This window comes from Cannabis sativa, chromosome 8 (assembly GCF_029168945.1).
Source record: "Cannabis sativa cultivar Pink pepper isolate KNU-18-1 chromosome 8, ASM2916894v1, whole genome shotgun sequence".
NCBI lineage: Eukaryota > Viridiplantae > Streptophyta > Magnoliopsida > Rosales > Cannabaceae > Cannabis > Cannabis sativa.
The window spans coordinates 21,442,588-21,514,676 of record NC_083608.1 but is presented as its reverse complement, the minus strand read 5'-3'; the positions used below and the strand labels follow the sequence as shown (position 1 = coordinate 21,514,676).

Below are 72,089 nucleotides of genomic sequence, written 5' to 3'. Positions count from 1 at the left end.
AATAAAACTCATTTCAATATAATCAGATTTACTTATTAATATAGATCAGAAATAACATTTAATGTTGCATGGTTCACATGATTTATTTCATGATTATATGTATATAATGTATGAATTCATCTGAAACCCTTTTCACATACTTGATCCTGTTTATTGTACTGTCAACACATTGGAAAGTAAACATGACTATGTGAATAAAGTTTCCTAGATTTATCGGACACAGGGTTTTACTGATATGATAATCTACAACAGAGTTTACTTCCATTTGGAGAAATGCTATGTTCTTTCCAGAGCATTGGTTAAAGTAAAGCACAGGTTGGATGCATGGAGTATGCATCGGAAGGGACCGATATTGAACTTTGACTTAGATTTATTAAACTTACCGTAATATCTATTCAAGTCAATATCGCCTAGTTGATCCTAGATCAAATGATCTTAATCCTGTTATGATTAGGCTCAATCTCAAGAGGTTGTTCGTGTTCTTTGATTTGTTAGTTAAGCCTACTTTTAGGTCAGGGCGATACGTACATTTTGGGAACACGGTAGTGCAATTGAGTGGGAGCGCTAACATAAACATGAAATCTATAGCTTCTATCTGGCGAATAGTAAGTAAAGGATGATCTCCTTCGAGTTTGACCAAACGAAAATAAATGGTGGAGATCTCATTTCACATAAGCTGAAATATCATTTATACGGGGTTAAGTGTTTTAAGGATTAAATACATTGTAGGGTGTAACGGTAATCTAATCCCTTTACAGTGTAGATCATTCATATAGAGGATCATTGATCAAATTAGGATTATAACAATGGATAACTAATGATGTGTCTATATGGTGGAACATATAGAGCATTCTTTATACTGAGAGTGCAATTCTAAGTTCTATGCGTGGATTCAACGAAGAATTAATAAGTTAATGAATTTGAGTAATAAATTCTTGATCTACATATTGGAAGCTCGGTTATATAGACCCATGGTCCCTGCACTAGTTGAGATAATATTGTTTGTAAGACTCATGTATTTGGTTTTGATTAATCAATTATAATTCTCAATTTAGACTATGTCTATTTGTGAATTTTTCACTAAGTAAGGGCGAAATTGTAAAGAAAGAGTTTTAGGGGCATATTTGTTAATTATGATACTTTGTATGGTTCAATTAATAAATATGATAAATGACAATATTATTTAATAATTATTTATAGTTATTAAATAGTTAGAATTGGCATTTAAATGGTTGAATTTGAAAATTGGCGTTTTTGAGAAAATCATATGCAAAAGTGATAAAACTTTAAAATTGTAAAAAGTCAGGCCCATATCCACATTGTATAGGGTCGACCACTTTTGTAGGGTTTTTTATCTGATATTTTCATTATTTTAATGCCAAATAATTCAAACCTAACCCTAGTGGAATGCTATAAATAGATAGTGAAGGCTTCAGAAAAATTACACTTTTCTTTTGACTTTTCATTCAGAAAAAACTGAGCCTTTCTCTCTCCCTATCTTTGGTCGACCCTTTCTCTTTCTTCTTCCTCTTCAATTTCGAAAATTACTTAGTGTTAGAGTAGTGCCCACACACAGCAAGTGATACCTCAATCATAGTGAGGAAGATCGTGAAGAAAGACTTTCAGCAAGAAGGAGTTTCAGCACTAAAGAATCAGAGAAAGAGATCCAGGTTCAGATATTGATAATGCTCTGCTACAGAAAGGAATCAAGGGCTAGATATCTGAACGGAAGGAGTCATTTAATTCCGCTGCACCCTATGTAAGGTTTACTAAACTTTATATGTGTTTATTTCATCGTTTTAGAAAGTTCATATTTAGGATGTTAATCAACATACTTGTGAATAAATCTAAGATCATGGTAAAATAATTTCCAACAAAATCATCTATAGAGGATCTTTGATTATTGAGATTAGAACGATGGTTAAATGTTGATAGCGTATCTATATCGTGGAACATAAAGAGAGTTTTATATGACTGATAGTGCAATTCCAAGTTCTATGAGTGGATGCAATAAGAAATTAATAAGTTAGGGAATTTACTTGGTAAATTCTAGTTCGGCTTATTGGAAGCTCGCTTGTATAGGCCCATGGTCCCCATACTAGTTGAGACTATGCTGCTTGTAAGACTCAGATAATTGATTTTAATTAATCAATTATAATTCTAAAATTAGACTATGTCTAGTTTATGAATTTTCACTAAGCAAGGGCTTAATTGTGAAGAAAAAAGATTCTAGGTTTTATTTATTAATTGAAAGACTTTATTAAGTCTAATTAATAAATATATTAAATGTGAATTTTATTTGATAATTAATTTTAATTATTAAATAATTAATTTTGGCATTTAAATGGTTAGAATTGGAAAAATGACATTTTTGAGAAAATAATAAGAAAAATTGTCAAAATTGGGAAAATACGCAAGTGGGCCCCACTAACCATGGCCGGCCACTTGCAAGGGTTTTTTCACTTAATATTTTTATTATTTTAATGCTTAATAAATCCTAACCTAAACCTAGTGGTTACCTATAAATAGATAGTGATGGCTCACACTAAAAGATGATGAAATTTCTTGCCTTCAGGAAAAATTGAGTCATCTATTCCTTCTATAGAATTCGAACCAGCCCCTCTCTTTTCTTCATCATATTTTCATACCTTGAGTGATAGAGTGAGTGCCCACACACATCAAGTGGTATCTCAATCATAGTGTGTAAGGCTGTGAAGAATCCAAAATCCAGAGAAGGACATTCGAGCTCAGATCCTGGTGATACTCAGCGACAGACAGGATACAAGGGTTAGAGATCTGAGCGGAATGAGCCATTAATATTCTGCTGCACCCAATGTAAGGTTTCCCAAACTTTATATGTGTTTATTTACATTGTTTTAGAAATTCATATTAGGATGTTAATGAAACATACTTGCTAGTAAATCTAGATCCTGGTAAAACATATTCCAACACAAACAACCAAAACGAAATTACCTAAAAATAACCAAACAATACAAATAAAGAGATGTCAATCAAGAAAGCAAAACTATAAGTTTAGAAAAAGAAAACCATTAAGAAAATAAGAAGGTATTACTTACTGTGTAGGTTGGGGTTTCTGGGCAAAGAAGAGCCTAACGATTGAGATTCTGAAAGTCGTGAATTTGAGTTTCGAAGGTCTCTAGGACAGTAGTTGAGATCGATTGAGATACACAAAAAAAATATAAAGGACAACGAGGGCATGCAAAGTTGAGAAAGAGCAATTGGAAAAAAAATTTACATAAAAAGTTTGAAGGTTTGAAATGCAAAGATGGCAAAATGAGCTTTCACTTCCACTTTTATACCTAATTATTGATAATCGTCGGATCAAAAGAAATCTGATCTAACGGATGGGAACATTGCAAATGGGAATAATTAAGACATTAAATGCTAATGATGTCCCTCGAAGCTCTAAACCGCCAAAAATTCAAGGCATGCAATTTTTCAAAAACGGGTTAATACGAAAATATCCTTGTAATCACTTAAAAAGTATTTTTTAAGGAGCAATTATTATACTTAAAATTTGGCTATGTACCAGAAGCTAACACGTGTCCTACCGAAGGAATATGAATTAACTCTGATAATATAATAATGATATATTATTAAATACAATTTAAATAACTCGTTATAATTAAATATAAGTTTGATAGATAATGTTCAAACTCGCTAGCTGCTCAGTCTTACATGAGACAAGAATAATAACTATTAAACTGGTATACGGTCTACTAGTATAATTAAAATACATGTGACTTAAACCCAAGTCACTATTGTAGTAGGACTTTTTTTTTCAAAATTTAATTTTTATTTTAAAAATAAAAAGTTAAAATAATTTTATAGAACATTTTTTTTATATATTTTTACTTTTTTAATTAAAAAATAAAAAGCTTAAAGAAGGCACTCTACTTTCTTTTCCTTCATTTTCTTTTTGTTTTCGGTGTCACTACCTCGCCTCCTCATAATATACGTGCTAATAATATATAATAGAAAATTTTACATCAACTATTATTTTTAGTAAAATATTTACTGCTTTTTTATATTTGAAGAATTTTTTTATATTTTTACAGTATTTATAAAAATAATAAGAAAACTATATAAAAATAATTAGAAAACAACATTTAAATAATATTAAAACAGCATAAAAAATAATATACAAATAACAAAAATTAATAATAAAATAATAAGAGTACAATATAAAAATATATCAAAAGACTATTTTATGTAAATAAATATTAAAAACTGTAAAAAATATTCAAAATTCCGTACAATCGTATTTTTATAATTTTTTGTTGTTTTTGTGTAGTTTTGAAATAATCCCTACATATTATGCTTAGTTTTGTCAAAAACAAAGCCCTCAATGAACGGGCTGGCCCATTTTCTTTTTTTTTTCTCTGCTTTCTTTTGTATTTTAATTAATAGAACATTGGCCCAAAAATCAATTAGTAAACTAAAATGGGTACACTTATCAAAAATAAAAACTAAAATGGGTACTTTGCAAAGATAAATGAGCTTTGGTGTGTCCATAAATTTGAGACAACTAGCACATAACAAGTCCTAATTTTATATTTAAGCTCCCATGAAAATACACAGCAGTGAGAGTAATTGATTATAAAAAACAAATAAATAAAATCAATTTACAAAATAATAAAACTAACCAAAATCAATCTAAAAATATTAAGATTAATATTTATGCAAAACTAAGTAAAACTACAAAAAAAAAAAAAATAACTAATGCTTTTTTAGGAAAAAAGTAATTAAATTAAACTCAAAATACTTGAGAATAGCCCAAACTAATGAAAAAAAAAAAAAAAAAACCTAAATAACTTTACTTTCATAAAATTATCAGTGTTAAAGAAACATTTTGCTTGAATTTTTTTTTTATTATTTACTTTAGTCAAACTATGACATGGTTCTTTAACCACTAGGTCCATTTTAGATCATGGCCCACATTGTAAACCTATAAATAGGAGGCTAAATGACCAATTATTTCACATGCAATTCATTATACAAGAACTCTTCTATTATATGTGCTCTCTTTGAGGCTTTTGAAACTCACTAGAACCTTGTTCTTGTGATCTAGTCTTAGTCCAATCATAAATAACATCTTGAGTAGATTGTTACAATACAATGGAGTCGAACCTCTCGAATTCTAGTGGTTATCATTTATTTTAATTTCTTTATTTTAGTTCTGTCGTAGTTATTGACTTAGTTTCATTGAATAAATTTACAGTTAACAATTGCCTAATGGCTACTGCACTTAATTTGAGATATTTCCTCTTAATTGGGTATTCGTTGTGTGCAATTTAGTTTGACCACCACCATTAGCACAAGTGCAAAATACCACCACTAAGTAACGCTTTATAAATGATTAGTAATTTTTCATAATAATTAGTAAATCAAATTGTATACACTTAACTTTTTTTTTTTTTTTTGAATAAATTAGAGAATTGTATTGCTTGAACTTCCAACATTTACAGTCTACAACACCTAATTAAGGCCTGAAAAGAAAACTATTAATAACAATCTATAATTGTTTTACCAAATCAAAAAAAAAAAATAATAATATCTATAATTGTTTTATAATAAAAAATCCTTCACATTTATAAACCTCTATACCAATAAGTGTCTTGTTGGCTCACTTTTGATGGCCAATGTTGAGCAATTCTATTATTTAACACTCTCCTTTACATATCTTCAATCTTGCTAGTTTCTGTAGCCAAAGCACATCATTATTTCGAACAACTCATACTCGCGGTACACCAAGGTTGCAATGGTAGCTAAAAAACACTGCTTTCGAAACATTCTTATCTTTGCTCGTTCAATCCATCTCAATAATCGCATAAGTAAATGTGTTTGCATTTTCCAGTATAGACATTGTTTTACGTGTTGAAGGCCCAAAAGACTAAAAGGCAACAAGAAAACAAGTGTTTCCAACGACTCTTCACGAACTTCACAAAATAAACAATTAGAGGAATCAAGAATCTGTATTTTCATCAAGCGCTCTCTAGTCTTCAATCTATTTTGAACCGCCAACCATAGTATGAAACTATGTTTTGTGTGTTCAATACAACCCACACCTCCTTACACCAGTGTGCCTTATTTACAGATTCACCACAAAGCAAGTTGTACCCTTTTTTTAATTTGATACTTATCGTGGAGGAAAGACTGAAGAGAAACCAACCTTTTAAAAGATTCTTTGACTTCAACTACTTTCCTCCAATACCAACTACTTTGGTTTGACACATAGGACCACTAATTAGCTTCCTTAATGTAAACAATGTGAATTCATTTTACTCACAAATTACCTTTTTAGAAGCAATGATCCAAATGTATTTACTAATTGTAGCGACATTCCAAACAAAATTATTTTTGAAACCAAGACCACCTGTGGATTTAGATCAACAAAGCTTCTCCCAAGCTATACTTCCTGGCCAAAGTGAAGTTGCATTACCTATTCATAGAAAGGCTCGACATATAGTTGTAATCTCATTGAGAATTTTTTTTGGAATAATCATTTATCTGAAGTTGCATTACCTATCCATAGAAAGGCTCGACATATAGTTGTAATCTCATTGAGAATTTTTTTTGGAATAATCATTTATCTGATTCCAATAAGAGTGAAAGTAGAGTAGAACAGAATTGATCAATGCGACTCTCCTGATAAAAGATAAGTTCCTTAAACTCTAACTCCAAATCCGAGCTATTATTTTTTCAGTGAGAAATTGACACTCCTTTGTTAAGATTCTTTTGGAGAAAATGGGAATGCCAAAATACCAAAATAGTAGTGAGATTTTATGAAATTTGAAAGTATAAAAAACTCATTAAACCTCATGATCTTGCATACCACAACAATATAAGATAGATTTTGCTTCATTTGGATGAAGCCAGGAAGTTTTCAAAACAGTTTAAGTCTTGCAACATATAATAGATAGAATTAAACTATCCATGAAAAATAGTAAAACATCATCAAAAAACTTAAGTGGTTTAACTTCAACCCCTCACATCTTTCATGGAACTTAAAGTTTTTTTGTCCAATTTTTTCGCATGATTCTTGTGAGATACTCCATACCCAGTACAAATAATATCGGAGACATAGAGCCACCTTGCCTCAAGCCTCTATTAGATTCAAAAATCCATGCATTTTTCTATTAAACATCAAAGAGAACTTAGGAGTTCGAAAACATTACATAATGAGATTAATGAACTTACTTGGAAAGTTGAAGGCTCCAAGCATCTCTTCATTAAAATCTCACCCAATGTCATATGCTTTCCTTAGGTCCAACTTAATCATGCAATTTTTCTTGCTCAATTTCCTCTCATAATGCTTCACTAAATCTTAAAAAATCATAATGTTATGAGTTATGAATCTTCCCTTAACAAACCCTCCTTATTTTTGTGCTACCAGATCGAGCAAGATCTCCCCCAATCAAGAACAAATCAATGTAGTAGCTACCTTATATAACACATTATAACATGCTATAAGGCGGTAGTCACTTACTGTATGAGGACATTTACATACATTTCAGGACTAGAGTCAAATCACAACTTCACTCACTTCTTTACCCACAATGTCTCAACTGTCTCAAAAAACTATACCCATCAAGGCCATGAGCTTATTCCCAAGTATGGAAAAGAAGGCTTTTTTAACATCATCTTCAGTGTAAGGAGTCAATAATCTATCAGCTTGTTTTAGAGAAATTCTCTTCCTTTAGGCCACAATTTTTGTTGACTAACTTGAATTCTATCTTCCATCTTATTTCTTAGGAGATGTTGATAATACTCAAGAAAAGTTATTGCTACACGGTCTGCTTATGTTAGAATGTGGGAATAAGATGAATGAGGTTCCATCTCAAAACCAATTGGCAATGGGAGGAGTAGCCCATTCATCTTATGTATTACAATTTATTTCCACACATTAGCAATGTGAGACTAATTCTAATACACCCTCCTCACGTTTGGGCCTGAAAAGTGTGGGTATAACGAACGATCTTTAAGAAATCACAGGGCCGAACATGACATTTCAAAGAATCCCACAAGGCCAAATATCAGGAAATTTGTGGGTGTACACGGGAAATTTGTGGATTTTGAAATAAGTCAAAGACCCAACACTGAAAACTGGCACAATGGCCGAAAGGTCCCAAATAGAGGTTAAAGGGGAGACAGCAGAAGTATTTGTTTGGACCGGCGGCACTTTGGCTCACAACGGATCACAAATGGCTTTTTGGACCGGTGGAAATTTGGGCTCACAACGGATCACAAGTGGTTCTGATACCATGTTAGAATGTGGGAATAAGATGAATGAGGTTCCATCTCAAAACCAATTGGCAATGGGAGGAGTAGCCCATTCATCTTATATATCACAATTTATTTCTACACATTAGCAATGTGAGACTAATTCTAATAAATCAATCCACTCGCTAGAACTAGAGCTTCAGTATACTTCAACCGAGCTTGAGCTTCTTGATTAATTAAGAGGATCTTTATGCATTTAATATTTAAATATATTAATAATTGTATGATATTTCCTAGCATAATTGATGTCCTTTACATTTTTTCTTTAGTCCTGTAAACTCGAAATTTTCTTGCTATATTTGTTATTTTTTACTGGCTAAATGCCCTAATTACTAATATTAAGAATGGCCTATAAGCAGTCATAATAGTTTTTGTACTTTACCATATTTGAAATATATTACCATTTTTTTTTTCTAATTTTACTTCAAATTTTTATATTATACACTATATACGAACACTAACTTTTTTAAAATACATCACCTAAATCTTATGTTTTTTAAATTTTAATATATTTTATTTATTTTAAACGTGTGTATCAATATATACACATTGTAAAATAAAAAATTAAATTTAAAATAATTAGCAAAATATATATAGAATAATATAGTATTATATAATTTAAATATAAATTCTAAAAAAACTTTAAAATTAAGAAAGAGTTTAAAGCATATGATATGTGGTGTGTTTAATTCTTTAAATATTAAAACAAAAAATCTGTTTTAGATCTTGTAATGTGAGTATTTAACATGAACTTATGCCTTGCTGCTTGTCATGCCTATTCCTTTTTCTTGAGAAATGAGTTATGAAAACATTTCCCTTTCAATAAAAAAAAAAATGGATTATATATTTATATAAATTTGTTTGGTCCCACGTAATTACACATATTTTGGTTTTCTTAATTTATTTTGGTTGAGGCCTGGAAAGTGTAAGAAAAAGGGATAATAATGGAGTGAGGTGAAATGATTGGGAGAGGGTAAGGCTATGATTGAGCACACGAGAGAGAAAGAGAGAGTATATCTCAAGCCATAAATATTCCTTTTTTATTTATTTATCAATCAACTTGTCCTCTGGTCAATTATCCTCATCATTATCATAACATCTCAACTTTCTACCATTTTTTCCCAACTTTAATTTGTTTTGCCTCATTGTCTTCCTTATCATGCCCTGATTATTCATCTATATTGTTTATTATTACCATCTTCATTTCGTACATCATATATATATATTCTTATTATTATTACTTAATAAACAATTATCGGATCAAGAAAGCTTTAGTCATTAAGACAGAAATAAAACCCTTTCACATACTTTAATTTCATTATTACAACTTCAATTAGACTTTTCTATGTATAAAAATAAATTAATGGAACTCATGATCTCATATTCATATGAGAGGAATTATAGGAATCATTATTGATACAAATTAATTAGATTAATATAAAAGGGTGAAACCACACTAATAAAATTAGACTAATATAAATTATTGATATATAATATTTATTATAATGTTATATATATTCTCAACTTTTCAATCACGTAAATCACGTTACCATAATAATTCATTAATTGCCGCTCACTACTTCAAACTTCGAAGTGCATAAATATAATATATAAAGTATACTTATAAAAATAGTTGAATTGGAAGTGATTATATATAATTAATTAGCATACAAAATGTGATGAATTAATTAATGGTATATGCTAAGTTTCATATTCGTCACGCTTGAGAAACACAATCAAAATTCAAAAGTAGTCTTCGGCTGTTGAGTGTTGATGAAAGTGTGTGCGTTTCATCATTATTATTTTTATTAATATATAAAAATATAAATGCAATATTTAAGGGGGTCGTGTCCAGTATTTGGGCAACAACAGAAAGCATCCCAGGATGAAAAAAGGGACATTGGATGCATGATGGTGATGATAATGTTGATTATTATATGATTATGATTATTAATATTATGATATATATATATATATACATAATAATGAAAGAAAAGCATGAGAAATGTCTCATAATGATGTCTCTCTTTATCTTTTTTATTCTTCTCTTGGACATTTCAAAGATTAAAAAGATACTTCCATTTCCAGGATTGCATGCTTTGATGTCGTGTTTCTCTTTTCTTCTTTCTCTTTCTTCAAAAACAAATTACAAAGGATCAAAGGCAGGGAAAGTTATCATCTTCGGTAAAAATCATGCATGTAAATTATAATATAACGTAAACTTTTTAGCTGAGGTGAAGTATAGTACCCTATATATGTAAACGTAAATATATAACAGAATGACTTCATATGATCAAGACACTGTCCAGAACTTGATCCTATTACATTATATTTATTTCTTCAAACATTTTTATTTTAGGTTTACAACCATTGAATCTTCAAACACGAATGGAGATCATTTGAACTTTTATTGATTAAATCTTTACCTTATATCTTTACTTGCTTTATTATTTCAGCTCTTGAACTACATATATTTGATATGAACTACGAATTTATGCGCTATATATTCCATTTCGAATCACTTAATTGATCAAAAAAATGTTAAATATTAAGACCAGAAAGGGTGATAAATTATATAGTGACTAAATGTGTTGTGTCTATGCTCTCTAATAATGAATTGCCAATTAATAAATTTATTTTATAAATAAAAAAATACACATATTCGAAGTGGTTGAAGAATCCAGTGTGATTGTGAATGAAAATAAATATTCAACAACAATGTAGAGCATAGCTGATAATACATGATATATACGATATAATTTATATATTAAAAAAAATGTAGAGCATTATTGGTAAAGGGTAATAAAGTTGGAGAAATTAATGATCAGTTAATTTGGATAAAAAAACGAAATAATGTGTACATGTATATCAAGGGCTTAAGGAAAAGAGAATACCGTACAAAAAAAATCAATAAAAGAAAATTACAAAAGAGACTACCCTATTACATTTAACAGTACCATATATAGGGCCTAAGGTATTCTCCTATATGTACGTCATGCATCATCATGATTGTCCAGTACTCTCTATCAAATACTAGTAGTACTGAATTTACTAGCTAACTAGCTTTCACCACACACTGACCAAAATACTTACTGAGCTACCGCTATACCCTAATCCATATATATACCTCTTATTGGAGTATGTCGTCCTTGTGGGTGTATGTAATATGTATTATTATACATCGTTTTTCTAACTACTGGGACCAAATCTTTTCAGGTCCACGGAAAAGATCTATTTACTACTACTCTATATATAGATGCCAACTATCTTGTCTCCGATTAACTCCTACCTATGTATAGTTCACCTAATAATAATGTCTCCATCACTTAACAGTTTTCGCCCATTGCTGATTCATCATCATTTAATGCGCTGTTTATAATTTCTTCCCTAATTTATTATAAAACAAAGAGCATTACTACTAAGTTATTGTAATAGTCTATATTTAATTAGAACAATAATAATATTAATACGTAACATTAATACTAATACTTTTTAGCATTTTTCTAAAAGAATTATTTAAAGGTATCTTACAATTCTTAAAACACTCATGCTTTACTCTATTTTTTTAAAATACATTACTCAAATACTATTTCATTTTATTATCTAATTTACCGTTTATATTATATCATAGATTAGTTTTTTTTTTTTTTATAATTTCTCTAAATCTTTTAAATATTTAAATATTTTTACTAATTAAATAATAATAAAAGAGTGACAAAGAATAAAACAGAATAACAAATAATGAATAGAAAAATAAAAATAAATAAATATTTATGAAAAAAATAATAAAATATTATTTAGCTCTCTCTCTTCTTAACTAATTAAATGTAGAGATAGATTTACTTAAATCAAGAGTTTAGACCACTCTGAACAGTTTTTTATTCTATACATTACTATTTTTTTTTTTTTATTCTACATTAAATCATACATCAATTTTTTTTTTATATTTTTCTCTACGTCATTAAATTAACATTATTTTTATTATCTACACTATTAAAATAATAATTTTTTAGTATATATACAATATACATAAATAAAATATTATTTATGGCAGTCAATTTTATGTCTAATATTTTAAAAAACACAGATTGTATTCTGTTATACCGAATGGTAGGTCCCACGTTCTATTAAAATTTTTATTATTTGTTGTGAATTTTTTTATTTATTTGACAGCCGGTTGTTGTAGGTTTCTTCACCAGTTGTCAATTTGATTTTTTAATTAAAAAATAAAAAGGTACGAAAAGGTACACAATTAAATTAATGTTTGTGATAGTTAAGGTACGAAAAGGTACAACCAAGTTACTGTCTGTGGTAGTTTACAAAACTACTGCAGACAGTGGGTCCATGTTCTCGGAGTGAGGTTATTTTCGTCTTTTCATTCCTTCATATCATCTATGTATTTGTGCGACGGTAGTTAAGTATATTATTGTTTCTGCATGATGTTTAGTAAAATTAGTTTACAAAATATCACCTACCGAGTATGTTTGTTTATGTTTCGTAGTACATTAGTAAGAAAAATTTCTTATAACTCATAAAATTATGTGTTGTTATATATTGAGTTTTACATTGGTGTATTTATTTTATTTTAATTATTTTTTAGATTAAAAATTACTATAGAAATATTTTTTTTCACCTTGTAAGATTAGTTTTTTTAACTAAAATAATTTAGTTGTTCATCAATAATAATTTTAAGATTTGTTCAAGATGAGATAATTACCTTAAACACCTCAAACATAACATGAAGTAAATAAAATTAGGATTTTTGAAGCAATAATTAGTGTCATGAAAGTTAAAACATCAATGACAAAAATAGCTAGTAATATGAATCAATATAGTATGACTCTTGTGTGGAGGCAGGCAGGTTCGAGAAATACGCGTTGGAGTGGTCAGTGAATGAGTCAGATCTTACTTGATTGTGTGCAGATTGTTGCCCCTGAGATCCATTATTCTGTTGACGATTTGGGCATCGACGATAATCATGGTCTGATGAGCGACAAATACGACAATGTCTTTAGTTTCTTGGGATCTGCTCCTTGTTTGGTCCTTCCCTTGGATTTCTCGTACCCTTGGTTCTCACAACTTCGGGGTCTTTAATAATACTGGGGTTGTTACGATATCTTCCAGGTTGTGGCGTCTCTCCTTCCAAATTGGAACTCAACTCAAATTCTTCCATGAACATTAGTGTTAGCCGTCCAATCTCTTCCTTTGCACGGTTACACGAATTCTCTGATTTCGATGCATAGAAAGTCAAGTTATAAGTTAGTGAACTGAGGGATCCAAACCTAGCCATCTCATAAATGTGCTATTGTTGTAGTGCCAGCTGGTTAAAATGTAGGTGGAGATTTGTCTTCGCGGTTTCGCTCCATCGTTTCATGAGAAGAGTATTAGGTATTCTTCTCATGTTTAATCTTTTTATTGTAGCTCATAAATGTCTACAAGGGTACCCCTGACTTTCATATAGCATGTAGCTACAGTGTAGTGCTTGTTGGCCTTCATAGGAATGAACTTGGTAATGGACTTTCGGATGCTGAAACTTTCCAATGGTGAATATCTATTACTCTCCTTCGTCCTCCTCACCTAGGAAAAAATAATTATTCTCTAAATCAAGCTGCTCAGCAACCTTGTGGTACATATTTCTTATATAGAATTTAGCACATTGGTTATAGTACGTGGTCAAGCATGTAGGATTAGGTGGGTGAGGTCGAGTGCATTTGCTTTTGAAGTCATTTGCAGTCTCATTGTGTCTGAGCTTTGAGACTGTCATATCCATGGTTGTTACAAATTCACGCAAGCAATAATTATTCTCTAAAAAATTTTTTAGAGCGGAGTTGATCGATTCGTAACGTTATGTAGTTCTCATTCCTGCAACGAATGAACCCCTTAAATAAGTTTCTGCCCACTGTTTTCTTGTATAATGTTGTTTGGCACCATTCATTATCTGTTAGTTCTAGCCTTTCGATAATAATCAACCATTTTACTTCAAATTCTTCTTCCGTGTAGTAGTTGTACATCAAATATTTAAAAAATTTTAAGAAGATCGGATCTTTAACCATTTTGGAAGCATTTGTATTGAGATGACAAGAGCATAGACGGTGTGTAACATCTGGCAAGTGTTCCATGATGGCCTGTTTCATGGCCACATCTTGGTCAGTAACTACAACATGTGGCTTCTTATGTCCATGGTATTCAAGAAATTTTTGAAGTAGCCAAAAATAGGATGGAAGCTTCTCGTGGAGGAGGAGAGCAAACCCAAAGATGCATGTGTTGAAATGGTGGTTGACGCCAATGAGAGCAGTGAGAGGCTTATCGTACTCTTTTGTCATGTAGGTTGTATCAAACCCTAGTACATCCCCAAAAACCACATAGTCCACACGTGAGTTTCCATTTGCCCAAAATAAGTTAGCCAATCGATTCTCCTCGTCAACCTGATAGACAATGAAGAAATTTGGATCCTTCTCTGCGAGACAATCAAGAAATTCAATCCCCCTTCTGAGTCTGTCTCTATCTTTTCTTCTCGCTTGGCACCAACAACCCTATTGTACACATCTCGAAGTTGACATGGCTTTCTTTCGTAACCACCACTTTGCAAAGCAACATGAGACATTATTTTGGCAGTTTTAATTCCTACCGAGTTCATGGACCTAACGGGCAAGCAATCCATCAGACACAACTCGGTAAGATCTCAAAAATTGTACCTCACTTGGTGAAGCCAACTAGTGATTTGTGTGTTGTGCTGAACTTTGCATGATCTTGAGAGTAAAATACGCAATGTTGCCTAACTTCCGGTTCTAGTGAGATCACGAGGTTGTTTTTTTCTTTCACTGTCTGGTGATCATCATGTGATTTTTTTCAAACCCACCTGCGCATTACAATGACCCCATGAGCACGTGGTATATCGTCTTTTCTTGTGCCGAAACCTATCCGTTTTGCGTACATTTGGTAGAAGGCTTCCCATTTTTTTAGTTTGTCGCGACTCTTGCCTAGCACGTCAGATATTTCAATCTCATTCACTGATTTTGTGATGTTTAGCTCTCCCATTCGTAAGTTTGTTACTCATTCATGTTCTGTGATGGAGATGCCTCATCCATATTGTATATGTTATAACAATTAACAATTAAAAAAAAAAAAACAAATAAGGGAAAGATAGTGATCATGATATTAACACTACTACAAAAATGGTTTTTCTCGATATTTTTAAATAGTCATTTAAAGTATTCTCGTCAGTTTCTATAATCGTCGTCTATACGACTGTCGCAAAATGGGCAAAATAGGCGACGGTTAAAAACTGTCGCTAATGTGGATTTCTCGATAGTTTAAAATCGTCGCCTATAACAGGGTATAGGCGACAGTTTTAAACCATGCCCTATACAATTGTTCAATTGAAATTTATATGATTATTTAACCGATGCACGTGAAGCGCGACCTATTTTCTAGTTACAACATATATTTTATGCATTCTAACTAATTACAACATATATTTTTAAATGAAAGTAATATTTATAAGCATTATACAATATTTGGTATAATGGTAAAATTATTTCATGCACATATAGCAAAGGTCATAAGTTCTAGTTCCAATAAAAATATGTTTACTTTTTACATTTGACTACTTTTTAAATATATACCAATAAGAGATTTGTATTTAGTATTTTAATTATTGAACTCAATATTTTTATTGCTATTTTTTTTTTTAATTTTATAATATATTTAATATATTATATTATGTAAAAAAAAAATGGATGCCCCATCACTTACAAAAAAAAAAATATCGCTTCCACTCGTTAGAGATACCAAACACAGTTAGTTAAAATCGTTATTGGTTTTCTGTTAAGGGGTTAGTCAGTTAGTTAGGATTGGGTTGGTTGTACTCTTTCTGTTATATTTGTTTGTAACTGACTACATGTATAAATATCAGCTTCTCAGTCTGTTTCTCAACAGAGCTTCATTTTACATTCTCTCTTTCATCTTTATATCTTTCCATTTCTGTCTTTCATAACATGGTATATATCAGATGCTTAGGCTCCCATGGCGTCCAAAGGAACCGAGTCTAGTGCACGAAGTGATACACCAGAAGCTCCACCAGCTGAAGCTGCAGTCCCACAAATTCTTCCAAACAACAATCTTCTTCCCCTGAACCTTCGATTAGATCGATCCAATTACACATTCTGGCGTTCACTTGTTCGTGCCTATAATCTCGATGGATTCATCCTCGGCACAACTCCATCACATCCTCAACTTCTTGCAGGTAACTCTCCCAACCCTGCTTATAATAACTGGCTTTGTCTTGATCAATTCTTGATGCATTGGCTCATGAATTCGATTACTGAACCCATGCTTAGTTTTGTGATCAACTGTCACACCTTGTCGGAGATCTGGATTGTCTATGCTCAATTGTTTGCCACTACATCCCGAGTGAGGCTCCCACAAGTTCGTGGTCTCGTTCAATCCACTAAGAAAGGATCATCCACCATTGATGAGTATGTTCTTAAAATGAAGGGGTATGCGGATAATCTTGCTGCTGCTGAACCACTCTCGGACGAGGATCTTAGACTTTATATTCTTGGAGGTCTTGGTTCAGAATATGAGTCGATTGTGGTGAATTTTACCTCCAGATCTGAACCACTGACTCTTCAAGAAATACAATTCATGCTTCATAGTCATGAATTCTGTCTCCAACAGTTCACTTCGTCGGCTCTAAACAATGTGCAAGCCAATCTAGCAAACCTTTCTGTCAATGGATCCAACCGTGGTCGTGGATACCGTGGTTCATATCGTGGAGGCAAAGGCCAATCCACAAATCGAGGTGGCCGAGGAAACAGGCCCATCTGCCAGCTTTGTGGTCGTGCTGGACACACGGCACAGAAGTGTTATCACTGCTTCGACATTACATTTACTGGACCACAAACTCCTGGTGCATCAAGCTCCAACACAACTACAGAAGATCCTCAAGCTCACATTTCTGAGTCTGCCATCTCTGAAGAATCCCCTGGCACCTGGTATCTTGATACTGGTGCAACAAATCATCTTACAGCTGATGCCCAACAACTTCACAATACGGTTGATTACAAAGGAAAGGCAAAAGTGATTGTAGGTAATGGCCAAACTATCCCTATTTCTCATGTTCATTCTAACAGTTTTCCTACTAATATTCCCAAAAAATCTTTAGTGCTTAAAGATATTCTTCATGTCCCTAGCATAACCAAAAAATTTCTAAGTATTTCCCAATTCACGAAAGAATAATAATGTTGTTCTCCAATTTGACTCTTTGTGTTGTCTTATTAAGGACAAGACAACGAACCAAGTTCTTCTCAAGGGTTCCCTCAGTAATGGGCTCTATTAACTTCAAATTCCCTCCCAGTCAGCTCCAAGTCATCCAAGAACTAAGCATTCTAGTACTAATGTTTAATGTAATCTTCCTGTTTTTAATTGTAGTACCTCTAGTAACACTGTTTTTGATAAATCCAAACTAAATTCTGCATGGCATTGCAGGCTTGGTCATCCAGCCAAGCCCATTTTATCTCAAGTGTTATCTCAAGTTTGTCCTAAATCTAAGAGTAAAGATGTTTGTTTCTGTGATGCTTGCCAAATAGGCAAAATGCACCAATTCACTTTCAAAAACACTATGAATAAAACTATTTCCCCCTTTGAAATAATTCACACAGATGTTTGGGGTCCTTCTTTTTATACTTCTCGAGATGGCTATAAATACTATCTTAGTTTTGTTGATGATTACACAAGATTTTTTTAGCTTTACCCAATGCAAACAAAATCTGAAGTTACAGAACTGTTTACTCATTTTAAAAACTTTGTTGAAAGAATGTTTGACACTAAGATCAAGAACGTGCAAACTGATTTAGGCAAAGAATAATTACCCTTATATAACCTGTTTAATGAACTTGGCATCAAGCTAAGCAATCTTGTGCCCACACACATCAACAACAAGGTCGTGTTGAGAGAAAACACCTCCATGTTGTTTATATGGGTCTCACATTGTTGGCTCAAGCTCAAATGCCTTTGAGCTTCTGGTGAGAAGCTTATACTTCTGCTGTATACACCATAAATAGGCTCCCCACTCCCATATTAAATAATGTCTCACCATTTGAAAAATTGTACAATCGAAAACCTGACTACACTTTCCTTAAGGTTTTCGGTCAGGTTTTCGACTGTGCTTGTTTTCCTCTGTTAACTCCTTACAACACACACAAGGTTGCATTTAGATCAAGCAAATGTTTATTTTTAGGGTATAATAATACACAGAAAGGATACCGATGCTTGCATCCAAGTGGCCAAGTTTATGTTGCTAAGAGCGTCAATTTTAATGAAAATGAATTTCCCCATAATGAGTTATTTTCTGTGTCAACTTCTCCTAAAGCTACCTCTATCATTGTTAAAACAGAATGCTTCAAAGTTCCCAACTTTCAAAACAATCAGTTTGTCACTCATCCTACCACTCATCCTGATAACTCTACATCTTTACAAGCATCAAATAACACAATTTCAGGATCACAGTCACCAAACCAATTGGTCACTCCCTCACACAGATCTCCTACTACATAATCTAGCTTAAGTCACAACCTGTCCACAGACTCTTCTCTTCCCTATCCTCTTATTGTAGACAGAACTGAGTCATCTCAGACCATTGCCACCCAGTCACCACCTCCCCTAAACAACAACACTCATTCCATGATTACCAAGTCTAAAGCTGGGGTTTTTAAACCAAAAAGCTACTTCACACAAATTAATAATCTGTTAGAACCAACAACTGTCAAGCAGGCTCTTGCCTAGAGTCACTGGAATAATGCTATGAATCAAGAATTCTATGCACTCAAGAGAAAGAAAACCTGGGTGCTTTTACCCCTACACCAGAAATGAAAATTATTACTAACAAATGGTTGTTTAGAATCAAATACAATGCAGATGGTTCGGTGGACAGGTTAAAAGCAAGATTTGTGGCCCGTGGATTTCAACAAACATCAGGTCTGGACTTTGTCGAGACATTTAGCCCAGTGATAAAGCCCTGTACTATCAGAATCATCTTCTCTACTTATGGCTGGGATATTCAACAAATAGACATAAACAATGCCTTCCTAAATGGAGAACTAAAAGAAGATGTCTTTATGCATCAACCCTAAGGTTTTGTTGACCCCAAATTTCCCACTCATGTATGCAAGTTAAACAAAGCCATATATGGACTAAAGCAAGCTCCTAGGGCTTGGTTTGACACCCTCAATGCCACTTTAATTCAATGGGGATACCACAACTCTACATTTGACACAAGTCTATTTTTCACAAAGAAAGAAGGCAAGCTGATCTTGATACTGGTTTATGTGGACGATATCTTGGTCACAGGTGACTGTCCAACTCAAATACAAAATGTCATCAGTGTCTTACATCACAAATTCTCTCTCAAAATCCTTCGATCGGTACATAACTTTCTTGGATTTGAGGTTTAATTCCAGTGTAATCTACCTAACTCAGAGGAAATATATCCATGATCTACTTGTCAAGACAAACATGCTTGATGTCAAGCCCATGCCAACTCCAATGTGTGCCACTACCAAGTTATCCTTTGTTGGAAATTATTTTACCAGGATCTTAGATCTACTGACAAGTATGTTGATTAACACCTTAAATATGAACTTCTAAAATGATTATAAAATAAACACATATAAAGTACGAGAAACCTTACATTAGGTGCAGTGGAATATTATGTCTCCTTCCGTTCAGATTTCTAACCCTTATATCCTTTCTATCGCAGAGTATTATCAAGATCTGAACCTGGATCTCTTTCTCTCCTTTCTTTAGTGCTGAAACTCCTTCTTGTTGAATATCTTTCTTCACCATCTTCCTCACTATGATTGAGGTATCACTTGCTATGTGTGGGCACTACTTTATCACTAAGAGGTTCGAAATTCAAGAGAGAAGAAGAGAGTATAGGTGGCGGCTAGGTTAGAGAGAGAAGGCTCAGGTTTGCTCTGAAGGAAATCAGAAGTAAAAGTGTGTTAAGTGTAAATTTCCTGAAGCCTTCACTATCTATTTATAGCATTCCACTAGGGTTAGGTTTGAATTATTTGGCATTAAAATAATGAAAATATCAGATGATAAACCCTATAAAAGTGGCCGACCATGGCTATGTGGATTTGGGCCTCACTTTTTGCAATTTTGCAGTTTTTTCTGCATCTCATTTTCTCAAAAATGCCAATTTTCAAATTCAACCATTTAAATGCCAATTCTAACTATTTAATAACTATAAATAATTATTAAATAATATTGTCATTTATCATATTTATTAATTGAACCATACAAAGTATCATAATTAACAAATATGCCCTAAAAACTCTTTCTTTACAATTTCGCCCTTACTTAGTGAAAAATTCACAAATAGACATAGTCTAATTTGAGAATTATAATTGATTAATCAAAACCAATTAAATGAGTCTTACAAGTAATATTGTCTCAACTAGTGGGGGGACCATGGGTCTATATATCCGAGCTTCCAATAAGTAGATCAAGAATTTATAACCTAAATTCACTGGCTTATTAATTCTTCGTTGAATCCACGCATAGAACTTAGAATTGCAGTCTCAGTATATAGAATGCTCTATATGTTCCACCATATAGATACATCATTAGTTATCCATTGTTATAATCCTAATTTGATCAATGATCCTCTATATGAATGATCTACACTGTAAAGGGATTAGATTACCGTTACACCCTACAATGTATTTTATCCTTAAAACACTTAACCCCGTATAAATGATATTTCAGCTTATGTGAAATGAGTACTCCACCATTTATTTTCTTTTGGTCAAGCTCGAAGGAGATCATCCTTTACTTACTATTCGCCAGATAGAAGCTATAGATTCCATGTTTATGTTAGCGCTCCCACTCAATTGCAATACCGTGTTCCCAAAATGTACGTATCACCCTGACCCAAAAGTAGGCTTAACTAACAAATCAAAGAACACGAATAACACTCTTGAGATTGAGCCTAATCATAACAGGATTAAGATCATTTGATCTAGGATCAACTAGGCGATGTTGACTTGAATAGATATTACAGTAAGTTTAATAAATCTAAGTCAAAGTTCAATATCGGTCCCTTCTGATGCATACTCCATGCATCCAACCTGAGCTTCACTTTAACCAATGCTCTGGAAAGAACATAGCATTTCTCCAAATGCAAGTAAACTCTGTTGTAGATTATCATATCAGTAAAACCCTGTGTCTGATAAATCTAGGAATCTTTATTCACATAGTCATGTTTACTTTCCAATGCGTTGACAACACAATAAACAGGATCAAGTATGTGAAAAGGGTTTCAGATGAATTTATAAATCAAATAGACAAGCAATTGATAAGATGAACCAAAACATACAATGAATGAAAGATACTTCTGTTTCTTTATTGATGTTAAATAAAATGGATTACATTGAAATGGAGTTTTATTAAGGGCATAAAACCCAACATCCTTAACCTCAGGCACACCCCTAGCTGATGCAACACAGTATCGAAGTGTCATTGGTGCACTTCAATACTTACTCATGACAAGGCCAGATATTGCTTTCGCTGTAAACAAATTGAGCCAGTATCTTAAAGCTCCTACGATTGATCATTTGGGTGCTCGCAAGTGCATCCTAAAGTACTTAGCTGGTACTTCAAACATTGGTTTATCCTTCACTGCCTCCTCAAATTTCAGCCTTCAAGGATACTCTGATGCTGACTAGGCTGGGTGCAGTGACGACAGAAAATCAACATCTGGATATTGCATGTTTCTAGGCTCCAATCTCGTAAGCTGGTGTTCCAAAAAGCAGTCTGTAGTCGCTCAGTCTAGTACTGAGTCTGAATATAGAGCTCTTGCTCTTGCAACATCCGAGTTAATTTGGTTGGAATCCATCCTTCACGAGTTGTCCATTCCTTCTGTGCATACTCCTGTCCTCTGGTGTGATAATTTAGGTGCTGGTTCCTTGGCTTCCAACCCAGTGTACCACGCCCGCACAAAGCACATCGAAATCAATGTTCATTTTGTTCGAAATAGAGTGTTGGAAAACAAGTTGGAAGTTCGATATGTCGACTCAAACTATCAAGTTGCTGATATTCTTACAAAGCCCCTTCACAATCCTCAATTCAATTATTTAAGGGACAAGTGAACACTCAAAGCAAATGAGTGTAACTTGAGGGGGGATGTTAGAGATACCAAACACAGTTAGTTAAAACTGTTATTGGTTTTCTGTTAAGGGGTTAGTCAGTTAGTTAGGATTGGGTTGGTTGTACTCTTTCTGTTATATTTACATATATAAATATCAGCTTCTCACTCTGTTTCTTAACAAAGCTTCTCAACAGATTTTACATTCTCTCTTTCATCTTTCTATCTTTCCATTTCTCTCTTTCATAACACCACTCAATTTAAATCCTGAATTTGTCACTATACATGCTCTAAAAAGTTAACTGAGTGATCCTTATATACTTCATCTTGAGAATAGATAAACTTCATACCAGGCTAGTATATATACTATACGTACCAAACATAGTTTCATGGTTGGTTGTTAGGCACTGCTTTCTATGCCTAGACACTATATGCTTTAACAGTAATAGTCCCTTTTCACTATTTCCAATACGATGTTATCGAGCTAATGAATTCTATAGGTAACAAAATGATTGTAAATTTGAAAGATCGAGAGCTTGTAAAATAATATGCAAGAAATTGCTAAAAGATTTTCAAGATGAAATGTTTGAATATATTGCACTCTCTAGCTCCAAACACTCTCAAAATCAATGTGGATGCATATTTATTGGTCATAACACCAAGTGCATGTTGTAGTGTTGGTATTGTTATCCAAAATAGTCAAAGCTAGGTATATTTTTGTTTTTTTTAATTGTTTGAGATTTTTTTTTTTTTTGAAATGAAGTACATTATCATAAAACGAAATAGTTAGACCTCTCGGTTCTTATAAAATAAGTTCTCCGGTAAGAAGAAAACCGAAATAGAACTATTTAAATGATGAGTAAAAGCCCACTTAGCCATCTTGTAGTCAAAGAGAGATTTAACTTAAGATTTTCTTTCTGTGAAAAAAGATGTAAAACTACTAAGTGTATATATATATGCCTATGATCACTACTTTCTAGTAAATTATAGTTGCCATCAAAGTTGGCCTTCAAGTTAATTGCTGCAAAATCCAACCTCAGATTTGTAGATTGAATTCTTTGCTTGCAAATAATCAATTACCGATGATGATGAAATTTTGCGAGTTATTAATTTGAGTTGTAATTTTGGTTTGATTAATTTGTTTTAAGCATATAAGATTATTGCTTTAAAATAACAAAGCTTCAAACTAGATGAAATGAGCGCTTCCTGCTCGTCTGGCTTTTGATATTGACACAAGCGTTATTCCATTTAATTAGTTTGTTTATTTAACTATGAAAATAGAAAAAGTTAATGCATACAATAATTTTTTTTTAGTGTAGAGTAGCATATAGTAGAAAGATTTATAGTTTATTAATATCTCACAAACATGTACACATATAAAGAGCATTGCTATTAGGTACTAGTACTTAGCACTTTCTCGACATGTCGCATTGCAATTGGATAGCAATACTTCTTAAAAGCTATTATATTAAATTATATGGGACCTGATACTTAGTTAGACAAATAACGATATTGACACGTAGGAGGGTGCTAGGCACCACTGGTGCCCTTTAGCACCCTCTTATTTGTTAATATTATTATTGGTCCAACTAAGTATCAAGTCTCATATATTTTAATACAATAACTTTTAAAGAATATTATTAACCAATCACAAGAATACGAGGAAAATTCCTCCTCGCAATGTTCTAAAATATATTATACTAATAAATAAAGCAACAAATAATATTAATAATATATTTTGTTTTTATTTACTTATTAATAGGTGTGGAAATACTAATCAATTAACAATGAAACTGAAAAAATTAAGGGGACCTACTTAAGCATGAGTTATTATGACTATGATAGATCATTATCAGGGGAGGGATTGATTCAAGGACTGTACACTATATACATACATGGCTTTGCAGTGCTGCAACTCTCTGTCCAATGCGCATCATACAAAATAATGTTATCGTCTTGTAAATCCAAAATATAAAAAAATAATAACAATAATAATCATTGTTTATATATGATCATCACCACACACACACAGAGGGAGAGAAAGAAATTATACATATATTATGTTCAGATAATTCAGAAGAGACCTAATAAGATCCGACGAACAAATGATTGCTATTGTATATAATGTCCCCTCTGGCCTCAACACTGTGTCGCTTTCCTTGGGTTGGGTCCCATAAATATGTATATATGTATTATATACATGTAGTTACCAAGTGTACATGTATATTATATACACAATGATGATATTATTATTATTATGATTATTATATATCGATCGATCTCTTAGCTCACCGCCATTATTATTATTATTTATGGTTGCGTTTTGTATTTGGTTGGCTTCTTTAAAGTTCATTTATTTTTATTTTTTCTTCTTAAATTTGTATTATAGTCTTTGGTTCCAACATTACGATCTGCCTCGCGCCCATAACCCTAGCTATAGCTAATATACGACAGTACAATTCTTACGTCAATCCTCTGACTACGACTTCCATCTCCCATCTTCCATCATTATCATACTCACGCTCCTTTCACGTGACTTTGTCCCACCACCAGCCTCTTCTTTAATTATTATTTACTATTATCTATAATATATATAATATACATCTAAGTACGTATAGACGTACATAACATTGCCCTATCTATAATTATACGATACTGCTTTAAATAGTTTTCTACTACACACAATTAGTTAGTAAATTTTTGTTTTTTTTTTTTTTTTTTGTTTTTTTTTGTGAAACAATTAGTATATTTTTGTTGACTCGATCTCATTCCCTATTTATAATAATTTCTAAATTAATTTCTCTATTTTCAAATAGAAACGCATTAGGATAAAGTCGGCTGGAGCTGTTGCGTTCTCATATTTTAGAAAATTATTGGAACTGAATAAAATGACAAAACTGGGAATAGAACAAAATAATATATATATATAATGGTTATTATTGGATCTCAATTATTAATTTTGGCTATTTTTCTTTATTTCCGTATATATATATATAACAGTTAGTACTTTGGATCGTAGTTAGTTACATTCAAAGAATAATAATCGTAATGACTAATTTAGAACGTCAATTATATAAATGCATAGTCCAGGAAAATGGTGGAAATTTAGTCATACTTTTAAATAAAAATCATGACTCTCTTGACAAGCTCTTTGTTTTTGACTATTTCAATTATTTATTTATTTTCTAGGCAGTAATGAATTAACTTAATTTTTATATATTTCCCAAATTTTAATCTAAAGCGACGAAGTCAGGCAATTAATTAGCTGAAGATTTAGTTCAAATTTTGAGAATAATACGTACTGTAAGCGTAGTTTTTTTTTTCAGGTACGTATGTATAGAGTTTTCTTTGATCTTCTATTACTTTATGATGACCAACACATTGATGATCAATGAGTAATCAAGGAACTCTAATAATTTAAATCAAATGATGAATTACCTCATGCCATGAATTATTCCATGATAAAATAATTGGATATTTTATGACAAGTAGGTAGATTGGTTTTTTATATTGATAAAGTAGGGTCATAATAAGTCAGAGCCTAATCTTAGAAATTAAGATTGCTATTATAATATTGCCTCATCTTTGTTTGACAAGTTAATAAAGACCAATAATATTGGTATAGCAGCCAGCTTACTGCTTTATGATGCTCTTACAACTTATTTTATGACCTTCTATTTATTACTCATTTATAAATAATATATTTATAATTCTACTGAAAATAATTTATTAAATAATTCTTTTTCTTTCAAGAGTTGTATACATTCAACTTTCTTCGCGATCACAATTTCCCTAGAAAAATTACTTTTATAATAGACTAAATATAAACATTAGGTGGCGTTTAGTTAGAAGTAATGAAATTGAATAGAAAGGAAAGGAAACAATCTCCATTCCATTCCTTTATTTAGTTTGTATATTAAAGTGTTGGAATATCATTCCAATGGAATAACCTTTCCACTATTTTGGTTGAATGACAATTTCATTTTGAAATAGAAAAAAAGACCATTCCAATGCATGATGAGAAAAAATTTATATAATAATTTTTTTTATGCATTTTAAATTTTATTACATTCTTTCCTATTCTCATTCTCATTCTTATATTTTCATTCCTTCCAACCAAACGCTACTTTATAAGTGTTGAAGTTAGAAAGTCTCACAATATTGATAATACATATAAGTCCGTTTGGTACGTAAAATTGGACGGGATCAAATAGGTTAATTTGTCCACACGGACATACTGAAAGTCTGAATAACTAATTCAGCTAATCCCATCTTTGTATTATTCATCTCATCCAACAAGGTGGGATAAATAATCTCATCCAACAAGGTTTTTTTTAAAATTTTGATTTTGTCAACATATTTTAAATTTAATAAAAATTTAAATGAAAGAATTATTAAAAATTTTATTTATAGATTAATATCAAAAACCTATTCTTTTAAATTATTATATATAAGCTTTCAAAATTTAAAATAACAAAGATAAACAATATAATAATAAAATTATATATTCTTTTTAAATTACTAGAAAATTTATATCAATATTTTAAAAAAATTAATATTTATAATAAATGTGATTATTATTTGGCATAAATAATTTTATATTATTCAACGATTTTTATTTTACTATATATTTTAATTATTTATTAAATTAAAATATCATAAATCATTTTATTATATAGAACCTCTATTTAAGAATACTCTATTCAAGAATAACCTCTAATTTGTTATAAAAAAATCAAATCCCAATTTGGGCCAGTTATAAATAAGAATAACCTCTAAATTGTAATTAGTTATATATTTTTTAAGTCCCGTATTACCAAAGTATACCTCTATATAAGAATAATTACATCTTAATAAAATATATATATATATGTATTTTGTAAATTTATTTATGTAAAATTAATAATTTTATTTTAAATTATAATACATGTATGAATATTATATTTACTCTAAAATATTTCTATTATGGTATAGTATTAATGATTATTTATTGTTATTATTGTTACGTTGATATTTTTTGGTTTTTTAATTTTTTTTTCTAGTATAACTCTATTTAGTTATAACCTCTCAATTAGAATATAATTTACTTGGTCCCAAGTGTATTCTTGGATAGAGGTTCTACTGTATATATTTAATTATATATCATATATTATTTTAATTTATTTTACATTTAATTATTTTTTATTTTTTCTAAAAGTTATTCATTTTTATTTATTTATTATTGTATAGTTTTATTTTAATTTAAGTTTTTCATTTTTTTTAAAAAATAAATAAAATAGTCCAGTACTCTATTTTTAATTACCAAACACAAGATTACTTTCAGTATAATTCAGTCTTGTTCTGTCCATTCCAATCTAATCTAATGCTTTCCAGTCTAATTTTGAGTTCCAAACTGACTCAAAGATATTAAAAACAACTTTATGTGGAGTCGTTTTTTTAATATGTGTTATTATTTTATTTTATATCCATATTTAATATTATTACTATATTTATTTATTCTATTATAATTATTTATCAAAAATACTATAATTCTTCTCGTCACTTCTCTACTGTTCTTCTCTATCTCTCTCTCTAAAAGTTCTTAAAAGTTACTCATTAAAAGACCAAAATAATAACAAAAATTAAGGGCTTTGTTATTTCCTTTTAAAAGAAAAAATGAGCGGTTGAAACTCAAAAGTTCTATAATGGCAAAGTCATTAAAACAATGCAAAAACTTGTTTTGGTGTATATGATTTGAAATGAGAGAGATGTACAAAAGTTTTTTTGCATCATTCTTTTATTTTGCCTTAGAGAACTTCTAAATCTCAGCATCTGTTTTTCTTTTTAAAAAATATCAAAGCTCTTACTTTTTGTTACAATTTTGAGTCCTAATTTGAGAGTAATTTTTAAGAACTTTTAGAGAAAGAGAGGGAGAGGGAGAAGAAAAAAAGAGAAGTTATGAGAAGAATGATAGTATTTTTAATAAATATTATCAAATAATAAATAAATAAGAATATATCATTAAATATGGACATGAAATGAAACATATATTAAAAAAAATGACTTTGTTTTTAATACCTATATTAATAAATTATTAATTCAAAAGCCTACTTATAAAATAACGTGTTTATTAAAATTTGATATATTTTAATTTATTAAATAATTATTATAAAATTAATATTATTAATTATTTATAAAATGTGGTGCGTGCGTGGTATATACTATATATGCAATGGTGAAATGAAAAAGAAAACAAACACGATTAATTCCACTATATTAACGAAACCAATTGGCTCACAAGCTTCAACTTTTTTTTATTATAATATTATTTTAGTTTACATTAAGCGTAAGTGGGAGCAACCGAGCAACTCATTTATTAAATGTAATTTTTCATATAAATGCTATTATAAATATAATAATAATTGAAAAAGAAAAAGAAGCAATGAAAAAACTCCATTTCAGATTTATAATAGATTGATATGTATAATGGAGCAAGATATTTCTTACCAATTGAGAATGGATATGTGTATATATATCATACACCAATATGACAATATTATAAGAATAAAAATTATATGAAACAGTCTACTGGCAGTTATCTTTCTTTGTTTATTCTTTCCATTTGATATTATATATATGCTCTACTGTTGTATTCATATGAAAACTTTAAATGTCCAAACAAATAGATCACTATTCATATAAATATATATAATTCTCTTCTTTAAATTTCTCTGATTGCCCATACTGGCATACTTGAATCAAAAGCTAAATTGGGTTCTCATCATAAAGGTATTTGCACAGCAAATACAATGTCCGTATTCCAAAAAGTATAAAAGATTTAATTAAGCATAAGACAAGATAATTACGCTGTTAGTTATAATTAATTTTAATATCTTTTTATTATTATTATAATTTATACAAAAATGACCTGATTTGTAATAATGCAAAGGGTACGAACACATTAAAAAAGTAATGATGAAGCCACGTGTCAAATACCCAATTATTTAGGGTGGCTAATTCAGCAAAGAAAGAAAAGAAAATTGTAAACCTTATGATTGTCAAAATGGTGATTAGGGATGATACATTATATGTCCCAAGGTTATGAAAGAAGCGGTCCCACCCAATAATTCATTCAATATATATACATATCTCTCCAACCTATCATTAAAGCCTGCATGACTTCAATTATTGCAATGATCCCAAAAGCATGACATATCTGACCTGGTCACATCCTCTAGATGCGTATTTTAATTACTACCTGTTTACCAAAAGCTATCCCACGCGCGTTGGACCACCACTTTTAAAATAACTATATATGTATATGTGTATCCAACAATAATATTCTACAATTACATCCCCTAAATATATTCTTTATTATAAATCTTAAAAGTTCAATAACCAACTAGCTACATATCCTTTCCAATAATAATGGTTAATTTAAATCTTCACTCTTAAATTTTGACCTATTTTAAATTATATTTTTGAAATTTTTTAAATTAATAAAAATAAAATTAGAATTATTAAAATTTTTAGATTTTGTTTAATTTTATTAAAGAAAATCAAACATAAATGAAAATTTTAAGAATACAATTTAATACATGTTAAAGTTCAAAAAATATAATTTAATAAATTTGAAGTTTAAAAAAATAATTTAATATATAAACAATCGCTATAATAATAAAAATAAATGAAATAATTAAATAAAAATTGTTAAATTTAATAATTTAGTAGGAAATTTTAATAATTTAAAAAATACAAAAAATAAATATAATTAATATATATATTAAAGTTGATGGACTAAAAATTTATCTAATTAGCTAATAATAATTAACAAGTACTACAGAAAAGAAAAAATATAGTCAATGCCCGACAATCAAATTGTCACGTAATAAGTAACACATAGTTTTGAAAAACTCATACTTTTTTGGTCCGGTTATCAAGAAATGCCATTTTCTTAACAAAAAATAAAAAAGGAAAAGGAAAGAAAGAAAGAAAACTAAATAATGTAATAATAACTACAGAGAGGAAAGGTCCGTATTTTATTTTATTTTGGAGTTGAAATGAATTGATGAGTTGATAGAGGCGAAGAAGCATATATAATGGAGAGTCCATTGGATACCATTTATGTGGTGACCTTTTATGATAGTTTCAAGGAAGTTTGATGGCTATAGCTTAGCTAATCTATGCACATATACCCTTCCTTTAGCTTAGCTACTTAAAAGACACAAAAGCAACATGCCCCCATAAAACCACAAAAGGAGAAAAATACTAAAAAAGACCTCTCCTTGAAATAGTAAAACATGGTCGCTTTGTCTGCCTAACTAAAACATATTATAAATGGTCAAATCTCCATCCTAATCCCACGATTGCTACTCTCTCTCTCTACTTCTATGCTTTCCTAGCTTCTTCTGTTTTTTTTTTTTTAATCTTCTGTTCAAACATGCATTAATATCATTCTTTTCAATACTTCCCGAATATAAGACTAGTATTTAGCTTTCCCCTCTCCACCCAGTTACTAGATGACACGTGGACTAGGAGTTGGTAAAGTTACATTTTTCTAGTTGGTGAGTCAGTGGTCTAACTCTTCATCCATCCATCATAGTCTCAAAATGTGTTACACTATAATTATAAGAGCATTGCTATTGGGCACATGTGGTGCCTAGCACCTTCTAAATGTGTCGACTTGCAATTGGCTAGCGATACTCTATAAAAATTATTATATTAAACTATATGAGACCCGATACTTAATTGCACCAATAGCGATATTGACACGTATGAGGGTGCTAGACACCAGTGGTGCCCTTTAGCATTTCTCTAATTATAATTATAGAGTATTGTTACCAGGTATTTATGCTGCTTAAGAGCAATTCTAATACAGATATTTTAAAAAATAGTTAACAATTTATATATTACCGTAAAATATTATATATATTTTTTTTCATTCACATTATTTTTGACCACTTTAATCTTAAAATTATTCAATTGTTAAGCAATTTTAGAGAATGGATCCACACTCTATTATTTAATATATTATTAAATTACTTTTAATATTTTAAATATTATATTAATACACTTTTTTGATAGAAAAATTACAAAAAAATAAAAAAAATAATTCAATTACCATTGCTTGACAGTAGCAATTGCAGTAGCCCACACAATTTTTTCTTAGTGGTCAAGCAATCAAGATTACTTTTCTTAGACTGACAAAGGCTTGGTGAATAACTAGCATTGGAGCTACTCTAAGTATCACAATGAAGGGTTATCTTGGTTAGTGATTCTTTATAATATTTAAAGTAAATTACGGCATAAATATTTAATGTTTTAAATTTTATACACTTAAATACCTAATGTTTATTTTTGGAGGTAAAAATACCTAATGTTACAATTCTCTTACACCGTTACTATCACTTCCATTAACTCATAAATTTAGACACATGGAAGGCCCAAAAGCATTATATTTATTTATTTATTTTAAAATTTAATATTTTTAATATAAAAAACTAAATGCTACTTGTTTCAAAAAAAAAAAAAAATGAGATGTAATACCAAATTACCACAGCTAAGTGAACCAGTGCAGTATATGGAACATAATTATCGAATTGAAGTACCAATATCATGTGAAAATTGTTATGAGAACTATTTTTTTTTAAAAAAATAAGTAGCATTTAGTTTCTAATACTAAGAATATTAAGGTTTAAAATAAAAAAAATAAATGTAATACATCTGAATCCTCTACGTGTTCATATTTATGAGTTAACGGAAGTTGTGGTAACGGTGTAAGAGAATTGTAACATTAGGTATTTTTGCTTTCAAAAGTAAACATTAGGTATTTAAATGCATAAAATTTGAAATATTAGGTATTTATACCCCAATTTATCCTAATATTTATAAGGATGATTTTTGCTCCTCTAACTTTGACATGTAATAAATTATGCCCCCTGAACTTTTAAGGTCATTAAAAATGTCCCTTGAACTATTGAAATTATTAGATTTAAGGACTTTTGTCTAATTTCATTCAATTTTACTATTTCAGTGATTGTTTATGTACTAAACCATGCTCCCTAGACTACCAAATTATACTCCTCGAACTTTGACATGTACTAAATTATAACCCCTAAACTTTCATCCATGTTAAACTTTTTTACTAAAATTGGAACAAAATCATTAAATCCAACAATCTCAATAGTTCAGGGAACATTTTTAACGACCTTAAAAGTTCAGGGAGCATGATTTGGTACGTGTCAAAGTTCAGAGGACAAAAATCCTAATTCGCCTATTTATAAAAGTAAAATAAGTGAGAGACTCGATATTAAATTGCATTAATAATAATATTATACTTCAAAAAGATGTCAGACATAGGTAACCTTTAACATTTCTCATAATTATAGAGTTTTTCATTTATACATTTTATTTATACGAAAATATACAGAGCACACTACAACAAATAATACCAATAGCGGCGGGGTTATTAGCGGCGGGCCCTCTCCGCCGCTAATAAGAGGGGTATTAGCGGCGGAGGGTGGGGTCCGCCGCTAATAGTTGGCCAACATTTTTTTTTTTTGAATATCATTAGCGGCGGGCAGTACGCCGCAATTGCTCCGCCGCTAATACTAATAGCGGCGGGCCCGCCGCTATTGGTCCGCCGCTATTAGTATTAGCGGCGGAGCCCGCCGCTAATACTCCGCCGCTAATAAATGGGCGGGATAATTCCCGCTCATGTATTTCAAATTATTAGCGGCGGACTATTAGCGGCGGGGGTCCGCCGCTAATAGTATTTTTTTTAATTTTAATACTATTAGCGGCGGACCCCCGCCGCTAATAGTCCGCCGCTACACATATTATAAATACCCCCATCAGCCCCACTTCTCCAACTTTTCTTTCATTTCAAAATTCAAACCCCTTTACCCCTCTTCCCCCAAATCCGACCCTTCCCCACCATCAGCCCCACCCCGAAGCACCCCACTCGGCGCACCACCACCCCGGCGCACCACCATCTCGACGCACCAACAGTACATCCCCACGCACTCCCGACGTTTTTTGGTATGTTTTTTTTTTTAATCTTATAATCTGGGTATTTGTATTTGTATGCATATTGTAATCTTATAGTTTTAGGTTTTAGATTTGTATTTGTATGCACATTTTGATTTATAATCTGGGTATATATTTATGTTTAGATCGGATTTTTTTTTGTTTTTGTGATAGATCTGTATATGTATATTGTGTATATTGTGTATATTGTGTATTTTGGTGTATAATTAATAATATGTGTATATATATATTGTTTGGGTATTACTTTTTTATTTTTTTTGTATATATATATATTGTATTATATATTTTATTTCTGTATATATATATTTCTGTATATATATATTATTTATGTTTTCTGTGTATAAATATTGTATTATATGTTAATTGTTATATATATATATATATAAAGTACGGTAAATATATATTTTTTGTGTATTTATATAATTTATTTGGGTGTTTATTATTTTATTTATTTGTATATTATCTATATATAAATATTTTTCTCTATATATATATTCACTGTATATATATATTTTTTATGTTTTATATTAGTATATATTTTCACTGTATATATATATATTATATATAATATGTATTTTTTATAATATATATTTTTTTACTGTATATATATATATTTATTTATGTAATGTATTTTTTTTTTATATATTATATATAATATATATTTTTTATGTTTATATATATGTAAATTTAATATATATAATTTTAGTGAGTGTATATACTAAATAAATATACTTTATAAAATTTATATATTTATTTTATTGTTGTAATTTTTTTTTTACTTTTTTAATTTATTTGTTGGAATTGAAAGTATATATTTTTGTTATTTTTGTTGTTATATTGTAATTTTTATTTGATTTAATTTATTTGGTATAATTGTAGCCTAAAATTTTTAGGATAGTTAAAAAATTATTTGGTATAATTTTAGCCTAAAATTTTTAGTATAATATTACATAAAAATTTGAATATTGAAAATTAAAAAGTTAAATAAAAATAATTTTTTTAATTTTAATAATAATTGTAATTAAATTATCAAATTTTTATGTAAGTTTTTAAGAAAAAATATGTTAATGGAATTTTATGTATTTTTAAGGTGGTAAAAATTAATTATTTTATATTTATTTTAATTTAAAAAACAAATTTAGTTTAAGGTGGTAAAAATTTAAAAATTAAAAATTTAAAATTTAGTAATTTAATGAATTTTTATAGTGTAATATGTAAAATAATTTTTTTTATAATATAATTAGTTTAAATTTTGATAATTAATTTTAAGTTTCAAAAAATAATAATTTATTTAAAATTTAATTATTTTATATTTATTTAAATTTAAAAAATAAATTATTTTTTTTATGAATAATAAAAATAACACAAAAATTTAAAATTTAAAATTATAATTATGTTTAAAAATATAACATAAAATTTGTATTCATAAAATTTCATAAGACTTTAGAAAAATTCAAAAATTAATAATAAAGAACAATTATAATTCATATTTATAATTATATTTAAAAAATAAATTAATTTTTTTATGAATAATAAAAATAACACAAAAATTTAAAATTTATAATTATAATTATATTTATAATTATATTTAAAAATATATCATAAAATTTGTACTCATAAAATTTCATATGACTTTACAAAAATTTAAAAATTAATAATAAAGAACAATAATAATTCATATTTATAATTATATTTAAAAAAATATATCATAACTTTTGTACTCATAAAATTTCATAAGACTTTACAAAAATTCAAAAATTAATAATAAAGAACAATAATAATTCATATTTATCATTATATTTACAAAAAAATATCATAAAATTTGTACTCATAAAATTTCATAAGACTTTACAAAAATTTAAATATTTAATACTTCATTTGTCGTCGAAATTGTAGATGGCGACAATCGATAAGTCTTGGACCAAAATCAGAAATCGTGGTTGCCATGAATTTTGGAATGGTCTACAAGCCTTTTTAGCAATGGCATCAGAACATAAGGATTGTGATGGACGAATACGATGTCCTTGTGTGAGATGTATAAATAGTAGGTTTGAAAAAATAGATAGGGTTAGAGCACACGTATTTGATCGAGGTTTTATGCAAGGATATGATAAGTGGATTTATCACGGGGAGCCTGAGGATGTCGTCGTTGATGTAGCAGTTGCTGATGTTGAATCAGAGGATGAAATGATTCCTATTTTAGAAGACTTCTTTCCTTCGACGACTGAGGAACCACAAGGAGAAGATGAACAACCAACCACAAACCCACAATTTGATGACTTATTTGAGGAAATTGAAGCTCAATTGTATCCCGGTTGTGATTGGATTTCATCTCTTAACTTTTTAGCAAAGCTATTGCATTTAAAAGTTAGGGGAAAAATTCCTAATAACATCTTTGAAGAATTATTGAAGCTTTTAAAGTTTGCGTTTCCGAAGGAAAATAATATTCCATCAACTTACTACGAGGCAAAAAAGAGATTGAAGAAATTAGGCTTGGGTTATGATAATATCGATGTCTGTTTGTATAATTGCTGCTTATTTTATAAGGAGAATGCATCCAAGGAGGCTTGTCCAGTTTGCGGAACTAGTCGTTGGGTTACTTCCGAAAACAGGAAAAGAAAAAAAGTTCCTTGCAAAGTCATGCGATACTTTCCGTTGACACCTCGACTTAAAAGATTATATAGTTCGAGGATTACAGCGAAAAGCATGATATGGCATCATACTGGAAAATCAAAAGATGATGGGGTGTTGCGACACCCGGTCGATGGTTTAGCTTGGAAAGACTTTGATGCAAAACATCCCGAGTTTGCAAGGGACCCAAGAAATGTTCGACTTGGGTTAGCTGCGGATGGATTTAATCCATTTGGCAACATGAGTCTTGCATACAGCATGTGGCCAGTGGTGTTGGCTAACTATAATCTACCACCTTGGTTATGCATGAAAGATAATTATTTTTTGCTCTCTACCCTAATTCCTGGTGCAAAATCTCCAGGTAAAGACATGGATATATTTTTAAGACCTTTGGTGGATGAATTAAAGGAGTTGTGGAATAATGGGGTAGCAACAAGAGATAGTTCGACCAACTCGATGTTCACCATGCGTGCTGCGCTTTTGTGGACAGTGAATGATTTTCCTGCTCGTAGTAGCTTGTCTGGGTGGAGTGGTCAAGGTTATAAAGCTTGCCCTACTTGTAATGAAGACACGACATCCATTCGAGTGATCGGGAAGACATCATATGTTGGTCATCGAAGGTTCTTGCCAAGTAACCATGCAATGAGAAGGGATACTCGATTTGATGGTAAAGCTGAAAGAAGACCTCCTCCAAGACGATTTACTTGTGAAGAAATATTATCACAAGTTAATGCTCTCGAACCCCAAATTCCCGGACATCATGAAAATTTTGGGGGCGTGAAACGTAGAAGAGTTGCAGAAAATTGTAATTGGAGGAAAAAAAGTATTTTCTACGAGTTGGAGTATTGGAGCACGAATATTTTGAAACACAACATTGATGTCATGCATGTTGAGAAGAATGTGTGTGATAGTCTCCTAGGAACCATCTTGGATAATGATAAATCAAAGGACACAACCAATGCGCGCCATGATTTAAAGAAGATGGGTATTAGGGAATCGTTGTGGATTTATGAAGATGCGAATGGGAGGCTAATGAAACCGCATGCTCCTTATGTTTTGACTCGTGATAAAAGACAACTTTTTTGTCAGTTTGTTAAAGGAATAAAGTTTCCCGATGGCTTCTGTTCAAATTTAAAGAGCAAAGTTTCTCCAGATGAGTCTAACATTATTGGGTTAAAATCCCACGATTGTCATGTCATTATGCAGCGAGTACTAGCGGTTGGTGTCCGTAAATTTCTACCTCGTGACACTGCAACAACTATTACTCAGTTGTGTAATTTTTTTCGACAGTTATGCTCTAGAACTCTAAATGTAAAAGATATGGAGGATGCTCAAAATAATTTAATTCTGTTATTGTGCAAGATGGAATTGATTTTTCCTCCAGCTTTTTTTGACATAATGATACACTTGGTATTGCATTTGCCTGAAGAAGCGATATTGGGTGGCTCGGTCTTTATGAGATGGATGTATCCTTTTGAAAGGTACATGAAAAAATTGAAGAATTATGTGGGAAATAAGGCACGTCCTGAAGGGTCAATTGCAGAAGGTTATGTTGCGATGAGGCGGTAACCTTTTGTTCAATGTACTTTAAAGGGTGTGAAACAAGATTTAATCGGCTTGATCGAAATGAAGATGCGCCTTCGTTTGTCGCTATCTCTCGTTTTAAATTCTCAATCTCGTCCTTTAACTAGCGGACTTATCAAGGCTCTTGATCATACCAGTCGTGAAAAAGCTGAGTGGTACATTCTTCAAAATTCTCCTGAAATCCAAGCTTACTTAGAGTAAGTTTGTTACATTTTTATAAATTATTTTATTAAATTTTTAGTTTTCATTTTCTATCTCCTTCTATCGTATCTTGACATTATCATACTTCACAGTGAACATTTGGACAAGATCAAGCATGAAAATCCTAATGGTAATCACGATGCCTTGCATAGGCAAACTTTCCGTCCGTGGTTTCACAAGAAGGTATAACGACAAAATTGTTAAGTTTTAATTCAATCATTTATATTCCTCTCATATTAATACATTTTATGTATTTAGATATATGAGCTGCACAAGCTTGGAACTTTACAAAATGGTGATGAGTTACTCGCTCTCGCTTCCGGGTCTGATTACTTAGCAACATTTTACGAAGGTTGTGTAGTGAATGGTGTTCGGTTTATTGCATCAAAGCGAGACCAAAAGCGGAAGACACAAAATAGTGGTGTTATTCTTTGGAACAGAAGGGTTTAATTATTACGGCACACTTGAAGATGTAATCACTATATCTTATACTGGTGCATTTACAGTGTCATTGTTTGAATGTAAATGGTATAACACTAATCCATTAAGAAAGAAGACAATCACTGAAAATAATATAACTAGTATAAATACTCGTGGACATTGGTATCAAGATGAACCGTACATCCTTGCCAACCAGGCAAAGCAAGTTTTCTATCTTGAAGATCCACTCAGAGGTCGCGATTGGAAGGTTGTTGAAGATATTAGCCATCGACAAATTTGGGACATTACTGACAACGAAGATGAGACTGATGTAGATGTTGTTAGTGATTCTAACTCTGCCAATTTTGTGTTGACAGTTGATCTTGGAGAGTTGATTATGCAATCGAATGAACCTCCAGTAATTGTTGAATCGTCCGATCGCTTAGTGGATTCTGAGATAGAGAATAATGAACTGGATGAGAATTATGTTGCTGAAGAAGTAGATGATTTACTAGTTGAACATGTAGAGGATGAAAATGTAAACTTAGTGAATGATGGAAATGATAGTGATTCTTCAGTGTAACTTTTATTTTGTAAACATTTGTTACTAAAATTTTTTACAATTAAAGGAATATTTAATTTCTTTCGTATTAACATTTTAAATACTTATATTTCAATTATGTGTTTCACATTTGTGAATTCTTACGTTTTTTTCCGTCTTCAAAGTAAAGTAAAATGTCAGCTACGTTAGCGACATACCACGGTGGGGATGGTGATGGCAGGGATCCCCCTGATCCTTCTAGGGTACCGTCGTCTTGCGAAGCAGGTTTTCATATTTTTTCTAATCTACAATTGTTCTGAATATAAATAGTGAATGTATGATTTACTAATAAAATTATTTTTCCCTCGAATATATATAGTTCCACCTCCGGTCAGAAAGGGTCGTGGGGTTGCCGCAAACGCTAATCTCGAAAAAAAAAAGGAGAGAAGCTGGTAAGCCCTTACCGGTGGAGGTAGATCTTGAAACCGGCAAAGTAGTTGGCACTGAAGCCAGCAATTATGTTCGATTTCTTGGCCAACAAGTGAGCATGTTGTGCCCGGGTGGTCATCTAAATTTTTCCGATGTACCCCAACAATACAAGGATCAAGTGCTCAATCGAATCAGAGTAAGTGATTTTTAATTATTAAAGGTTGTAATAATTTTATGTCCTCATTTACAAATTAACATAATTTTAAATTATTTTATTACATAGTACTACTTTGATATCGATGGGAATCCCCACCGAGACCTACTTATGGGGACTTTATATTCGGTGATGGCGGAGCGGTATAGTGAGCGAAAGACGCTCAGACACAAGCATTTCAAACAACATTACAAAAAACCAGAAGATTGGGACACAGTTCTCAAATTCCCCCCTGACTACTTGAATACTGAGACTTGGAAACCGGTTTGCGAATTGTTCGTTAGCGAGGCATTTTTGAATCGTTCAACTAAAAATAAATCGAATCGGCAACTAATGAAATATCCAACAACGCAAGGCACAAAATCGTTGGCGTCCATACGCCACGGAATGGTATGTATTAATTCTTTAATTGTTAAATGTTTCATAAAAAAAAATTCTTTAATAGTTAATAATATTTTTTTCTTATAATAAACTAATTTAATTGTTTATATTTGTATAGGGGGGTCCTCCTGGAGAGCATGTAGTTGAAGCATGGAAGGAGATCCATGTGAAAAAACCGTCTGGAAATTTCGTTAATGAATTAGCTGCAAAAGATTATGTAAGTGATTAAAATTATTTATTATTAAAATTTATATTTTATATTAATTACATATTCTAATAATTTTGATTTAAATAGGAGGAACTGATCAAGGAGCTTGATAGGAAGCGACTTGAACGACAATCCCAGAGCGATACTGGGACTGAATCTGAATCTGATACTGGTTATCAGTTTGACGTAATGGAAACAGTTCTAGGCCAAAGATCTGACTATCAAAGAGGCGTGGGTAAAAGGCTCAAGGGCAAAGGAAAGAAACCAATCCCTCAAACTCAATCAACGGTGCCTCCCCAACCAACTACTGAAATGATGAGCACCATGGCAGATATATTCTCAGCTATGCGTGCCACTTGGGGGGGTAATTTGACGCCTGAACAACGTGCCCAAATATTTAACCCACGCTTTGACAATTTCGTTCAAACGTATAGTCAATCGCAGTCGCCTGGTGGTTCGTCTTCTCAGAGTCATGCCGCTCCTCCGGAACAGCAACAACAACCTCCTACGCAACCACAATTTCAGCCTTCCTCGCAACAACAATTCCAAAATTTGTCACAGCAGCAATTTGAAAATTTTTTGCAGCAGCAACCCCAATCTTTTCCTCAGCAATTTCCTCAGCAGCAACAACAGTCTGCTCCGCCAATGGGAAATCAGTTCTTATACCGAACACCGTCAGAGTCTCCTCCGCTCGGCTCAAACTTTGCTGATTTTGGATTATTTGGGAGTTCATCGCAGGAGAACCAATTTTTTTCAACTCCCATTTTCAACCAAGCTGAGCTCGGTAATTTGACGCTGGGTTTATCATCAGACCAAGCGTATGTGCCTTCTCCGCCACGGGCTTCGGGGACTCGTACCGAAAATAATCCAGATCAAGACTTCATAATTAGAGACTTGAATGAAGATGTTAATGAATAATTTATTTATGTTTTGTAATAATTTAGTTTAATTTTGAGACAATATTTTATTAGGATTAATATGTTAAAGTTAATTACTTTGGAGACAATTTTAAATTATTAATAAATTTTATTAAATTGTTTTAATTATATTAATTAGATTTATTTATTAAATATTTAATTAAATTGTTTTAATTATATTAATTAGATTTATTTATTAAATATTTAATTATTTATTTATATATAATATAATTTAATTTTAAAAATAATTAATATTTTTTTTTTATTATTTGGTGTTGTAGCGGCGGAGCAATAGCGGCGGGACCCCGCCGCTATTGCCCTGTGTCAGTCTCGAAACACGAAACTGACACAGAGCAATAGCGGCGGGGTCCCGCCGCTATTGCTCCGCCGCTATTAACAGTATTAGCGGCGGAACCAGTTTTTGGCCGCTAATACTATTAGTAGCGGCCAAGCAATAGCGGCGGACCAATAGCGGCCGAGGTCCGCCGCTATTGCCCTTTAGCGGCCAAAAACTGGAGCAATAGCGGCCGAGGGGCCCGCCGCTATTGCTCCTGAATGTTGTAGTGGCAACTTAAATCATAGCCTATAAATTTATATCGCAATCCACAAACAATTATTGAAGCAACCCAAACTATAAAAACAAATAAAACAAGTTAAAAAATAGTATACGGAGATTATTTTGAAATGTATATAAATAAAAAATCCTTAAAGAAAAATTATCACATATACCACTTTTCTTTTTTTATTTATTTATACAGTCTTTGTTTGTTCCGTTATTGCTGGGTAAGTTGCAATATAAATTTGAATAGCAATTTTAATTGCTCCATGTATTTACATATATTTATATATTATTAAAAGTGCCTATCTAACGGCATTTCTTGGTTTAACAGAATATACTTAAAAAATAAAAGAATATTCTGTTAAATTTAACGATTACGTTTGATCTCCCGTTAATAAATAAACCCAATAATTAAACCTAAACAATTAAACAATCTTTTAAATATTAATAATCTCCTTTTAAATTAAAAAAATCATCTTACCCCCATCTCTCTCTAACAAACCTATCTTGGGAGAATATTAATAATTTTTTTTATTTATCTTTTAAATATTTTTAGTTTTATTTTTAATTTTACCACAGGAGGAGAAGGTTGAAAAATATTAGAATATGAAAATATTATTGGTGCTTATTAGTAATTTGCAAAGAATGTGAAAGTCTATAAATATATAGTTGTGTAGCTATTATTAGATATGAAATGAGATAATAAAACTTTTTTCAATTAGAAGATTAATGTACATTTTACTATTAAAAACATACATTATTATAACACAACTATGTTTTACTTACTAAATTACTGACACATATTTTATTTTTATAAAACAAATTGTTCAAATAATTATAATATTTTAATTATTAATTAAAATAAAAAACTAAAATATTAAATAAAACTAATACTACGTGACTTGGCACGTAACAATCAACTAGTATATATAAATGCAAAAAAAAAAATCTACTTTAAAATACATAAATGAAAAGATACAATAACTAAATACAACAAGTTATTTTGGGTATACATTTATAGTGGGTTAAAAGATTTTTTACATTTATTTTATCAATACTTTTTTATTTACTTAAACTTCTATATAAAATTTTTAATAAATAATAAAATTTTAAAAAAGGGAGACTTTTAATAATGTATTATAAAGAAGTTAACTATACATAAAAGTATAATGTAAAATAGAATTTTAGTAATATATTTTATAAAATAGAGTAGAAAAATTATTGTGAATACTTGTTAAAGAAAGAAAGAAATAGACAGAGCACTTTAAAACTGCAAAAAGCTTTGGTTAGTTGGTTATCATTTGAAAACAAACAAAAACAAACAGTGAGTAGTGTTAGCATTATTATATAATTTTGTATTGCGTTTGGTCCAAACACATTAGTCGTTCCTCTTTGATATTATCAACATGATGATGGCAATAATAACTCGGCAGGGAGGGACCCATGTGATCCCAGCCGTTGAATGAGAGCTATCATTTTCTTTCACATGCTAGCTAACATATTATGATGATAATAATGTGGCCCTCAGTTTGTTAGGAAACACAATAATTTCACAAATTAAAACCAGTGAAACATAATCACGTATCATAATATTATTACCCATCAATTACTTAATAATTAATTTATTCAACTGCGGCAACTGGGTCCATACAAATAATTTACATGCCATACCCTCTCTCTCTCTCTCTCTATATATATATATAATAAAAGAAAATAACACAAAACATTCTGTCGACTTTGTATACTCGATCTCCATAATCATCATCATCATCCGCATTAATTAGGTATATATACATACGTTAAATGATTAGTTATATTTCCTTTTCTCCACTCACCAAAAAAATAATCGTTACGCCAAAAGATTATCAAGATATTAAATTTTGTGGATACGTTCTTATCTTGCAAATAAAATTAATTTTTATTTAGAGTTTTTAATCTAGTAATCATATAAAATCAAAGAAATTTGTTTTGTATTTGATTATTATTTTATTTGTTGTTTGAATACAATCTCATGTATAAACCGCGGTATAATTAAATAGATTCACGTGCATTTGTCAACCTGGATTTTGTCGGTCAATCTTTATTAGCACCCCTCGAAAGAGATTTTTTTTTTTTAAAAAAAAAAAATAAATAAATTATCAAATTTTAAGAGGGTGTGGTGGTCTTCATGATTTGTTTATTATTATATTATAATATATACTTTTTATTTATTTTTTCTTTTCCACGTCAAAAAGATCTGAGCTGATCATAGGGTGCTTCACCTTCTTTTTATAGTCCTCATTTTCCTTCTTTTTTCTCCATAAACATTTTAGTCATCGTCAACCAACTTAGCTATATCCACCAAAACCTTTTGGAAAAAAGAAGAAAGAAGAAGAAAACCCTTCTCTGGTTTCTTCCTTTTGTTCTTTCTACTTAATATTATTATTATTACAGTCAAAGAAAATGGAGTTAGCCCTTAGCTTAGGCGAGACAAATCCGACGCCGTTTTCATTTCTCCACAAAGCCACCCAGAAGATAACTAATAATAATAATAACCAGTCCGAGCTAGGGTTTTGCATGGCCTTGGGGAACTCTGCTTTCAGTTCAAGATCATCATCATCATCTGATCAAGATCAAGATAAAAAAAATATTCACGATCCAAGTAAACCAGTTTCTTCATCATCAGATCTCCAACTTCCTCTTCAGCTTGATCTATTGCCTTCTGCTCCAGTTCCCCGTTCTCAATCCACATCTTCACAGCTTCGCTTTCCCTGGCTCAACGATAACTGTAAGAATATTTTCCCACCAACCAAACACTTACATATATCTGATTTTTTTAATTTCCTTCTTCTATAGATTTACTTTTTTGTTTTTGTCATGTAGTGATATCTGAACCAGTGGGTTCTAAAGGGTTCGACGTGAACCGTTTACCGGCGGTCGGGTCGACCCAGCCGGAGGAGACCGAAGATGGAGTCACAATATCTTCACCAAACAGTACTTTATCGTCTTTTCACATGGATTTTTGCGTAAGAAGTAGCAGTAGTGGAGGTGGATTAATAAGAACTAATAGTAATAACAAGAGAGAATATCATAGTAATAACAATATTATCGAGTGTGAGACTGAGAGAGCGAGTTCTAGAGCGAGTGACGATGAAGAGAACGGGTCAACTCGGAAGAAACTCAGGCTCTCTAAAGAACAGTCAGCTTTTCTTGAAGAAAGTTTCAAAGAACACAGCACCCTCAATCCCGTAAGTACTAGTCAAACTATTTATATATATACTTATCACTTCTGGTTATAATTTCTTATATTTTCAAAGTATACAAGCATAACTTTTTATGTATATTTTGCAGAAACAAAAGGTTGCGCTAGCAAAACAGCTAAATCTTCGTCCTCGCCAAGTTGAAGTGTGGTTTCAGAACCGAAGAGCAAGGTAATAATAATTAACAAATTCACTAATGTAACTTTGTTTCTCGGTATTTGGCTCATTACACTTTCTCGGTAAAATAAATTTTCTTTTTATTAATATATTTGTTTTTTTTTTCTTTTCCTCAGGACCAAGTTGAAACAAACGGAAGTAGATTGTGAGTACTTGAAAAGATGTTGTGAGACGTTGACCGATGAGAATAGGAGATTACAAAAGGAACTTCAAGAACTAAGAGCCTTGAAAACCTCACAACCCTTTTACATGCAACTTCCGGCCACCACTCTCACTATGTGTCCTTCTTGCGAGCGCGTAGCCACCTCTGGTGCCGTCACCGTTGCCGGAACCGCCGCTAACTCCGGTAAACCTACTCAACACCGATTTCCTCATGGCCAAGTTGGGAAAGCTGCTCCAGGAAATCTTCAATAGTTAACTTATAATAATAGTCGTACTATATAGAACTTCGATTTTGTTTTTTTTTTAAATATAAAAATCTTTTATTTTTGTAAATATACCTTTTGGTTTTTGAGCCAATATATATCTTTGTCTTAAATCCCGTTGAATCTCTTCTTAGCTAGTTTTAGTTATGAATTTTTTGAAGAGGGAAATTGAAAGTGTTGATCGAGTGATGAGAAGGTTGACATAATTTTGAATGTAGAAAGAAAAAAGAAAAAAAAACATTTGTTGGTTCTTTTAAGGGATTTGGGATATTTATTGATTTTGTTTGTTATGACATGAAATTAATATTAATATTACATGTTATTTATTTACGATTTTGTGACAACTTATTCTGTTTTTGGTAAATAATTTGCCTATAATCGCGGCTTCGATTGTGACATGTTACTGTATCTTTCTTATCTTCCTATATAAATCATTATAATTTGTTTCGAATTATGTTAAACTAATTAACTTTTACCTTGTTAAACAAAATCAAGTTCGAATCCCCTACTCAGTCCTAATTATCACAAATATATATATGATGAAAAACTAGAAGTCATACGAAAATGATGCTACAATCCAAACACAAGAAGTTCAATATTGGATAAGATATTTTGGAGAACAAGATATATTCTAAAAAAGTTTGTTGGATTATTTGCCACCAAATGGATTTCCATTATTTTTAGTCATCACTTAATTTTTGCCATTTGGCGGAATACATTAATATCGTTACATAAACGACAATCACCGTTGAGCCAATTAATAGTGCTTAGAAGTTACCTTCATAATATAAATTATAAGATTAGACTAATATAACTTGGGAGTTGGGCTAATATATTAATATCAATTTGTTTAGCCTAATAATTAACAATTTATATTGAGTTTCATATCTTCACAATGATAACTGATAATATAAAATTCCAAACGCAAAACGCAAGTTTTATTAATATTTATATTATTTTCTTGAGTTTGATGTTGACAGCGTTTGAGATTATAAAATAACATTCAAACTAGGAAACAAGAGAAGAAATTAGTTAGCTAGGTTTTATACTGAAACGACTCGCCCAAATAACTTGAACAAAACTCCATTTTAATTAAATTTAGACTTTTCATTGTTAGGTTAGATTTGAGTCAATATTATATAAAATGTAAGAACATATTTTTTTTTTAAGTCTCAGCTACCCAAATTTCGGACCAAATAATGAAGATACATATTAGGACAATAAAAACAGCCTATACTATTTTTTTTATTTTTTTTATTACAACAAGTGAATTCAAATGTTTCGTCTGCCATTAAATTTTGCAGACAAGACTGCTACTTGAGGAAATATATATATATGTATAATTATAAGTAGAGTATTGCTATTGGGCACCAGTGGTGCCTAGCACCTTCTAAATGTGTCGACTTGCAATTGGCTAGCGATACTCTATAAAAATTATTATATTAAACTATATGGGACCCGATACTTAATTGTACCAATAGCGATATTGACACGTAGGAGGGTGCTAGGCACCAGTAGGGGTGTTCATCCGATCCAATCCACACTTTTTTGGTCAAACAACATCCAATCCGCACTAAGTGCGGATTTCATATTTTAGATCCAATCCGATCCGCATAAGAGTTTAAATCCAATCCAATCCAATCCGCAATAGTGCGGATTGGATCGGTTATTTTGGATCGGTTATTTTTTAATAATAAATTATTTAATATTTCATAGAAAAAAAATTAAAAAAAGACTATTATTTTTTAATCTCTAATAATAATCTATTTCCATCTCTATTTATATACAAATTAAACCAATATACATATATACTTATTTTTAGATTTACACTAAAATATATATGTATCTAATTACTAAAATAAATAAGCTAAAATATATATATATTTAAACTTTATGTGTATGTGTCTATGTGAATAAGAATTATTTTTCTTGTGTTTTTTATTACAAAATAAATAAAATACACCAACTCAATATATTACTAAAAAAAGATTAAGAAGTTAGAAGTTTGTGTTTTTTTTAATTAATATATATTACATATTATAATTTTTTAAAAATATATATAATTAAGTGCGGATTGGATTGGATCGGTTACTTTTTAAGGTCAAACAACATCCAATCCGCACAAGTGCGGATTTTAGATTTTTCAATCCAATCCAATCCGCACAAGTGCGGATATCCGCATTTTGCGGATTGGATTGGATTGGATCGTGCGGATTGGATTGGATCGGATACTTTGTGAACACCCCTAGGCACCAGTGGTGCCCTTTAGCATTTCTCTTATAAGTATATGTGAAGGGTAGATAATCAAACAAGTACTAATCCCTTAAAACAAAAAAAGTACAAATGGAATGATTGTTCCAACAAAAGTATAATTTTCATCGGTGACCTAACAAATCCAGGTGGGTATTGCATTAACTTTGTGACCAACCCAGATTCATGCCACTTAATTAGTTAGGGTACATATATGCCAAAACAGTTTATGATCTCATGGGGAAGCCCATATAATAGATACCTACCCCATCGCTAATTAGGTATAGAGTTAGCTTGTTTAGTAAATTATATTTCTCACTCTCAAATTATTTAATATATACGAATTCATGGTACAACTACTGTATAGGTATTTAAAGAAATAAATAAATATGATATATTTTCTTGATTGAAATGTTTATATAACTTGAGATTCAATTGCAAGACCTACATACATCCTGCAAACCTCCCTATTGCTATTTGAGCTAACCTCACGTAGTGGTTAATAAACAAATATGATAAGTTACATATGATATTACAACCCTTATATAAAACATTATTTATATTGAAATAATTTCCATGTAATAATAGACATTCAAAACAATGATCACACCTCCTAATTCGGTCCATTGTAATAACTTAGTACAATCTTCTTGTTTAAGCAAGACATTTGTTAGCTATATTATTAAAGATTTTATTACAAATGCAAGAAAATCAAAACATTACAACACGATTGCAATATAATACAAGAATCAACAAAGAGATTAAATAAATGTTACAATACATAATATACAATATATATATACACTACATATATTATATGTAAGAAATGTAGAAGAAGATATATAGATTACACAATATTATATAACATATACATAATATGAAGAAGAAAAGATCACTCACTCACAACCTTAAGTGTAGAATAGTGGGGATCACTATGACTTGAACAAGGTATCACTACAACATTTATTAAAAATAGGGGCGGACACATTACTGGCGGAGCATGTCCACCCCTATCAATGGGCTTATTACCGACGGAGTAGAACAAATTATTATTTTTTTTAATTAAAATGAACAATAGCGGCGGACATTACCGGTGGAATGTCTCGCCGGTAATGGGCAATGTGGTTTATGCGGGAAAATTCTCGCTTTTTTTTTACTTTAAAAATAATTAGCGGCAAACTTTTACCAGCAGATTCCGCCGCTAATAGAACAACAATTTTCCTATTTATACTATTACTGGCGGAACCCACTAATACCGGCGAGTCTCCGCTGGTAATAATTTTATATGTATAAAAAAATTCTTCGAACCGATCACTTCGTCCTCTTCTTCTTCTCTCCTTCATCTTTCATCTTCTCACTCCATCTCTTTCTTTCTCCCCATCTCAACTCATGTATTAAAAAAAATTGTTGCTACATAATGCAATTCTATAGACCCAAAAAAACCTGAAAAGTTTATTTCTTTTACATTATATATTTATATATATATGTGTGTGTGTGTATGAAACAGTGAAAGAAGAGACCTTTGGGCTGGTGAGCAAAAGCAAGTTCTTGGAGAGTGGATATGGTTGGCAAAGAACAAACAGTCTTCAGTAGCTGAAATGGAACCTGCCGCTGCATCAGATCTAAAATTTTTACTGGTGTGGAAGTTCCGTCCAAGCTCTATTCAAGCTCCCCCATACCAGCCAAAGCTCCAATAAAAATTTTCTTCAGGTATATATATTGATATATATATATGTATATATATACTAGGTGGGAGTTACGTGCCGAGGCACGTAAATATTAGTTTTAGGTAAAGTTTAGTTTTTTTTTTATTTTTTCTTATTTAGATTGTATGTGAAGGTATGATCATACGAATAATTTATTTTTTCAAAGTAATATTTGTGCTATTATAAATTGTTATTCAAATAAATTTGGGTATATATAAGTCATATCTAAATAATACTTTTTATTTACTTATAGAAAATTTGGAGGAACAAGTCATAAGTTTTGCAAATTTTAAAACAAACATTATGTAACAAAAATTAAAGTGAATGTGCGATCTTAAAATAGAAGAAAAAAGTATTAAAAAAAGTCTTAATATATGGAATATTATTAGAAAAACTAAAAAGAGTATAGTGAAACTTCTGCCTAATCTTCTATTGGTTCAGCTGCTTGAATGGTGAATTGATTGTACTTTGAACTCATTGTTCGTTTTGGATCTACATACAACTGAATTCTCCATTTTTTGGCTGATATTGCTCCGTAATTTTTTGGACAAACAACTTATATTTTTGTAAAAATAATTAGTAATAAGTTTTAATATATTTCTATTTATGAAAAAATATACTCCCAAGAAAAGTTGTGATGGATCATATATAAATAATAAATTACAAGATTAATAATAAATAATAAGATGTGATGAGATTATCAAGGCTACCGAGAAATTCATTGAGATTTGTACGGGCAATCTTCGTGTGGGGACTTTGAGCTTCCGAGTAAATTAGCGCCATCTTACTGCATTTTCCTATGAGAGGAAACTGGAGAACAAGGTTCTCCCCCAAAGTTGGGTCAGCCTAATTAGAGAGAATAAGGTCAATTTAACTCTGTCAATAAGTTTATGTAAACAAAAAATTACAACCCAATAGAGTTTACCCAAATTCAAAGGTCTATAAACTCTATAATCTAGAAATTATTCATAAAAAAGCAACACAAATTATAACTAAAAAAAGTAAATTAGTACCTTGTGAAACCTAGAATCCTTCCCATTTGGAGGAGAACGAGCCATAGCTGAACAGAGAAGCAAATATCACTCTTTTTTCTTAACCACTCTTAAAAAAAAAGATCATGTAGCTGTAGGTGGAAAAATTAGGCAACTAAAACAATATTCTATTTTTTATTTTAGAAAAAGAAAAAAAGTTTTACAGAGAAAAGTAGTAGTAGGAGTACCCAATCAAAGCTCCCGCGGAGGAAGAAAACCCTCATAGACTGTGTAAATCTGAAGCTAAAGAACGAATCTCGATGCTATTCCTCGCTATACAAGCATTGAACCACGGTGAAGCTCCGAGCGCAGATCATTGTACTCATTAACAATCTGCAGACAAAAGTTAGAGGTAAATGAGCATATTAAAAATAAATAAATAAATAAATAAATCTTAGCAAATGAAGCAAAGTAAAGTATTCAATAAAAATAAAAGATAACTACATTACAGCTTCAACTCTACTGTTCAAAAGGGCCTCACTAAATCCACAATCTACTGATTGGTCCAGTTCATAGCTTCCACACCTATTATTAACATCAACACAATGAGCATTCAGTTCAACTAATTTTCTATCAGTTTTAGATTGGATAAGACGGTGAACATAATTGTCTCCCGCGTAATCCCACACACGCTTAGATTCTAATTCAATAGAATAACAGTGTTGCGTTTCTTTCCAATGTGTTATTGCATGTCCCTCTGTATACCTACATGACACAATGGAAACAAACACAAACAAATTTACACACACACATATATATATACACACGCAAGCAAATAAATAAAAGGAGAGAGAGAGAGAGTCAGCACATCAAACAAATAAAAAGAATGAAAGTGAGGGGTATGTGGATAAAAAATTTTAGTAACGGGCAAAGACTTAGATGACACAGTGGTATAGATATGAGAGGGAATTGAAATTGAGATTTGGTTCATAGGAGAGTCCTGGGTCTCTCCAGTACGCAGGGTATCATTTTCTGTATAATTTTTTTTCCTTGTGTTTCTATTTGAGTTCAGTAATATAACAATATGGTTGGTATATTATTCATCTATTACCTTCCACAGCCAACAGATCCACATATCACACACATCCAGAGATTCTCAGACGTTTGACAAACGTTGCAAATTGATTTTTCAGGCTGTTGCTGACAATATCTGCATAGCTAAATATATATTTGCTCAACAATTATACAATTTAGCGGAAATAGTGATCAATTACTTTTTTACTCTCAAATGTGAAACAAACATTTACCGGACAAGAAGAATCGGTCCAGTTCGAAATGCAAGAACAATGAAAAGAATGATTGCAGATAGTTGTCAGAATTCCACCCATGCCTTGTTCTAGTCTCTCTGTAATGAAAGCCAAATATAGCATGAGGATATGAATTCAAACATAATCTGTTTGTTTATTTCTTCCGAAGTTAATTTCTGTTATAAGTTTCAATATAAACAAAACAAGCAATTGAAAAACACTACCCGAAATAGGAAAACATACCAAGACAAACTGGACAAACGGGCTGCTGATCAGCCGGGCCTGCCGAAGACGATTGCTTATGTTCAATGGAACCAGTGTAATGCACATCCACCGTGAAAAGCACACGACAAACCTCCTCCTAAATTCAAAGATTTGGGGTTAAGTTTCCCAAGTTCAAGTGGATTTGGGGTTAACAGAACAGAATAATTCATACCTTGTCTTCCATTGAAGTGCTTGTAAAATTTATCAGCAGAATCTTGACTATCAAATCTAATCAAAAATGCTATAACGATCCTCCATACCATCATTTCTACAAACCACAAACTAAGTAAAGTTAAAAATAAGAAAATTTTTAAGAATGCAATCTGAAAAAGGAAAGTACAAACACAAACCTTACAATCCGCATAAGAACCGCAGAACTGGCAAAAATCTGCATATGTCAATTTTAGGGTAAACAATGAAAAGCAAAAGCTTACAGGAAGGGCAATATCGTTCCGATAGAGAAGCATGACTCCCCTGTCTTTTTGAAGTCTCTATGGAGGCTGCCAATCGTAGTTAATTATAGCTGTATACGATTGCAATTGCGATGTATAGGGTTTTAGATTTGGAAAAAAAAAATTAGAGAGAAAGATAAATTGGGGATTTGATTTGGATTTGACCTATCAAAGACTGAATCGATGATAAAGAAGAGGATTTCTTTCTCGATTTGTATTCAACGATTCTGAATTACCAAAAAATGAATTAGGGGTTTAGTCGTTTAATTCCTTTTGTTTCATTTTCTTCTCCTAATTTTTAGCATAATTGGTTATTTTTAAGATGTTAACTGTGTATTTTTTTAATAAAATAATGTTATGTTAACGGAATGTGTGTTTTTTTGAATAATTTTTTGTTAAAAAAATAATATAAATTAATTGGGAATATTCTGTTAAAGTTAACGGAGGAAACAAAACAACATCGTTAAACCAAGAATTGCCGTTAGATAGGCACTTTTAATATATAAAGATATAAAGATTAAATTTATATTTCGTCATCTCTCAAATTGTAAACATTATCCTTAAATCTAAACCCACTAATCTCTAATATATATCAAATCCTCAAATCAACCATATTCATATCTCATCCAAATCAGACCGGATGTATATGTATATGTATATGTATTTTAGGTTAATGTGTATGTATTTTATATTTATATATAATTTTAATAATATATATATTTATGTTTATATGTATATATTTTTGTTTATTTTTGGGGTTACGAGAATGGTGATGGTGATGGTGATGGTGATGGTAAGAGTTGGGGTTTGGGTAAGGATTTGGTGTGTAAAGTCTAGGATTGGTATCATGTGGCCTTGGTATATATATTCTAATTTTAGTGTAATTTAATTTTGTGTGTGGGTTGAAACTATATTTCTATCTTGTGTAATATTTTTCTTCTTACAACTAAAATATATTTTTTACTTTTTTTTCTTTCACTAATCCACTCTATTTTTATCTTTATTATTTATTTATTTATCTTTACTTGGAAGATTTGTAGGACTTAGTGATCTCTATATTTTCTTTAATTTTGTTGAACTATTTTTCTCTAGTTAGTAATAAAATTATCTTCTATGAAATAGAAATTCATTATTTGGAGAGGTTGCAAAATTAGGTCAGTTAGTTGCCATGAAATGCTTAGGTGTTACTCTTATAGTTTTGTTTCAGATCACTACAAGATTGAATTCTTTTTACTTGTGTCAAAATTTAAATTGTCTAATAGTTATGATTAATTAAAAATAGATTTCATATTAATTTTTATTATTTTGTAAATAATTTTACTGTATTGACTCAAACTAGTTAAACTATAAATGTTATAATTTTATTTTATGGATTTTTCTCTAATGCATAACTATATATACTAATAGCATGCAAGTTAAGTTAGATAATAATAATATCATATATTAGTGTTACTCAAAATAATAAGATTACATTTTATATTTATTTTTTGGTGTAACTATTATAAATTATTAATTAAAATTAATTTTGTAGCTTAAGTTATGATGGAAGAGAGTAGTGGTTCAATCGATGTAAAGAAGAATAGTGATTCAATCGTTGTGAAGAAGAGAAAATGTCAATGCGGGGCTGAATGTGTAGTAAGAAAAAAATAAAAATAACGGCGAATTATTTTACACTACTACAAAAAATACTTTTGGTGTTAGTTCCAAAATCATTTAATTTAAAAATCTGACACCATAGAGTAGCTCAATTTTATGGTGTCGGTTTATAACTGACATTTTAAAAAAGCAATGGTGTCAGTTACCTAACCGAGACTAAAGCCTAAACTGAAATTAAAAGAGTTAAAAAAAAAAAACCAAAGGCCTCTACGATGTCAGTAAATAACTGGGACTTAAAAGTTTAAAAACACCTTTAGTCTCAGTTATAAACCGAGGCCAAAAAGGTATTATATACCAAAATTTTCACAAAGCCCTGCCTCTTCACTTTTCATCTCCCGCCTCTACTCTTTTTTTTTTCTCTTAACATAAACAAAACCCAGCTGCCCTAAAAAACCAATCAGCTCTAAAAAACCCATCACCCCATATACAAAACCAATCTCATTCTCATCTCGTCGGAGTATACAGAACCAATCTCATTCTCATCTCATCGGAGGCGTCGCCCAACCCCGATTTGTTCCCTCTCCAGCCATGAGGACGACCACGAAGCATTTCCGCCCATAAATCCGTTCCAGCTACGAAGAGGTTAGAACCAAGCTAAGTTTTATCTATGCTGATTTTCTGAGTTAAAATTTTCCATAGTATGGAATTCTTTTAATTTTTTTTGTGTTTGAGATTTTCTATATTCAAAAAAAAAAATATTATCAAACTTAGCTAGAAACTGAAATGCCCAGAAGAAATAAAAACCATATCTTTACAGATCTTGTTTCCTTTTTATTTTCTTTCATAATAAAAAAGAAAAAAAGAAAAGACAAGATTTACCTATATATATGTATTATAAATGACAGAACTTAGCTGAAGGAAGAAGATGAAGAATAAAGATCATATATTTATTGTATATATATATATGGAGTTGTTGAGTGAACTTGAAAATGTGGAACATGACAATGACTATATTGTCGGGTATTGTTCTCTGTATACAATATAATTGTTCTTTGTATGTATCAGGTAAGTAGGATAAAATATTTATTTAAGAGAGAGAGAGAGAGAAGATTGTTGAATTGTTGGGAGTGAGAGTGGTGGTGGAGGAAATTCATTAAGGTATGTGGTGTGAATTATGAATTTGTTGGCGTGTGGGTTGCAAAATAAAAATAATTACTTATTTAATACCTTATTTGATTAATACCTTGTTCAATGTTCATGGTCGGAGCAAAGACGGGATTAAATCTCGTTTAGATTTGATGGAGTTAGGGATACGAGTAAATTTACACCCTAAAGTTATTGGTAAATGAACTTTTTTACCTCCGGCATGTTATGCCTTGACTAAAGATGAAAAACTCTCTTTGTGTACTTCTTTGTCTCAGTTGAAAGTACCTGAAGGGTATTCTTCAATTATCTCAGCTTTAGTAGACACGACTAAATTGAATTTTGTAGGATTGAAATCACACGATCATCATATACTGGTTCAACACATTTTACCAGTAGGTATCCGTCCTGTTTTACCTAAGAAAGTTCGATATGCCATCACGAGGTTATGTTTATTCTTCAAATCTCTTTGTTGTAAAGTGGTTGATGTGTCTAAGCTTGAAAATCTTCGAATAGAAATCGTAGAAGTGTTGTGTTACTTGGAACAATTTTTTCCCCCTTCCTTTTTTGACATAATGGTCCACTTAACAGTTCATTTGGTGAGAGAGGTCAAATTGTATGGACCAGTGCACTTGAGATGGATGTACCCATTTGAACGATACATGAAAATTTTAAAAGGTTATGTAAGAAATAGAAACAAACCTGAGGGTTGTATTGTTGAATCATACATCGTTGAAGAATCGATTGAATTTTGTTCAGACTATTTGTCAAATGTTGCAAGCGTTGGATCTTTGATTCCACGAATAAGTAAAGGGGGTAGGGGTTTAACTTTTTCCGAAGTAAGCCAAGCTGATCGAGACGAAGCACATCGTCTCGTTTTACAAAATATTGATGAGGTTCAACCGTATATTGAGTAAGTTAGTTAACATAATTATATCAAAACATTAACTTTTCATTAAAATTGAAATGCATAGCATTTGATATTTGTAAATAATATTGAAGGGAACACTTGAATTGGATTAAGACCACTTACTCGAGTAAGTCAAGGAGTCAGAAATGGGTCCAAGATGAACACTACAAAAATTTTAGTACATAGAGAAGGTACTTTAATTAGGTTTATTGAATTGGGTATTTGATATCTTTTACTCTCACAATGTATATTATAACAAATTTACTTGTTTTAGGTCATTGTGGAAATGAGCAATTCTCCAAGTGAAGTATCTAATTTACTTCTTTCCATATCACGAAGGCCTTCGTGTAATGTTTTAACATATCAATCATATCACATAAATAATACTCCATTTAACACAATCGACCGGGACAATTGTAGAAAAACACAAAATAGTGGTGTTATGATTGTTGCTAGAGCTTTTCAAATATCTAGTTCAAAAGATAAAAACCCTGTAGAATGTGATATGAACTTTTACGGTCAAGTCAAAGAAATTTGGGAATTAAATTACACAAGTATTCGAATCCCTATTTTTCTATGCAATTGGGTAAGGAGTGATAATGGGGTTAAAGATGGTGAGTTTGGTTTCAAATTAGTTGACTTGAATCGAATAGGGAACAAGTCTGATAGGTTTATAATGGCGTCACAAGCAATTCAAGTGTTTTACATGAGTGATCCGCTAGATGCTCGTTGGTCAATTGTTTTATCAACGCAATCAAAAGATTATCAAAACGAACAATTTAGTGTTGACGATCTCGTGGCCAATGGCAAAACTTTCGAAATAAATCCACCACCTAATGTCACCATTGGGGACGATGATGTATGTACCCGTGATGACGGGGAAGGATTATGGGTTGATACAACTATCAACCCATAATGGACGTGTTTTGGTAATCTTAATTATTATTTTGTTTGTTTTTATATATTCTAAATTACTATGTTAATGTTAATATGATTTGTTTTATACAACTGTGCAGGTGCGTTCATTATGGATAATCCACCATCTGATGATGATTATGACCAATGGGGGGAGGCGGTTGGTTTAGACGATGATCACACAGATGCCTTTGGTGACATGGTTGATGGACCAACCGAGGTTGGAACAGGGAAGAAAAATGTAAGGGGCGCATGCGTTAATAAGGTACTTCAAAAGTATCGGGCTGAAGGTAAAAAGATGGAGGTTGAGTACAACATGTGGGGTCAGCCCATTAATGAGTCGGGAGACATACAAGTGAGCACGATTGGTGCATATGTCCGTCGAAACATCCCTTTAAAGTATAATGATTGGCGTAAATTGCCAAAATTCTATAAAGACAGGCTATGGAATTACATTGAGGTAACTTTATGTGTTAATCATATTTACATACATACAATTTTCATATTTAATTAGATTTTAATTATCATTGAAAATCTTGCAGAGTTCATTTGATATATGGGGGGGAAACTAGAGCTTCTGTCTTAAGAACAGCCGGAGAGTTACTCAAGAGTTGGAGAACAAAATTGACCAGCCAACTCATCTACAAATATAAAGATGAAGCCCCTGAACATCTCGAAGATCCTCCAAAGCATTATCTTAGTTGCTATGACGAGAAGCAATGGAAGAGTTTTGTTGCTTCCAGATTAACTCCTGAGTGGGAAAAGAAGAGAGCAAAAGCACAAGCCATTAGAGCTAAAAATATTTACAACCATAGAACGGGACGGGGTGGTGCGAAAAAGGTGGAGACAGAAATGGAGAAAGAGTTGGGCCACTAACTCACTGAGTTTGATAGATCTGGAATATGGATGAGAATGCACACCAACAAAAAGGGTGAGATCGAAGGCCCTGCCAAGGAGGTCGCTGAATGAATTGTAAGTTTCATTTGTTAATTCTTTTTAAAGTGTTGTGCTCTGTTAATTATTAATAATTAATTCAAATTATATGTGTGTAGGTTGAATATCGCAAGCAAGTTGAGGAGGACACATTGGTGCAGGAAGGAAAGAAAGACATACTCACGTTAGCCTTGGGGATAGATGAGCACGCTGGACGTGTTAGAGGGATGGGGCGTGGCGTCACCCAAACCCAATTTTTCAAGACCCCACGCCCTAGAAGAAAGAATGAGAGTAGAGACAATAATCGCATAGCTGAGCTCGAGAGGCGACTTTCTCAGTATGAGGAACAGATGAATGAACTCCTCCAAGCATTCAGGTCTCAACAAAGTAACACTTGTGGTACTTCTCATGCATCTGGTTCAGCTGTTGGAGGAGCATCCAATGAACCACCAACAGTAAGCAGAGCCTATTCTCCACCACCACCCTCAGCTAAATTTGTCAAGGCATCCGCTCGACCCCATGCACCTCCTATGGGGGCATCTGCTCCACCCCTAGTGGCTCCTCTCAGGGCATCTACTCCACCCCCAGCGCCTCCTCTCAGGGCATCTACTCCACGCCCAGCGCCTCCTCTCAAGGCATCTACTCCACGCCCAGCACCTCCTCTTACGATATCTACTCCACCAACACCAGCACCTTCGGTTACATCGAAGAAGGTAATATTATTTCGCTTATTAATTTAATTTGTTGATTCATTGTTAATAACTATAGTGAAATTAAATAATATTTTGGTTGCTTTTTGTAGAAATTAAAGTGCAACTTGCACGTGGAAGATCGCTCCATGAATAAGCCACCCCTAGTTGCAACTGGGCACGTAGTAATACAACCAAAACTTGAGAAGTTGAGAGTAGATGGAAAAGAGTACGGTGACACCTATTCTTGTGTTTTCATCGAGAAAATTATTAAACATAATGCTCTACTCCCACAGCTGCTTGAACAACAAGGCTTTCGCACAGTGGGAGAGGCAATTGGGTGTTACGTTGCTTGGCCAAGGGCATATACAGTCTTAGAAAAATCTAATCAAGAAACTGCAATCATTGTTCGTAGTTTAGAGTTATTTGATTTACCAATTAATATTGCTAAATCTAACTTTGGAATGTTTTTTTTTCTAAGTGAGACCAGCAAAAAAGGCACGCACAGATAACCCTCTAGGTCCACCGACTCAAGATCTTAAACATCCTTTGTGTTGGTTTTTGTGCCCTAAATAAAACCCATTACAATCTGATTAGTTATCAATTTAGATTTTTGAAGTGAACATGTATTCTACATGCTTATGGTTTAATAGATACTTTTTTATATACACAAAATCAGTTAAGTCCAGAACATATATTTATTCACAATTACAGTATTGTCAACACAGTGGAATGTGATTGTGATTATATGATTCAAAAGACTAAGTCCCTTTTCATCAGTGTTTTGGATTTACACTGGTGATAATCAGCGATGAAGTATACTTACACTTGGAGTAAGTGTGATGTTCTTTCCAGGACATTGGTAAAGTATACTAGTTTCGAATGTATGGAGTATAAATTGGACTGGAACGATATTGAACTTGGTCAAGATATTATAAACTTACCGTTGTATCTTTCCAAGTCAATATCAGTAGTTGATCTTAGATTAAAAGAATCTAAATCTTGATATGCTTAGGCTCAATCTCAGGAGTACTATTCATGTTCTTTGATTTATTAGTTAAGCTTACTTTTGGGTCAGGGTGATACGTATATTTTGGGAACATGATAGTATGATTGAGTGGGAGCGCTGAACATAAATATGGAATCTATAGCTTCTACTGGTGTATAGAAGTCAAGTGATGATTCCCTTTGAGCTTAGCTAAATAGAAGTAAATGGATGAGCTCTTGTTTCAGTGACTATATCTTAGATCGCTAAAACATTATTTACAGGTAGCTAAGTGTTTTAAGGGGCCAAATACATTGAGGGGGGAAAACAGTAAATTTATCCCATCTCGATGTAAATCATCTATATAGAGGATCTTTGATCACATTAAGATTATAACAATGGTTAAATGAGATAGCATGTGTATATCGTGGAACATATAGAATGCTCTATATAAGTCTGAGAGTGCAATTACAAGAAATTAATAAGTTAGGGATTTACTTGGTAAATTCGGTTCAACTTATTGGAAGCTCAGCAATATAGATCTGTGGTCCCCATTCTAGTTGAGACCATACTGTCTGTAAGACTCAATAATTTATTTATGACTAATCAATTATAATTCTAAAAGTTAGACTATGTCTAATTTGTGAATTTTCACTGAGCAGGGATGAAATTGTAAAGAAAAGAGATTCTAGGTTTAATTATTAATTAAGAGATTCTATATGTCTGATTGATAATTATAGTAAATGACAATATTATTTAATAATCTATTTTAGTTATTAAATAATTGGTTTTGGCATTTAAATGGTTAGAATTGGAAAATTGGCATTTTTGGGAAAATAGAAATAAAATTGTGCAAACTACAAAATCCAACTGAGGCCCATCACACCTATGGCCGACCACTTCTTTGTGTTTCCCAATTATTATTTTCAATTTTTTAATTGCCAAGTAATTACTAACCTAAACCTAGTAGTTATCTATAAAAGGAAAGTGGTGGATCACACCAAATAAGACAGTTAATTAATTACTTAGTAATTGAGGAAACTGTTTATTTTGGAAAGTTGAGCTTCCCTTTCTCTATATATAGCAGCCCACTCTCTTCCTCTTGTATGCTTCAATGATACACGAAATACACAGTGCAAGAGAGAGAGTAGTGCCCACACACAGCGAACAGTACCTCAATCATAGATTGGAAGACTGTGAAGGATCACATCCAACTGAAGGACATTCGGGCTCAGATCTTGATTATACTCTGCAACAGAAAGGAATCAAGGGTTAGAGATCTGAGTGGAAGGAGACACATTATTCCGCTGCACCCACTGTAAGGTTTCTTAACTTTATATGTGTTTTATTTATTATCGTTTTAGAAGTTCATATTTAGGTTGTTAATCAACATACTTGTGAGTAGATCTAAGATCCTAGTAAAATTAATTCCAACACTTTGAGGCCATCAAAACTCTCAGTGACTCGTTACCCTAAGCCTGGTCTTACAACAACACTAAGAAAGCTTAAAACAATGGTGATGGGATGGCCAGACATGTGTGCACCACAAATTAAAATTGCAGATGATGTGTTCGGAGTTGAAAATGATAGTACTTGGATAATGAAGGAGGACATCCTTGATTTTTGTGACCTGGATAAGATTGGGGCTACAGTTATGTCTCTCTGGTGCAGGTATAATATCAAAAATTAACTTAATATGTATACTATAGTTTGTTATTAATTGTCTATTGTTTACCAGCTATTTGCAGACCCGGTTATTCAATCATTCTGGACTAAACAAGGTCTATGCATTTCTTAACCCATCTTGGGTAGGCAACAAAGCTGGGTCATATGCAAAACGTGTGACTAATTTATCTCAACGGTTGAGCGACATAGACCCTGATAAGTTTCTAGTTAGTCCGTGGATTGATAGGTATGTAGGTTTATAGTTTTAGTATGTCTAACTATTTGTATATATATTTATATATTACTGAATTTGATTTTGTATGTTTGATAATGTGTGTAGCAAGCACTGGATGGTTATTCTTATCCAGGCGTCCTTACAGAGGGTGGCATTTTTTGATCCACTCAATGGTCTAATGCCTGGAGACATCGAGAAAGTTGTCAAAGAGTAAGTGTGTTATAAGTTCTTAACTTAGTAGGTTAGCAATAAATTAATTATTGAATTGTGTTAATTAATTAACTTTATTTTATTATAGAGCATTGATGAAATACAACCTTCAGAATAGTAAAAAGGCAAATAGTAGACCGAATATCACTTACCACAAGTGTCGGCTTCAGCCCGATATTGTTCAATGTGGATATTACTGTTGGACATTATTTTACCAAGATCTTAGATCTACTCACAAGTATGTTGATTAACACCCTAAATATGAACTTTCTAAAACGATGAAATAAACACATATAAAGTTTAGGAAACCTTACATTGGGTGCAGCAGAATTAAATGACTCCTTCCGTTCAGATCTCTAACCCTTGTATCCTTTCTGTCGCAGAGTATTATCAAGATCTGAACCTGGATCTCTTTCTCTGAATCTTTGATGCTAAAACTCCTTTTGCTGAAAATCTTTCTTCACGATCTTCCTCACTATGATTGAGGTATTGCTTGCTGTGTGTGGGCACTACTCTAATCACTAAGGGTTTTGAAACATTAAGGAAGAAGAGAGAGAGAGAGAGAGAGAGAGAGAGAGAGAGAGAGAGAGAGAGAGAGAGAGAGAGAGAGAGAGAGAGAGAGAGAGAGAGAGAGAGAGAGAGAGAGAGAGAGAGAGAGAGAGAGAGAGAGAGAGAGAGAGAGAGAGAGAGAGAGAGAGAGAGACTGGCGGCCAAAGGTAGAGAGAGAGACTCAGGTTTTCCTGAATGAGAAGTGTAATTTTCCTGAAGCCTTCACTACCTATTTATAGCATTCCACTAGGGTTAGGTTTGAATTATTTGGCATTAAAATAATGAAAATGTCAGAGGTAAAACTCCTATAAAAGTGGCCGGCCATGGCTTATTGGGTTTGGGCCTCACTTTTTGCAATTTTGCAGTTTTATCACTTTTGTATCTGATTTTCTCAAAAACGCCAATTTTCTAATTCAACCATTTAAATGCCAATTCTAACTATTTAATAACTATAAATAATTATTAAATAATATTGTCATTTATCATATCTATTAATTGAACTATACAAAGTAACATAATTAACAAATATGCCCCTAATAACTCTTTCTTTACAATTTCGCCCTTACTTAGTGAAAAATTCACAAATAGACATAATCTAACTTGAGAATTATAATTGATTAATCAAAACCAATTACATGAGTCTTACAACCAATATTATCTCAACTAGTGGGGGGACCATGGGTCTATATAACCGAGCTTCCAATAAGTAGATCAAGAATTTATTACTAAAATTCATTAACTTATTAATTTTTCGTTGAATCCACGCATAGAACTTAGAATTGCATTCTCAGTATATAGAATGCTCTATATGTTCCACCATATAGACACATCATTAGTTATCCATTGTTATAATGCTAATTTGATCAATGATCCTTTATATGAATGATCTACACTGTAAAGGGATTAGATTACCGTTACACCCTACTATGTATTTTATCCTTAAAACACTTGACCCCGTATAAATGATATTTCAGCTTATGTGAAATGAGTACTCCCCCATTTTTGTTCGTTTGGTCAAGCTCGAAGGAGATCATCCTTTGCTTACTATTCGCCAGATAGAAGCTATAGATTCCATGTTTATGTTAGCACTCCCACTCAATTGCACTACTGTGTTTCCAAAATGTACGTATCAACCAGACCTAAAAGTAGGCTTAACTAACAAATCAAAGAACACGAATAGCCTTTCAAGATTGAGCCTAATCATAACAGGATTAAGAACATTTGATCTAGGATCAACTAGGCGATATTGACTTGAATAGATTTTACGGTAAGTTGAATAAATCTAAGTCAAAGTTCAATATCGCTCCCTTCCGATGTATACTCCATGCATCCAACCTGAGCTTTACTTTAACCAATGTTCTGGAAAGAACATAGCATTTCTCCAAATGCAAGTAAACTCTTGTTGTAGATTATCATATCAGTAAAACCCTGTATCTGATAAATCTAGGAAACTTTATTCACATAGTCATGTTTACTTTCCAAAGTGATGACAACACAATAAACAGGATCAAGTATGTGAAAAGGGTTTAAGATGAATTTATAAATCAAATAGACAAGCAATTGATTAAGTGAACCAAAACATACACAAATGAATGAAAAATACTTCTGTTTCTTTTATTGATGTTGAATAAAATAGATTACATTGAAATGGAGTTTTATTTAGGGCATAAAACCCAACAAACTCCCACTTGCACTAATATAAAACTAATAAGTACGTATCAATTAATCCTAAATTCTGACGGTGCTTTTCAAATGCTGTCACGGCCAAGACTTTGGTAAATGGATCAGCTAGGTTGTCCTCTGTGTCAACTTTCTAAACTAGTACATCCCCTCTTGACATTCTAAATGTTGTTCCATCTAAAGCAGTTCCTAAGACACCCGTCGAACTTTGGAATGGTCGTACACCTAGTTTACGCCATTACAGAATTTGGGGGTGCCCTGCTCATGTCTTAATAAAGAAAGAAGGCAAAGTTGAATCACGTACCGAAGTATGCATGTTTGTCGAAAATTATAAAGAGGCTAGGGGTGGACTATTTTATAGTCACAAGGATAACAAAGTGTTTGTTTCTACAAATGCTACTTTCCTTGAAGAGAACTATATTAAAGACTACAAACCGAAAAGTAAAGTTGTTCTAGAGGAATTGCTATCAGATATAGGTCCTTCTAATGTTCTGTCCTCTTCCACTCGTGAAGAAGACAATCCCACTCCCTCAGTTGAACCAACTGAGAAATCTACTACTAAAGTTTCTGTTCAGAAGATCACCGCACCTCGTCGTAGTGGGAGGGTTTCAACAAAACCTGCTCGTTATGGCTTGGATGGTGAAATCAATATGGTCGTAGGTGATGGTATTAAAGACGATCCATTAACCTATAAACAAGCAATGGCTAGTCTGCAACGAAAACGATGGTCGGCCGGCATGGATTCAGAAATGGATTTCATGAAAAAGAACAAAGTCTGGGAATATGTAGACGCACCTGACGACTATCATCCGATAGGATGCAAGTGGGTTTACAAGAAGAAAAGAGGATTTGGAGGCGAAGTCGAAACTTTTAAAGCTAGACTTGTAGCCAAGGCTTATACCCAAAGAGAAGGCGTGGACTATGAGGAAACTTTTAGTCCTGTTGCCATGCTCAAATCCATCCGAATTCTTCTCTCCATAGCTGCTGATTTTGATTATGAAATCTGGCAAATGGATGTCAAGACTGCCTTCCTTAATGGGGTACTTGAAGAAACCATCTATATGGAGCAACCAGAAGGTTATGTTCTTCCTGGGCAGGAAAAGAAAGTTTGCAAATTAAACAGGTCTATCTATTGACTTAAGCATGCTTCTCGCTCATGGAACAAAAGGTTTGATGAAATCATCTAAACCTACGGCTTTCTTCAGAATGAAGATGAACCTTGTGTTTACCAACTCAAGGAAGACCAAGTAGTAGTATTCCTGGTCCTTTATGTTGATGACATTTTGATTATTGGAAACAATGTCAAGAAAATGACTCACATCAAGGAATGGCTCAACACTCAATTCGATATGAAAGATTTGGGTAAAGCAGCCTATGTTCTTGGTATTCAAATTATTAGAAACCGGAAGAACAGATCTCTTGATCTCTTGGTATTCAAATTATCTTAATTTGTTCTTAAACATGAAATTAAGAACAAATGAAGATAATTTCACACACAAGAATGGAGGAATGGCAATTAAACATTAACTAGGCAAAACATTAAACAACAATCATCATCCTCCCTAAATGGAAAATTTAGTTCAGAAATAAATCCATAACCATTCCTATGACAATATTCAACATAAATAAATTAAAGAGGAACAGAGAAAGAAACTGTTGGTGGATTGATTCTGGATCTTCACTTTGATTTCTTCTGCTCTTCCTGCCGCTTTCTGCTGTGTTTAGGGTTCCAAATCACTTCCCCAGACTTCCAATCGCAGTTTTCTATTTATAACTAATTTTTAGGGTTCGTCGGACGAAAATACCCCTGACCGTATGGACGCTCGTCGCGGCCAAAAGTGGTCTCGCCGCGGCCAAAAGTGCATCAAAAAACCACGTTTCTGCCCAGACTTTCTGGCCGCGGCGAGATGGAATTTTCTACTTCGATCTGTTTTAGTAAAATGAGCATAACTTTCTCATCCGAACTCCAAATGAGCTGATTCAAGATGCGTTGGAAAGATAAAAAAAGACATCTAAAACTTTTATGTTTTGACTTTTTCCAAAATATGATCAGAACATAGTCGAATTTAGGCTTAAAGTTTCAGCTTTATTTTCTTTCAAAAATTTCTCTATTTTATAGATCACTATTTTCCGAAATTCGTCCAATTTCTACATTCCAAGTGTAGAAACCTGAAACCAAAGAAAACAAGCGTAATTCTATTCCAAAAATAATAATAAAGAAGAAATACAACTATAAAACGTGACCCAAAACTTAGGCTAAAAATAGCCTAACAAATTCCCCCAAACTGAATCTTTACTCGCCCCTGAGTAAAGCTAAAACTCAACTAAACTAGAAAAAAACAATGCAATAGATAACTAAACTTTCAAATGATTGAACTGCTACTACCATCTACACAACTTCAAGCAAATCAATAACCAGAATTTAAACTCAATAACTCTAAGAACTAACTTGGATGCACTATTTAAAAGTAAGCAATTCATACAGACACAAAACATTGCATTTGACATTCATATCACAACCATTCTACACTTTCCGACATTCCGCTAATCCATGTTTAATAAGTTTGGATGACATACCTCTCTCCACTAATATTGATAATTTTTGCTCGGAATGAATAGGTATTTTTCGGTTATATTAGCATGGCTTAGGTAAATGGGTAGATAAAAAGTCATTTAAGCTACATTATACCATAAGCACAATTATACCACACAAGCACCCACGTATTTTTTCTTTTTCATATACCCCAAAGAAGATAGTAAGAGATTGCATATTTTTTCCTATGTGCCTACCCCATTGTTCACAATTTATTCTCAAGAAGAAATTATCACATTTACTTTTTTTCTTTTCTTTTGTTTTTTTTTGTTTTTTTTTTTTTTACTTTTTCAACAGAGGCACATCACATAACAACTATTTTTTTTTTCTATCTCTTACTCTCAAAAATTATTTCCCACTTACAAAACTCCATTCCCCCCCAAACTTAATTAAAAGCTTATGACATAATAAGGTATGTTGAGGATGAAAGTAGTTAAAGATAACGAATTCAACTTAGTTAAGTGGTGAAATTTTTTGGAAATAGGCTAAGGCTCAACTTTGGGTATACTAGGATAAAACTGTTTAGGTAGGCTTGAAGGCTCAATCGATCCAAAGAAAACTTGCCTAAATCACTTTCCAAACAAAAATCAACAAGAATTTCGCTTCAAGAGAGTATGTCAAACAAATTCTATTCCATGTCAAGCCAACATTCCACAATCCAAATAGAACACAAGTGATATGCATCAAAAATAAATGTTTTACATCTACATGAACAACCTTCTAATACACATCCACCTTAATTCAAAAAGTTGCAAGTCAAGCACACAGTTAAGATTCCAATCCATTGTACAAGTGAACAACAGTAGTTCAATCAATCTTCCAGCTCAGATATCAACACATGACACTAACAATAACAAAGACTAACTAAAAAAACGAAAAAAACTGAACAAAAAAAACTAAAAATTTTAAATTTCTCCCCCCAAACTAAAGATGCACATTGTCCCCAATGTGTGAAAATAAAACTGTGTTGAGAGAAACTTACCTGAGTGCCACATCAATAAGCGGTTGACGCCCGTAATAAGCGTCATGCAAGACAACTTGAAAATTGTTGTTGTACTTGCCTTCAAGCTTGGCAAATGATGAGTTTGAACCAAAATCAGCACCAACAACATAAGACTTTGGATGATGTGCTTGGGGAGAAGATTTTCGTGGCTTGTAGAGGATATAATATGGTGTTGATGAAATATATGGATCCATTGGTGGTTTATTAGTCAATATCATCGATGAAGTCGAATCAATGACGCTATGTTCTTCCTCATCCTCCAATGTCATAGTTTCTACACTTTCATCTAACAACCCTTCTTCTTGTTGCTCACTCTCCACTTGGCTATCCATACCCTCACTTGTGATTTCATATTCAATGATTTCCTCTTCACAAGGATCTTGATCTTCAATTTTAGGCTCATTATCTTTCTTGTATTCAAATAATGACCCTTCTTCATTGTAGCAATAACTCTCATAACTTTCATCATTGGAATTATTACATTCTGAATCATGATCCATTGAATTATCACATAAGGATCTCACCATGTCAGTTAAGCGATTAATCTCTCCTGGAAGTGATTGCATAAGTGCTAGTAGTTGCTCCTCTTTTTTAGTTTGTTAGGATGAATTTGGGCAATAAGGTGGGTATTGGTGACTCCAACCCTGAAGTGATGGATCCCAATGCCAGTCGTAATCAAAATCTGCCATATAATTCAACAGATTTATTGCTTCATAGCCTCTCATTAATAGAGGCGCTCCAGTTGCCTCTGCTCCATAATCAACCCAGCTTCTTGTTTCATCGTTAAGTCTATTATAAAAGAGCCATGTAAAACATCCACTTGAGAAAGTGGGATAACATCTCTCTCCAAGCTCTTTAAATCTCCTCCAAGCAGAATAGAATGGTTCATTGTATTGTTGGGCAAAATCCTCAAGATATAGCATCTGAATTTATCTTGCAGGTCAAGCTCATCAATAAAACATTAGTAAAATAAAAAAAAATAAAACTAAATTAGTACTAAAAAGATAAAAATTTGAAACAACAAAATTAATACTAAAACTAAAAAGTAAAACCAAATTAGAACAAAATTTAATTTTTAATAATATTACAAAATTTAATCTAAAAGAAACAGATTAGAAATAAGCAAAAAGAACCAAAGTAGAAGTTAGTATAATTTTATGTAATATCAATCTTTATACAATTCCCCGGCAACGGCGCCAAAAACTTGTTGCGAAAATTATTAATTACTACGCAAGTGCACGCAATCAAGTAGTATACTCACGCAAGTGAGGTCGAACCACAGGGAATTGGATTAATTACTACTAAACTATACTTATAATTCTATTTGGCAGATCAAAAGTATTTATGATTGAAAAAGGATGAAAGTAATTCAGAAAACTTAAATAACACAATTAAAAGTTGAGCAAGATGAGATAATAGGGAGGAAAATCCTGTTGTTGTTTACCCAAATCGTTAATGCCTAATTGCTATCCTATTCTTGAAGTGAATGACAGATTATAAAGTAACCTAGCTCTTTTCAGATCTTCTAGGTTCTAAATCACATGTTATCTAATTAACTCCTTAATTAAACTAACATGAAATCAGCTTTAAGCAATAACCTACTTGTCACATAAGTCATGTGAATACTCTCGTTTCACATAGAACATCGATTATCCAATTTTAGCATTCTCAATTCTCACTTTTCAGATTTCGAATTGAGATCATAAAGCATGCACAAGGTGATCAATCTTAAACATGAAATTAAGAACAAATTAAGATAATTTCACACACAAGAATGGAGGAATGGCAATTAAACATTAACTAGGCAAAACATTAAACAACAATCATCATCCTCCCTAAATGGAAAATTTAGTTCAGAAATAAATCCATAACCATTCCTATGACAATATTCAACATAAATAAATTAAAGAGGAATAGAGAAAGAAACTGTTGGTGGATTGATTCTGGATCTTCACTTTGATTTCTTCTGCTCTTCCTGCCGCTTTCTGCTGTGTTTAGGGTTCCAAATCGCTTCCCCTGACTTCCAATCGCAGTTTTCTATTTATAACTAATTTTTAGGGTTCGTCGGACAAAAATACCCCTGACCGTACGGACGCTCGCCGCAGCCAAAAGTGGTCTCGCTGCGGCCAAAAGTGCATCAAAAAACCACGTTTCTGCCCAGACTTTCTGGCCGCGGCCATGGAAATCTCGCCGCGGCAAGATGGAATTTTCTGCTTCGATCTATTTTAGTAAAATGAGCATAACATTCTCATCCAAACTCCAAATGAGCGGATTCAAGATGCGTTGGAAAGATAAAAAAGAGATCTAAAACTTTTATGTTTTGACCTTTTCCAAAATATGATCAGAACATAGTCGAATTTAGGCTTAAAGTTTTAGCTTTATTTTCTTTCAAAAATTTCTCTATTTTATAGATCACTATTTTCTGAAATTTGTCCAATTTCTACATTCCAAGTGTAGAAACCTGAAACCAAAGAAAACAAGCGTAATTATATTCCAAAAATAATAATAAAGAATAAATACAACTATAAAATGTGACCCAAAACTTAGGCTAAAATTAGCCTAACAGAGACCCATATTGAACTTTGACTTAGATTTAATTAAACTTATCGTAAAATCTATTCAAGTCAATATCGCCAAGTTGATCCTAGATCAAATGTTCTTAATCCTGTTATGATTAGGCTCAATCTTGAAAGGCTATTCGTGTTCTTTGATTTGTTAGTTAAGCCTACTTTTAGGTCAGGGTGATACGTACATTTTGGGAACACGGTAGTGCAATTGAGTGGGAGCGCTAACATAAACATGGAATCTATAGCTTCTATCTGGCGAATAGTAAGCAAAGGATGATCTCCTTCGAGCTTGACCAAACGAACATAAATGGTGGAGTACTCATTTCACATAAGCTGAAATATCATTTATACGGGGTCAAGTGTTTTAAGGATAAAATACATAGTAGGGTGTTACGGTAATCTAATCCCTTTACAGTGTAGATCATTCATATAGAGGATCATTGATCACATTAGGATTATAACAATGGATAACTAATGATGCGTCTATATGGTGGAACATATAGAGCATTCTATATACTGAGAGTGCAATTCTAAGTTCTATGCGTGGATTCAACGAAGAATTAATAAGTTAGTGAATTTTAGTGCTAAATTCTTGATCTACTTATTGGAAGCTCGGTTATATAGACCCATGGTCCCCGCACTAGTTGAGATAATATTGTTTGTAAGACTCATGTAATTGGTTTTGATTAATCAATTATAATTCACAAATTAGACAATGTCTATTAGTGAAATTTTCACTAAGTAAGGGCGAAATTGTAAAGAAAGAGTTAATAGGGACATATTTGTTAATTATGATACTTTGTATGGTTCAATTAATAAATATGACAAATGACAATATTATTTAATAATTATTTATAGTTATTAAATAATTAGAATTGGCATTTAAATGGTTGAATTAGGAAATTAGCATTTTTGAGAAAATCAGATACAAAAGTGTTAAAATTGCAAAATTGCAAAAAGCAAGGCCTAAATCCATCAAGCCATGGCCGGCCACTTTTGTAGGCATTTTAAACTGATATTTTCATTATTTTAATGCCAAATAATTCAAACCTAACCCTAGCGGAATGCTATAAATAGATAATGAAGGCTTCAGGAAAATTACACTTCTGAATCAGAAAACCTGAGCCTTTCTCTCTCTACCTTGGCCGCCACACTCTCTCTCTCTCTTCTTCCTTAGAATTTCGAAATTACCTTAGTGATTAGAGTAGTGCCCACACACAGCAAGCAATACCTCAATCATAGTGAGGAAGATCGTGAAGAAAGATCATCAGCAAAGGAATTTCAGCATCAAGGATTCAGAGAAAGAGATCCAGGTTCAGATCTTGATAGTACTCTTGTAATACCCGGTAAAAATATACATATATTTTAAATTTTATTTGTTATACAATTTGTGTGAGAATAAATATTCATTTATTTCTACTAATAGTGAATAGAGACTATTGCTTAGAATAGTATTGATAGATTTCTAAACATAGTTGAAATTATAGTAAGTGTCAAGGTAAAATTATGGTGTTTTTACGAATTAGGACAATTACTCAATTAAAGCCCAATATGAAAGTCTATTAGAGTTTTATAGATTATTTAGTGGGTTTAATCTATTGTATGAAGTGCATTAAATAACATTATAATGGAATTAATGTCACAAAAATTCGTAGGTTTTGATAAATTCGCAGGATTAAAAACTGTTTTACTAAAATGATCATATCTAGAATTTTATAGCTCCGATTGAGGTGATTCCAGTGGCGTTGGAAAGATAATTCAAAGATCTATAAATTTTGTAGAAATAGTTATATCATAATTCGGAATTTTTCTAGGTGAAAACTGAGCCTAAAGTTACGAAATAAAGGGCTTACTGAATTAGTATATTTGTTAGTCAAAAATAGTGATCTTTCTGTTGTACTGTAAGAGTACGAATTTTAATGTTAGGGCCTTGAATCATGTGTTGTTATAGGTAGTAGTGACGAGATAACAAGTCTTAAGCAGTGGGGTTTGAGGATCTTGTCCTCAACAAGAAAATTTATTGAGGTGCTTGGACTAGCAAGAAGGTGTTCTTAACAAC

At 31.9% G+C, this 72,089-nt stretch overlaps 5 protein-coding genes and 1 long non-coding RNA gene across 15 annotated transcripts; 5 read left to right on the top strand and 1 right to left on the bottom strand.

Annotated features, from left to right (window-relative positions):
• Nucleotides 1-35,461: 35,461 nt before the first annotated feature.
• Nucleotides 35,462-38,900, top strand: LOC133030469 (uncharacterized). The gene is made up of 6 exons (XM_061103222.1): nucleotides 35,462-37,385; nucleotides 37,497-37,677; nucleotides 37,804-37,893; nucleotides 37,990-38,080; nucleotides 38,156-38,249; nucleotides 38,404-38,900. The coding sequence occupies exons 1-6, from the start codon at nucleotides 35,462-35,464 to the stop codon at nucleotides 38,898-38,900; spliced, it is 2,877 nt and encodes a 958-aa protein (XP_060959205.1).
• LOC115699962 (uncharacterized) lies at nucleotides 38,769-41,274 on the top strand. The gene is made up of 5 exons (XM_030627508.2): nucleotides 38,769-39,143; nucleotides 39,238-39,483; nucleotides 39,571-39,891; nucleotides 40,001-40,099; nucleotides 40,178-41,274. Exons 1-5 carry the CDS (start codon nucleotides 39,087-39,089, stop codon nucleotides 41,006-41,008), a joined length of 1,554 nt encoding a protein of 517 aa, XP_030483368.2. The 5' UTR covers nucleotides 38,769-39,086; the 3' UTR covers nucleotides 41,009-41,274.
• A 2,529-nt stretch (nucleotides 41,275-43,803) lies between these two features.
• LOC115701160 (homeobox-leucine zipper protein HOX11) lies at nucleotides 43,804-45,737 on the top strand. Its single transcript, XM_030628868.2, has 4 exons — nucleotides 43,804-44,333; nucleotides 44,429-44,793; nucleotides 44,897-44,976; nucleotides 45,099-45,737. The coding sequence occupies exons 1-4, from the start codon at nucleotides 44,009-44,011 to the stop codon at nucleotides 45,394-45,396; spliced, it is 1,068 nt and encodes a 355-aa protein (XP_030484728.2). The 5' UTR covers nucleotides 43,804-44,008; the 3' UTR covers nucleotides 45,397-45,737.
• Nucleotides 45,738-49,843: 4,106 nt separating this feature from the next.
• Nucleotides 49,844-52,667, bottom strand: LOC133030198 (BRAP2 RING ZnF UBP domain-containing protein 2-like). 10 transcript variants are annotated; one of them, XM_061102564.1, is made up of 10 exons: nucleotides 52,523-52,637; nucleotides 52,256-52,428; nucleotides 52,078-52,173; nucleotides 51,885-52,002; nucleotides 51,642-51,739; nucleotides 51,446-51,552; nucleotides 50,839-51,099; nucleotides 50,583-50,727; nucleotides 50,377-50,423; nucleotides 49,844-50,209 (listed from the first exon to the last, which is right to left on the bottom strand). In XM_061102564.1, exons 3-8 carry the CDS (start codon nucleotides 52,087-52,089, stop codon nucleotides 50,658-50,660), a joined length of 666 nt encoding a protein of 221 aa, XP_060958547.1. In that variant the 5' UTR covers nucleotides 52,090-52,173; nucleotides 52,256-52,428; nucleotides 52,523-52,637; the 3' UTR covers nucleotides 49,844-50,209; nucleotides 50,377-50,423; nucleotides 50,583-50,657. The 10 variants fall into 10 exon arrangements, with proteins under 10 accessions (XP_060958547.1, XP_060958554.1, XP_060958546.1 ...); XM_061102571.1 differs by having other exon boundaries at nucleotides 50,839-50,919; nucleotides 52,256-52,667; XM_061102563.1 differs by having other exon boundaries at nucleotides 50,377-50,486; nucleotides 52,256-52,666.
• A 4,062-nt stretch (nucleotides 52,668-56,729) lies between these two features.
• Nucleotides 56,730-59,055, top strand: LOC133030468 (uncharacterized). The gene is made up of 2 exons (XM_061103221.1): nucleotides 56,730-58,567; nucleotides 58,657-59,055. Exons 1-2 carry the CDS (start codon nucleotides 58,082-58,084, stop codon nucleotides 59,053-59,055), a joined length of 885 nt encoding a protein of 294 aa, XP_060959204.1. The 5' UTR covers nucleotides 56,730-58,081.
• A 1,687-nt stretch (nucleotides 59,056-60,742) lies between these two features.
• On the top strand, nucleotides 60,743-61,837 carry LOC133030045 (uncharacterized). Its single transcript, XR_009683947.1, has 3 exons — nucleotides 60,743-61,199; nucleotides 61,267-61,638; nucleotides 61,727-61,837. It is a non-coding gene; the product is annotated as an uncharacterized LOC133030045 (long non-coding RNA).
• Nucleotides 61,838-72,089: the final 10,252 nt, after the last annotated feature.

Bases quoted from the DNA above. Each gene is read 5' to 3' on its own strand.
- LOC133030469 (XM_061103222.1), top strand. From the start codon at position 35,462: ATGGCATCAGAACATAAGGATTGTGATGGACGAATACGATGTCCTTGT. The intron at 38,081-38,155 runs GTATAACGACAA...TTATGTATTTAG, and splicing joins GTCCGTGGTTTCACAAGAAG to ATATATGAGCTGCACAAGCT. The intron at 38,250-38,403 runs GTTGTGTAGTGA...GTGCATTTACAG, and splicing joins CTTAGCAACATTTTACGAAG to TGTCATTGTTTGAATGTAAA.
- LOC115699962 (XM_030627508.2), top strand. From the start codon at position 39,087: ATGGTGATGGCAGGGATCCCCCTGATCCTTCTAGGGTACCGTCGTCTT. The intron at 39,892-40,000 runs GTATGTATTAAT...ATATTTGTATAG, and splicing joins CGTCCATACGCCACGGAATG to GGGGGTCCTCCTGGAGAGCA. The intron at 40,100-40,177 runs GTAAGTGATTAA...TGATTTAAATAG, and splicing joins AATTAGCTGCAAAAGATTAT to GAGGAACTGATCAAGGAGCT.
- LOC115701160 (XM_030628868.2), top strand. From the start codon at position 44,009: ATGGAGTTAGCCCTTAGCTTAGGCGAGACAAATCCGACGCCGTTTTCA. The intron at 44,334-44,428 runs GTAAGAATATTT...TTTGTCATGTAG, and splicing joins TCCCTGGCTCAACGATAACT to TGATATCTGAACCAGTGGGT. The intron at 44,794-44,896 runs GTAAGTACTAGT...TATATTTTGCAG, and splicing joins AACACAGCACCCTCAATCCC to AAACAAAAGGTTGCGCTAGC.
- LOC133030198 (XM_061102566.1), bottom strand. The intron at 51,100-51,445 runs GTAATAGATGAA...TGTGTCATGTAG, and splicing joins GGATCTGTTGGCTGTGGAAG to GTATACAGAGGGACATGCAA. The intron at 50,728-50,838 runs GTAGTTATCTTT...TTTTGTCTGCAG, and splicing joins AGTAGAGTTGAAGCTGTAAT to ATTGTTAATGAGTACAATGA.
- LOC133030468 (XM_061103221.1), top strand. From the start codon at position 58,082: ATGGGGCGTGGCGTCACCCAAACCCAATTTTTCAAGACCCCACGCCCT. The intron at 58,568-58,656 runs GTAATATTATTT...TGCTTTTTGTAG, and splicing joins CTTCGGTTACATCGAAGAAG to AAATTAAAGTGCAACTTGCA.